Source organism: Micromesistius poutassou (assembly GCF_964030765.1).
Source record: "Micromesistius poutassou genome assembly, chromosome: 7".
In the NCBI taxonomy this organism is placed as follows: Eukaryota; Metazoa; Chordata; class Actinopteri; order Gadiformes; family Gadidae; genus Micromesistius; species Micromesistius poutassou.
In genome coordinates this window covers 16,282,901-16,343,944 of record NC_140277.1, presented here as the reverse complement: position 1 = coordinate 16,343,944, position 61,044 = coordinate 16,282,901, and the positions used below count along the sequence as shown (strand labels likewise).

The window sequence follows — 61,044 nt, the reverse complement described above, 5'->3', positions numbered from 1 at the left end:
GACTCGTGCCTCAATGATTGAAAAAGCGTGCTAAATTGCTCTCAAGAGTGACAAAAACGAGAGGAAGTGCCTTATTGGCTGCCCTTTACACGTGGAAAAACATATTGAGTGCCCTCTAGTGGCGCGTTTCCACTACTAAGCTCTGACTACTAAGCTCCCAAATCATAGCTTTCTCATCGACATTATCATGCCTGGGTGTGTGTGTGTGTGGAACAAATGTTAATAGTTCCCTCTGTGTTTTACTTAATGAAGGTGTTTGTGGAATAAACATTGTAAAGGTTTTATAGTTCCCTGTGTGGTTTTATCATAGAGTTGTGGTTATCATTTTAAATGTCAGTACCATATCATTAATTACTTTGATCTGGATCTCCTTATAATAACGTAATGCTAATCCTTATGAGGATGAGGACTATTTCATCATACATGATGCATCATATCTTTTTGCGTGCTGGTGGGGCCCCATGTTGTGCAGAATGTGCCCTTTTTATTTTTTCGCCCCTGCCCTTCAAATAGTCTGACTCCGCCACTGATAAGCAGGTTCTTAAAAAGCAGGGAATAACCAAACACTGAATGACCAGAGCAACAATATGTAGTTGTGTTTGTGTCTTGTCTCCAGTCTACTATGGATGAGGAGAGAGAGGAGGGGGGTCCTACCTCTAAGACCACTCTGTCTGGGGAACATGGCCGCCAGAGCAAAGCTGAGAGGTAAGAAGAGGATCTCTCACTGTCTGTGACTGTTGTCCATCTCAGAGCTCAGCAGTGAAACATCATGACATCATAGTCTGAGTAAAAGCTGTGTGTGTGTTTTGTGTTGAAGCCCAGAGCAGCAGGAGAGAGCAGACTCCCCTGGACCCAGCTGTGTCTCCATGAAGAGTGACCGCTCTATGGATATACCTGTTGGGTTTAAAGATGGACGCCCCTCCAGAGAGGAGAGGTAGGAGTTTCAAACAGACAATGAAACAGACCACTTGATATCTGACCCATATCTGAATTCATCAGAACTGTTTCTCCCCCGGCTTGTCATCAAAATATGGATCAGTTGTTCTTCAGCCTGAGTACTACTGGAGTTGACATCTTTCAGCAAGAGGACCCTGCTCCTCGTACCTCAAGCTCACTCACTTTCCTCATTCTCATCCTCGTCGTCAATCCGCTTATCTGGGGTCAGGTTTGCGGGGGCAGCAGCTCCAGCAGGGGGCCCCAGACTTCCCTTTCCCGGGCCACATTGACCAGCTCTGACGGGGGGATCCCGAGGCGTTCCCAGGCCAGTGTTGAGATATCATTTCTCCACCTAGTCCTGGGTCCTTCCTGAGGTCTCCTCCCCACTGGTCGTGCCTGGAACCCCTCCCTAGGGAGGCGCCCAGTGGACATCCTTACCAGATGAACCACCTCAACTGACTCCTTTCTAGGCAGAGGAGCAGCGGCTCTAATCCAAGTTCCTCATGGATAAAAGCCTAAATAAAGTACCGTATAGACCCGAACATAAGACCACCTTGATTACAAGACGACCCCCACTTTTTAAAGACTTGTTTTTGGTCAAATCGTTTTTTTTATAAAAAAAGAATCATTTGATTTGAAAATCATGATAATTAAAACACAACCTTGTTCAGATCAGAACATCCAGGACGCTCTACTGTCCGTCCACTCCCAGAGAGGAGAGATGTGGAGGGGTGTGTGCAGACAGACACTGTGAGAAAAGAACCTCCGCTAAGACCACCCAACCCAACAGTTCATAGGACAGGAAGTAGGGCTGAACCATTTGGGGAAATAATCAAATTGTGATTATTTTGACCAATATTGTGTTTGCGATTTAATATGCGATTTTTTTTTACATTTATTAAGCAATAAATCATTCTGTAGTATGACCAACACAACATTGGAAGCAGTCAACATATAAACTGCTCTTTCCTTTAGGCCAGGCCGATGTGTTGAGATGAATTGATAATATAACATCTTTATTTAACTATTGAATGGTAAAAGAAAAAGAAATATAAATCTGACTGATCTCCAGTCAGTAACGGTAACAAATCACCCAACAAAAAAAAGTTTTGTGTTTTCACAGCCTTTGCGATTTGCATATCACGTTCTATTACATCGCGATTTCAATTTGAATTGATTAATCGTTCAGCCTTAACAGGAAGTGTGTGGAACTTAAGCCATCTGCAGTGACGGCAGGAAGCTACTGTGTGCTACTGGTGCGGTGTGAGGTTTAAAAATATATAATTATGCAACCATTGACAAGCTTAGTGACACGTTTACATCCAAAGTGAAAAAAAAGACCTTTTGAATGGAAGTTTCATTGTGACAAGTTGTGTCGTTCTCCCCAAACCTTGCTCACACACCGCAACAGAGGAGAGAGCAAACAAAAAGACTTTCTCTCAAAGTACGGTAACTGTTAGGGCCCAGCTCCTACGGGGAAAGGGAAGCAGCATGGAACCACAAGGAGTCGGTCAAACGAAAGGCATTCATCACCAGGAAGATGGAATGTAGATCGACTTTTAAAAGTCTAGACCCCGAACACAAGACAGCCACACCTTGTCAGAAGTAATTCTAGGGAAAAAAAACTCATCCTATATTCAGGTCAATACAGTAGTTCTAAAGAGTATTCCACGTGTATTGCCGATGAAATTCTATGTAAGAAAATAATAAAAGTTATTGATTGATATTATTTCATATATATGAATGAAGGAATGAGTCAGGAGAAATGTTTTTTAACAAATTATTTTATAGCCTGTGCATTTGTGTATTTGGTCCAAACATCTCCACAATAATTAGTAATCTCATCTCAACCAAGATAACTGTTATTTGTGTGTGTGTGTGTGTGTGTGTGTGTGTGTGTGTGTGTGTGTGTGTGTGTGTCGTGGAAATATTAATCATAACTATAATACACAATTATATACCTTACATTAACCTTGTTTATATAATTACTAGTCAATCTAAAAGGAACTGTTTACATTCTCCTTGGACCTTCGGAGTTCAGATTTGCATTCCCACTGGAGCCACTGAGTCTGATACTGAGGCCAGGCCAATCGACTGACTTCTTTGTTATGTCGATTTGTTTAACTGTATTGCAGCCCTGCCTTACAGACCTGCAGACATGTCCACTTTCCCCATAGTGTATTGCAAATTAACTGGCCTCTCCCGCCAATCCTAAATGCTCCAGAATGGTCACTCCCACTTACCTTTGTTACCTGTGTATTCCCTACCCACAATGCAAACGTTTCCCTATAAGAATCTTGTTCACCCATTGTCTCACTGAATGTATCTTTGGTAACTTTGTTGCCTGTACTTTCCCATGATCATGCTCTAATATTAAATCAAATATTTCGCTGGCCGACGTGTCCTAAAAAGAAGTTTCTCTTCATCAGTGTGTGTGTGTGTGTTTGTTCTCCACAGACACCAGAGGAGGTCAAAGGTTCCCAGTGATCTGTCTGAACAGCAGCAGTACACAGAGTTGAAGGTGTGTAAATGTACAACAATGAGTTCAGTGATGAATGACATGTGAACAATATCTCTCCTGGAGCTAACAGTCTCCAGGCTTCCCTCTTCAGGCCAGCAGGACATGTATCCAGGACAGGTGGTTCTGATGTCCTCAGTTAGTTCATAGTAAAGTTCTCATTGATGTTTGTTCTGTTCCAGCGGATCAAGGAGAACGCACACGCTTTTCTAGACAAGGAGGTGGAGAAGCTCTGGAGAGTTCTCTTCCCAGATTACCCACAATGCTCAGAGAGCCAGAGGGAGGAGGAGGAGGTGGATGGTGAGGAAGAGGAGCAGAGGAGGCACGCCATAGAGGGAGTGGTAGACATCACACTGCTCTGCATGAAGCAGTTGAAGCTGGAGGAGCTGGCCGACATACTGTGGAGCAGTAAGATACTCTTATTTTGAAAAAGAACAGTAAAACAAAAAAGAAAGGGCAATAAAAGAAGAGCAGTACTATTTTGATATACACTTTCTTCTGTTGTTTTTTAATTAGAAACTGTTGCTGTTGAGTGTCAACATGAGATCAAGTCTCATCTGAAAGGGAAGACCCAGTGTGTGTTTGAGGGAATCGCTAAAGCAGGAGAGTCAAGACCTCTGAATGAGATCTACACAGAGCTCTACATCACAGAGAGAGGCAGTGGAGAGGTCAACAAAGAACATGAGGTCAGACTGATTCAAACAGCTTCCAGGAAACCAGCCAGGGAGGAAACACCAATCAGATGTGAAGAGATCTTCAAACCCTTACCTGGAAAAGATCAACCAATCAGGACAATAATGACAACCGGAGTGGCCGGCATTGGTAAAACCATCTTAACACACAAGTTCACTCTGGACTGGGCTGAAGGCAAAACCAACCACGACATACACTTCACCTTTCCCCTTACTTTCAGAGAGCTGAATTTACTGAGAGATAAAAGGTTTAGCTTGGTGGAAATTCTTCATCACTTCTTTATTGGAACCAAAGAAGCAGGAATCTGCAGATACGACCAGTTCCAAGTTGTCTTCATCTTGGATGGTCTGGATGAGTGTCGACTTCCTCTGGACTTCCAGGACAACGAGATCTGTACTGATGTCACAGAGTCCACCTCGGTGGACGTGCTGCTGACAAACCTCATCAGGGGCAACCTGCTTCCCTCAGCTCGAATCTGGATAACCACACGCCCTGCAGCAGCCAATCAGATCCCTGCTGAGTGTGTTGACATGGTGACAGAGGTGAGAGGGTTCACCGACCCACAGAAGGAGGAGTACTTCAGGAAGAGATTCAGAGAGGAGAAGCTGGCCAGCAGAATCATTTCCCACGTCAAGACATCGCAAAGCCTCTACATAATGTGTCATATCCCAGTCTTCTGTTGGATCACTGCTACAGTTCTGGAGGACTTCTTCAAAACATCCCAGGGAGAGGAAGAGATTCCCAAGACCATGACTCAGATGTACAGCCACTTCCTGCGGGTTCAGTCCATACAGGGGGACAGGAAGTATCATGGTAGAGCTGAAACAGATCCACACTGGAGTTCAGAGAGCAGGGAGATCATTGTTTCTCTGGGAAAACTGGCTTTTAACCAGCTGGAGAAAGGAAACCTGATCTTCTACCAGGCAGACCTAGAAGAGTGTGGCATCGATATCAGAGCAGCCTCGGAGTACTCAGGAGTGTTCACCCAGATCTTTAAAGAGGAGTGTGGGCTGTACCAGGACAAGGTGTTCTGCTTTGTCCATCTGAGCATCCAGGAGTTTCTGGCTGCCCTTTATGTCTTTAAGACCTTCATCGACACTGGTGTCAATCTGATCTCAGAAGAACAACCAACTTCCAGGTGGTCTTCTCTAATTAGAAATAAATATGATCTCTTCTATGAGAAGACTGTGGACAAGGCCTTACAGAGTGAGAATGGACACCTGGACTTGTTCCTCCGCTTCCTCCTGGGCCTCTCTCTGGAGACCAATCAGAATCTCCTACGAGGCCTGCTGGGACAGAGAGGAAGTAGCTCACAGACCAATCTGAACACAGGGTCTTACATCAAGAATAGGATAGGTGAAGATCTCTCTCCAGAGCGAATTATCAATCTGTTCCACTGTCTGAATGAGCTGAACGACCGTTCTCTAGTGGAGGAGATCCAACAGTACCTGACATCAGGAAGTCTCTCTAGAAAATCTCTCTTCCCTGCTCAGTGGGCAGCTCTGGTCTTCATCTTACTGACATCAGAAGAGGAGCTGGAGGTGTTTGACCTGAAGAAATACTCTGCTTCAGAGGAGGGTCTTCTGAGGCTGCTGCCACTGGCCAAAGCCTCCAAAACATATCTGTAGGTTAATTTATAAGATGTATTACAAAACACAACACAGTATACATAATACTAGAATATAAAAGCTATATCAACATACAAAACATCTCTGTAGTTTAACTTATAACATGTATTACAAAATACATAGTACTAGAATATATAAGTTGTAATAATATACAAACCATCTCTGTAGGTTCATTAATAACATGTATTACAATACACAACACAATATACATAATACTAGTTAAGTTAAAATATATACAAAATAATAATAATATACAAAACATTTCTGTATGTGTTCTAAGACCTTGTATTACAACACATGCAACACAATAATACTAGAATAATATAAACATCTACAATACATGTCTGTTGGTCCAGGCATAACAAATATTCACTTATAACAAATATAAGTATACAAAGACATAGTTATATGATACACAGATATTTACTTTGTTTAAAGGTGACATATTATACCACCAGGTGTGAGTGTCATTAGCCATTTGAAAAAAAAAACAGCTAATCACACTCACACCTGGTGGTATAACCTTTAAATAAAAGCTGAACTGACATATATTCAACCAACTTCATGTTAATAGTCATACAATTTCTGAAGAGTTACATGTTCCTGTCTGTTTTTGTTTTGTTTAAAGGTTGAATGGCTGTAATCTGTCAGAGAGATGCTGTGAAGCTCTGGCCTCAGTTCTCTGCTCCAACTCCTCTAGTCTGAGAGAGCTGGACCTGAGTACCAATGATCTGCAGGATTCAGGAGTGAAGCTGCTCTCTGCTGGACTGGGGAGTCCACACTGTTCACTGGAAACTCTCAGGTCAGTTTCACTCAATTTGCATAATGAAGTTTTACCATCAGCAGACATTCATCTGATTCTTAAATAGTGTAGTAGTTGTCACAAGCCTAGACGTAATCATTGTATTCATGCCACTTAGCATACTTGGAAATTCACTTGAGAAAATAAATTCTGCTCGTTTTTCTGAATTAACATTATTATTAACTCAGAATTCAGATATATGTTTTTATTCAACGAAAATCTGCTGTTTTCTGAATTAATGAGTTAATTATCTCAGAATTCTGAGATAAGATTTCATGGCAAAAATAGTTTCTGCTCTGTTTTTGTGAATTACCGATATACCTCCAAATCCAAAGAGAAGCTCTCCTCTCTATGGAGTACGGTAGCTGCTGCTAATCAGCCTTAAAGAACCAGTGAACCCAAGACCACTGTTTATTTGTTTTAAACGTGGTCATTTGTCTCATAACAAAGCCTCCAGTGGTCAAAGCCTCCAAAACATCTATGTAGGTTCACTGATAACATGTATTACAATACACATCACAATGCACATAATACTAGAATATAAAAGTTATGTCAACATACAAAACATCTCTGTAATTTAACTTATACCATGTATTACAAAATACATAATAATAGAATATAAGTTGTAATAATATACAAACCATATAGGTTCATTAATAACATGTATTACAATACAGAACACAATATACAAAATACTACAAGTTAAAGGTTATAATAATATACAAAACATCTCTATGTGTTCTAAGACCTTGTATTACAACACATGCAACACAATAATACTAGAATAATATAAACATCTACAATACATGTCTGTTGGTCCAGGCATAACAAATATTCACTTATAACAAATATAAGTATACAAAGACATAGTTATATGATACACAGATATTTACTTTGTTTAAAGGTGACATATTATACCACCAGGTGTGAGTGTGATTAGCCATTTGAAAAAAAAAAAACGGCTAATCACACTCACACCTGGTGGTATAACCTTTAAATAAAAGCTGAACTGACATATATTCAACCGACTTCATGTTAATAGTGATACAATTTCTGAAGAGTTACATGTTCCTGTCTGTTTTTGTTTTGTTTAAAGGTTGAATGGCTGTAATCTGTCAGAGAGATGCTGTGAAGCTCTGGCCTCAGTTCTCTGCTCCAACTCCTCTAGTCTGAGAGAGCTGGACCTGAGTACCAATGATCTGCAGGATTCAGGAGTGAAGCTGCTCTCTGCTGGACTGGGGAGTCCACACTGTTCACTGGAAACTCTCAGGTCAGTTTCACTCAATTTGCATAATGAAGTTTTACCATCAGCAGACATTCATCTGATTCTTAAATAGTGTAGTAGTTGTCACAAGCCTAGACGTAATCATTGTATTCATGCCACTTAACATACTTGGAAATTCACTTGAGAAATAAAATTCTGCTCTTGTTTTTCTGAATTAACATTATTATTTCAGAATTCAGATATATGTTTTTATTCAACGAAAATCTGCTGTTTTCTGAATTAATGAGTTAATTATCTTAGAATTCTGAGATAAGATTTCATGGCAAAAATAGTTTCTGCTCTGTTTTTGTGAATTACCGATATACCTCCAAATCCAAAGAGAAGCTCTCCTCTATGGAGTACGGTAGCTGCTGCTAATCATCCTTAAAGAACCAGTGAACCCAAGACCACTGTTTATTTGTTTTAAACGTGGTCATTTGTCTCATAACAAAGCCTCCAGTGGTCAAAGCCTCCAAAACATCTATGTAGGTTCACTGATAACATGTATTACAATACACATCACAATGCACATAATACTAGAATATAAAAGTTATGTCAACATACAAAACATCTCTGTAATTTAACTTATACCATGTATTACAAAATACATAATAATAGAAAATAAGTTGTAATAATATACAAACCATATAGGTTCATTAATAACATGTATTACAATACAGAACACAATATACAAAATACTACAAGTTAAAGGTTATATAATATACAAAACATTTCTGCATGTGTTCTAAGACCTTGTATTACAACACATGCAACACAATACTAGAATAATATAAACATCTACAATACATGTCTGTTGGTCCAGGCATAACAAATATTCGCTTATAACAAATATAAGTATACAAAGACATAGTTATATGATACACAGATATTTACTTTGTTTAAAGGTGACATATTATACCACCAGGTGTGAGTGTGATTAGCCATTTGAAAAAAAAACGGCTAATCGCACTCACACCCGGTGGTATAATATGTCACCTTTAAATAAAAGCTGAACTGACATATATTCAACCAACTTCATGTTAATAGTGATATAATTTCTGAAGAGTTCTTGTCTGTTTTTGTTTTGTTTAAAGGTTGAATGGCTGTCATCTGTCAGAGAGATGCTGTGAAGCTCTGGCCTCAGTTCTCAGCTCCAACTCCTCTAGTCTGAGAGAACTGGACCTGAGTAACAATGATCTGCAGGATTCAGGAGTGAAGCTGCTCTCTGCTGGACTGGGGAGTCCACACTGTACACTGGAAACTCTCAGGTCAGTTTTACTCAATGTGCAAAGAATTATTAGTGTGTAAATTATTATATATTATTATATTATATGTTATTCAGTGTGCAAATGATTGTTCAAGGTGAGGTTGGATTGTTTTTTGGGACGTCCTGACCATAGACTGAATAGCTGACAAGTTTAGTGTGTTAGTTTTTGTGTGTGTGTGTGTGTGTGTGTGTGCGTGCGTGCGTGTGTGTGTGTAGGTTGTCTGGCTGCCTGGTCACACAGGAAGGCTGTGCTTCTCTGGCCTCAGCTCTGAGCTCCAACCCCTCCCATCTGAGAGAGCTGGACCTGAGCTACAATCACCCAGGAGACTCAGGAGCTGCGCTGCTCTCTGCTGGACTGGAGGATCCACGCTGGAGACTGGACACTCTCAGGTATGGAGAGGACAGCTCACCACTCAGGGACAATGTCTCCTACAAGGATCAGCCGCGGTAGCGGGCAGCAGGGCTCCGACGGACAATCCTGGGCAACAATCCTTTTCTCCTCCATGTCGCGGTTCCCAATTCCTTCTCAACCATGGCCAAGATAACCCGCACTATAAATCTCATTGTGGTGTTGTGGATTTTGGTCCAGGAAAGGCCGCCGAGACAGGATCGCTTTTAACTCACTTTATTTGGTTAAGGTTATTGGTCTATTGTCTATCGTCTATGAAACAAAAGGAGAGGGATCGTAAATAACACGCGCGGAGCGTCTCAGAGCTTAGCATGCAGGATACGCCGCTGAGAGATTCTGTCTCTGCAAAGGCGGAGTCTGAGTTTATGTATCCCAGGTGTTCTTCTTTGGGTTTTCTCACTTCCTGTGTGTGTCCGTTGCTGCCCCTAGTGTAAATGTTTTATAACTTTGTCAAATGTGTTCAGTGCTGCCCTCAGGCGATTAGGAGGGGAAATTACCTCTAAACTATGCTTGGTGCTACTGGATATGGCTATGTGAGAGTATTACAGTAAAAATGTATCGCTAGGGAATATTACAATTAAAAAATGTCACAGTGGAAATACCAGAGACCTCAGAGAACCCGACGCAGTCTAGTCTTTTCACCAAATGGGAGCTTTATGCAAGCTTGCGTTATTGTGTTGCGTGTTATGCGCCATAACACCAACAGCAGAATGGTTATCCAAATAACAAAGAACACTTGCGTTACAGTGTGTGTATTCACACACACACACACACATGTGGTGCTCGCACGGTCCTAGCTCATTGTCTCAATTGGTGGGCCAAATTCTCTGGGCGGGCCAAGCAGAGAAAGGGGAGCGCAATTTTTAGCTACTGGGGGACCATAGGCAGGCAAGGGGAACTCATATTAATGTTAGAAAACCTCATAAAGTGAAAATTTCATGCCATGGGACCTTTAACATGTGAATAATGTTTCCCTGTCTAAAGAAAACATGCTGCTCTCTCTTTGTCTCCCCAGTGTGGAGCACGGTGGAGAGTGGAGGCTTAAACCATCCCCACAGAGATGTAAGTTTCTGTTTAGTTTGATTCATCTCAACACACACTAACTATAGAGATGGAAAGTCCATCCACACAGCAGGAGGTGACGTCTGTTCAGTCAAATCATCCTGTTAATGAAGATGATGGTTGACATCATCTTCATCAACCTGTTGATGTATAATCATCTATATTCTACAATAATCTATATTTCGTTCACGTTTGATATTTGCGTCCTAGTGAATGTTCCGCAGCATTAAGAAATATTGGTAACACTTTATTTGAAGGTGTCTACATAAGAGTGACATGACACTGTCATAACTATGACATGACACTGTCATGAACTTGTCATAAATGTTATGAACATGTTATAAACGTTTATGACTTTGGTCATTAAGTCATTCGGTTGTTGTTATGACAAGTTGACATTGTTTGGGTTGTCTTGATTATGACAAGTTGACATTAATCAAAGTGACATTACCAGAATTTGTCTTGGTCATGACAAGTTAACATTAATCAAAGTGACATTACCAGAAGTTGTCTTGATTATGACAAGTTGACATTAATCAAAGTGACATTCCCAGAAGTTGTCTTGGTCAAGACAAGTTGACATTACATTTGTTTGGGATGTCTTTATAATGACACATTTACATTGACCAGGATATAATTACCAGAGGATGACTCTGTTATGACAACTAGACATAAACAGAAAATGCACCTCTTTTTGTATTCATGAAATGTGACATAATGATTATTATTAGAGATTATTAGATGTGCAAGGTTACAGAACAATTCTAGTACTTGGTCAGATAGATGTGCTATAGGATATTTCACAAAGCTGGCTGTCATGACACCATTATGACATGTGTAATGAATACATTCTTTGACCTCAAGTAAAGTGGTACCATTTTGATTTGTCATTAAGATATCATGAAGGATAGACTGGCTGTCATGACACCATTATGACAGTGTAACTAAAATTGGAAAGACTGGACCACAATGGAGGCTGGCTGTTCACATTTATTTAGATCTGCTTAAGCTGCGTTGCTGGGTTGCGCCATGCGGAAGAAGGACTGGACCACAATCGAGGCTGGCTGTTCAGATTTATTTAGAGCTGCATGAGCCAAAAGAAAAGTGAGCGATAGTGAGCATCTAGTACCCCATACACGGGTCAGCATTCCCCTCCTCAGTTAGGTAAGCGCAGACCGTTAATATATAGAAACATATATTTAACAAAATAATATGAAAATAAATAAAATAAGATACTTAATGCAATTTGCTGCAGTCCCACAAACGTAAATATGACCAGCATTGATATTACATATAGAACAGATAAAACATTCATACGCATGAGCATGAGCCAAAATAAACGAGTCACTGAGCATCTAGTACCCCATACACGGCATCCTCAGCATCCCCTCTTCATCTAGTACACCGTACATGGGTCAGCATTCCCCTCCTAACAAACAAACACACGGGGAAACTCTGTAGCAGTCGGAGCACACGTGTATACAATGAAACTCTTAAAATGTGCCTTTACAAAGTGTAGGTTGAAATGACAGCGCTGCTGCATGTTCACAGCCTTAATTCTAACACCTTAAGTTGCACGTTACACATTTTCATTGTCTACAAAACAAATGATATGCTCAAATATGACGTCAAAACCAACAACATCCCTCACCTCAGTTAGGTTAGCGTAGACTGAGCTTCGCGGCGCGCTGCATAGACATCGCAAAACACAGACGTTTCTTAAAGCAATTTTGTGTTTTGTTACTGCTACTGACTGGAGATCAGTAAGATTCGTACTTATTTTTCTTTTACAATTCAATAGTTAAATAAAGATGTTATAATATAAATTCATGGATCAATTCATCGGCCTGGCCTAAAGGAAAGAGAGCAGTTGATACGTTGACTGCTTCAATGATGTGTTGGTCATACTATAGAATAAGGAATAAGGAACTTTAAAAATAAAAATCCCACACTAAGGGCGCACTCACACTAGGCCATCTAAAGTCTAGATGTTTGGCTAGTGTGAGCATGCCATCCGTACTCAAGTACAGTTCAATTCCGTGGCCTCAGTACACTTGGTGGTGTGCTCAGGCCACGGTACAGATGCTAATGAGCCGACACATGCACGGATACGCAACCTATATGTACAAGAGGCAACCATACTCAGGCCCAGTTGAGATCGCCTAGTGTGAGCACAGGCCAGCACAGTACGGTACAGGGCAACTTTGCCCAGTGTGAGTGCACCCTAAATAGCAATTGCAATATTAGTCGAAATAATCGCAATTCGATTATTTCCCAAAATCGTTCAGCCCTAACATAGCATAAACATATACAGGCTTCATGATAATCAGTATTTGGTGAAGAAAAAACAAAAACATGTAATTTCACCCTGGTTTCATACACCCCTCCTGAAATTCACCAACATCATGATTAAAGGATGTAAGATGGACCTAATCCACCTAGTCAACTTCAAAGTTACCTTACATAAGAGGTTCAGGAAAGAAAGAGGTAGATCAAAATCTCTATATTTCCCTTAGTTTAATGTGAAGCCTTGTACGTCACACAACATTTGGCCCAAAATACTTAGCCCATAGACATTTTGAATTGGTCGAATTGACCAATTTATTACCATTTATTTATTATTTATTACCATATTACCAACGACTTGGTCTTTAACCTTGCACATCTAATTATAATAATAATTATGTCAACATTTCATGAATACAAAAAGAGGTGCATTTTCTGTTTATGTCAAGTTGTCATGACAGAGGCATCCTCTGGTAATTCCATCCTGGTTAATGTAAATTTGTCATTATAAAGACATCCCAAACAAATGTAATGTCAACTTGTCGTGACCAAGATAACTTCTGGTAATGTCACTTTGATTAATGTCAACTTGTCATGACCAAGACAACTTCTGGTAATGTCACTTTGATTAATGTCAACTTGTCATAATCAAGACAACCCAAACAATGTAAACTTGTCATAACAACAACCGAATGACACTTAATGACCAAAGTCATAAACAATTATGACATGTTCATAACGTTGATGAACGTTGAAGTTCATGACAGTGTCATGTCATAGTTATGACAGTGTCATGTCACTCTGATGTAGACATCTTCAAATAGAGTGTTACTGAAATATTAACCGTGAGCAGCCAGCTGTACGAGGGCTGAAACGTGTGCGAGTTTGACCCCCGTGTGACCCCCAGAGCTCTGATGTGTCAGGGCCGCCCAGAGAGGACCCCCCCCCCCTCCGCCCGTTTCCTCAGCGCGGTCTGGGTCTTTGTTCTGATTGAGTCACATCGGTCTATAAGCTACGAGCAGAACTTGAAGACAATACCCGCCATTTAAACGCTACCATACCGCATGTTATTAGTAGTGTTACTCTAACAGTGAGTGTGTTAAGACCTATCTCCTATGAGTTGCTTGGATGTGCGACCCGTATGTGTGTGTGTGTGTGTGTGTGTGTGTGTGTGTGCAGTGCTTTGTGGTCATCTGTTATTATTTTCTCTCATATGGACGCTAGCTTTCCTTTGAGAACCGGAAGCCTTTCTGCCAGTTACTCTATGAACCGACCACACATCGTCTTAGTCTCTCTTGGCTTATTTCATTCACCGAACATCGAGTGGAGGATATCTATGAAAGAACGTTCAACACTGAACGATGGTAACGGTGTCTTGTTCTCCCCTCAGATGCCTGTGAACTCACACTGGACCCAAACACAGCCCACACGCGACTCTCTCTGTCAGAGGACGACAGAAAGGCGACGAAGGTTGAAGAGCAGCAGCCGTATCCTGATCACCCAGAGAGATTTGACCCCTGGTGCCAGGTGTTGGGAAGAGAGGGTCTGACTGGTCGCTGTTACTGGGAGGTAGAGAGGGAAGGAAGTGTTAATGTAGGAGTGACATACAGAGGAATCACAAGGAGAGGATATGGTGATGACAGCAATATTGGAGGGAACAACAAGTCCTGGAGTCTTTATTGTTATGATGACCGTTACTCTGCCCAGCACAACAATAAAGCAACAGACATCCGTCCCCCCCCCCCTGGCTCTAACAGAGTAGGAGTGTATCTGGACCGGCCTGCTGGCACTCTGTCCTTCTACAGAGTGTCCCCAGGTGGAGGAGGGTCCTCAGACACACTGACACACATCCACACCTTCCAGACCTCCTTCACCAAGGAGGACCTCCTCCCTGGGTTTGGGTTTACGACTAATGGTACCTCATTCTCTCTGAGTCAGTTGTATTGAGACACACACACACACACACACACACACACACACACGCAGATTCTCCATATGTTCTGTTGTTTTTTTTAACGCAAAAACTTTTTTTAATGCAATAGGGAATTCATTATCCTCAATATCATATCTTTGGCTTCCTCTACAGCTATAAAAAATATTATGCATTGAGCTTTCTCTACAGTTAGAAAGATTAATTGTTCAGATGAGGAGAGTTTGATGATGAAATCTACTTTAAAAAGGTGTGTTTTCAGTGATGCTCAATAAATCACTCAGTTATCAGTAATTATTACATTTCTATCTTTAGTGATCGCTCTATTGGTAAATTCTGTAGTATATTTGTATCAAATACTTTATTATTCTTGTACAAACACAGTCATGTCACTTTATATTATGCTGATGTTGATTTGATTCATGATGATGATTTAAACAGTCCTTAACTTGACTGAAACAAGCAGGGTCATGGATCGGGATAGATAGGGTATTAAATGTACTGAGGTTATGAATCGGGATAGATAGTGTATTAAATGTACTGAGGTTATGAATCGGGATAGATAGTGTATTAAATGTACTGGGGTCATGGATCAGGATAGATAGTGTATTAAATGTCTTTTTAGTCATTTACTCTTTAACCTACAAAAACAAATAATCATGTTTAAATGAATAATGTTTGTATCTAGTTTTTTAAACAGAAATAAAATAAAGTTGGTGCTATAACCGAGTATGGCCAATAGATGGTAGTGTTTCTAATTTATTCTAATTTGATGAATTCTGAACACTTGAAATGGAAACTAATGATTGTTAACCTATTAGATATTGATCAAGACTGGAAGAAAATGAATGAAACAATTAAATTAATCAAATCTATAACATTAATAATGTAAAAAAATAAATAATTTATAAATACAGAAATAAGAGATGTGTATTCTGTCGTCTCCTGGTCCTTCTTTAGTGGTCAGTTTATAAATCCTCTGCATGGAGGGTCACTTTACAGGTGTCTCTGTGACTGAACACAGCGCTGTGTGAGTATGAATCCAAGATGGAGACATTTACCAACGCCTGGCTCCTTATAAATAATCTAATAACAATAAAACCAAGACCACACCCACTGGATACTGAATAAACATTATGAAACTCCTCCCCTTGGCTAAGATACACTTGGACACGCCTCCTATAGGCCCATATCTGTCCTTCCTGGAGACCATAAAGTATAAACATGGGTCATAGCAAGGAGACCAGAAGCTAACTACCAGAATGTAGACCCAATACGATATACGACGGACCCACACATCCAGTGTAGCAACCCGGGCTTGCCAATTAGCCAGATGTAGAGCACCTGAGGAACAGGTGGAGAAGCAGGGCTTAAATAGCCTGCTTCTCCACTCATTCAGGGCTCTCCCATGTGGAGAGACTGGTCCTTCCGGGTGATGGGACCGTCAATTCCTCCCAGATTTTGGTTATATTTGTACAAGACTTTTTGATTTTCCAATAAACGTGCCTTTTTTACTTTTTGCCTGGTTAAATCGGGTCCTGATTGGAGTAAGGCGGTTCACTCCCCATGGCGGGTTGCCACACCAGACACAGAACTGAAGTTTAGATGCAGAAAAACTTCTAACTTTGTTGGTAAGGGAGTTAACAATAGTTCTTTATCAACATCAGTATATGCCTGTTGAATCAATCCACAGGAATATAAATATAGATAAGTTATTCTTCAGGGAGAGGTGTTAGACCAGGCGGCCCTCTGTCCTCCATCCTGTTCTCTCGGCTCTAATGACGTCAGGCGCTGAACATGAAGTCTCCTTTTAACAGAAGACATGTTGATCTTCATCACCGGCCCCTCAGCCCCCCTTCCTGCATTAATGACGTCATTTAACGCTTTGGTTCATTTTCAGGTTCTAAAATAAATGCACTAAAACAGTTCATGATCTGTAACTACGGCCATCACATGACTTGAAGGAGTGATATATCACTTCAGTGGGTGAAGCCGGTGGAGGACGTTCTCAGTGTTTGGCCACATTGGCCTGAGTTATTAGAAAAGCTCCTACATGTGAAGTGGCATCTCAAAGATTTTCATGTAAATAAACGTCTGTTAAGTGAGTGTCTGATGAGTTGACATGAGAGTGATGAGCCTATGAACTGGGTGTCAGTAGCGACACAGTTGGGATCTATGGGAACAAATACCGCTTATCACCAAAGGTGTCACCAAAGAGAACTAAACGGAAATCTTTGAGAATTCCACTTTGAAGTCTGTGTTACTGAATCAACCAAAGCATAGAGATGTATGCGCTAAGGGGCTGAATATAAATGCTTACTCTGTAAAGTTAGATCGATGCCCAGATAGCCAACATACGTCTCACCGATGTCTTCCTGGGATCGTAACGGCGCGTTCTACTGATGACGTCTGACTAGCATCGGCCACTAGGGGGGTCTGAACTATACTTGACCGCAACCACAACCAGTGCTCTAGGAGAGGATCCCAGTCTCACCAGTGACTCACCACAGGAACCAGTGCTCTAGGAGAGGATCCCAGTCTCACCAGTGGCCACCGGACCAGTGGAACCATTGCTCGAAGAGAGACGCTCACTCTTCAAACTGTCACTTTCTCTTCGTATTCAGAAGGATCTGTCGTAACGTTACTGGTTTTCAGGTCATCTATCACTAGTGTACAAAATGTACGTAATAGCTTTGTTAATTTTGGGACATCTAATAAAGTAGCTAATAAGGAACGTCTACGTGTGTCATTGATATACGTCATCACAGGTGAAGAGCCCAGATGCTAGCTCATGGTTGAGCCAACTTCAGTTTGCTAGCTAGAGTAGCTAACAGTAGTTCTCTCTAATGTCTCTTGTGAATGTGATGTTTATATATTTGTGTTTCACTGTTCCTTGTTGAATTGTCTCTCCACTCCCACATCCTGGATGTCGTAGTTTCACTAATAAAAAACACACAAAAACACAATGCCGTCCTTTTTCGTAGCCACCTAGAGGATGTACATCCTTCAATGACACGCCCTCTTGTGATGTCACCGTCTCTAAACAGCTACAAAATGTCTAGTAGGAGTTAGGAGACTGTGACATCACAAGAGGGCGTGTTACTGGCACCTCTTGATGCCAACAAAACCGTTCCTAACGAGAGGAGATATGTGTTATGTAAATGAGTTTGGCTGCCAGTCAGGAGAAGGCCTCACCAGGAAATAGCTGCTGCTGGAACCGCCCTAACGACCGACCAGGGAGAAACCGACGCCAGCCTTAAGATACAGACCAGCACATAGGAATCAGAGTGGACTGCATGGACCTGCCACCCTTATGGACCCTTTATCACATTATTTAATACATTCAGTTATTGTAATAATAATTAATAATAATTTCATAATTTAACATCATCATTTATTTATTACATTTCTCTTTTTATGTCCAGTTTTTTCCTTTCTTACTCTTAAAATTGAGCAGAAACAGTGAAGAAGCTGAGATCTAAGCTGAGATGTAAACCTGTACTGTTTTAACCTTCTGTGTTTAAAATGCTTTTCCAATGAAAACACATTAAGGTGAAGGTCAGCTAATGTGAAGGTTAGCTGAAGGTTAGCTGACCTTCACATTAAGGTGAAGGTCAGCCACCGTCTCGCTGTGTTTGAGCTCAACAGAGTGATGTTATGAATGGAGGCGCGGCCACCACAGGTTTGGTATGAGGAAGAAAACGTGTGGTGAGGATTAGATCTTTGTGAGATTGTACTGATCACCTGGAGCACAGGAGAGGCCTTCTCTAGGTCACATGTTTCTATTCTCTACATTATCTACATTTATCTCTTCATGGAAATCATGGGAACACTTTACAATAAGGGTGCATTAATTAACCATTAATTAACATTAGTTAATGCAGTCATGAGCATTAACAGTTAATGAATACTAGTCATTTAATTATCGTGTTCATGTTTATTAACAGTGTCCATATGAACTAAATACACATGTGAGCAATGTGTATTTAGTTCCCCATGCTAATAGTGTATTATAATGGTTATTACTGCATTTACTAATGTTAATTAGTAGTTATTATACCATTAGTTAAATGTTAGTTAATGCTTATAACTGCATTCACTAATGTTAATGAATGTTTCATTAATGTATGGTAAAGTGCTATTGAAATCCTGGTATTTATTTTCTGTAACTGAGGAGGACATGTGAAGCGATGCATCAGTGACTGAGTGTCTCTACCTGCTGTTTGAACCATCAAGTGTCTCTTTGTATTTCTCTGAGCTTCTAGACATCACAGCTCTGTCCATCGTTCATATTTTAATAAAGTGGTTATTCTTCATCACTGAGTGAAGTTATGGAATAGCAGCCTATAAGAGGTTAGTCTGACAGGAGTTTAAACTGGGAGGGGAACTGGACCAACTGGTTGGTTAACAACATCATTCTTTCTTTGTTGTTGCATTGGACGGTTTGGTGCTGAGCTCTTCATCACAGCAGGGAGAAGACAAGGTACCGTAGTCAACACGCTCTGCATATCATAATTCATAGGTTGGGTTATATTTCTGAAAACATAATGTGATGTAATGTTACTGCTTTGTAAACTTTGGTCTACTTGACACTTATAACATTGTTAATTAATTGGTTTGTATGTCGACATTTACTTGCATGAAAACTGTATTCATCTTTATTCTAACTATTTATCAAACAAGGATTTGAATATTATTATGTTTAATATAATTAATACTATTACGACTTTTACGAAAAATTATTATAATACAATTTAAGTATTTTTGTTTCAATTGTATTGTTAATATGATATGTTACTATTATTATTATTATTATTATTGAGTTATTATTATATATTTTTATATTATTATTATTATTATTTATATTATAATGATCATTTAAATTCTATTATTAATCTCATTATTGTCATTATTGTCATTGTGCGTGAGGAAGAGGGCCAGATCTGGGGATGTGGGTGTGGTCTAAACGTCATGAGGAAGTCAGTTTAAGGTCGTCAGTCAAACTGGTTCAACAGGACAGAAAACCTCAGAAGATGATTTCCTCATAGTGAGCGTATCTGTCTTCTGGTTCCCCTGCAGACGCACTTGAAGCCCTGAGAGACATTCTGTGTGAGTGATAAAGTTATCAGTGGTTTGTAGTAAACACTGGGCAGCGTCTCCACGTCTTTCCCCTCGTAGAGACTGAGAGCAGCAATGAACTGCAATGAGCGGCAATAAGCAGGTTCTATAAATAACTAAACTCTGAATGACCAGAGAAACAATCTGTAGTTGTGTTTGTGTCCAGGTCTCCAGTCTATGGATGAGGAGAGAGAGGAGGGGGGTCCTACCTCCAAAACCACTCTGTGCTGGAAAGTTCGCAGCTGGATTGAATCTAAGAGGTAAGAAGAGGATCTCTCACTGTCTGTGACTGTTGTCCATCTCAGATGTCAGACTAATAAAGGTGTCACAATATATCACTGCTGAGTGGCTAAGAATTCTCAGTAATGGGAATAACATGTGAAGAGAAGTCTGATCAGGATGATTCAGGTTAAAAGCCTAAATCATGTGTACTGGACCGGTCCAAGCTAGATGGAGCAGGTTGTTAGACCCCTTGATTGTTGGAGGTGCCACCAGATGGTAAATGGTAAATGGACTGCGTTAATACAGCGCTTTGCCACTCAAAGCGCTTTACAATTATTGCCAACTTTCACCCGTTCATATATTCATTCATACATCAACGACATGTGTAGTGGATAAACTGCAATTTAACACTAAAACTTAAATAAGAGTGTTGGAGGAAACCGGAGCAAGAATGACGAAAGACTTTATTTTTACTCGCGAACAAGCAAGAACAAAGCCGAGTTGGTTTGCCAAAGAACTGGAGCGCTGGTCACGGGCCGCTCCTTATATATCCTTTTCTGTCCATCAAGAATGTTGTTATTTATGGATCCCCTGCACACACCTGTCTAACTAATTCACAATCTGTTATCTTTCTAGTTTCCCTCCTGGCCTGCCTCTTGCCTCCCAGGAATTTTGGAAATGAGGCAGCGACAGTTTTACGGCACCAATTGGGGTGTCCAGCTCGTCTTTGCCCCTAGGCTAACCTCAGTTTACCCTGCTCCTTGACCTCTATGTCAGTGGGTAATTAAGTTAATCACCAGACTTTCTGCCACCACTCCAGGCCACAGTTAGAGAGGAGTGGTGACCTGTCTTCTTAAGCCCTTCTCCACCATTATTATATCCCTATAGCATATAGGCCTGATAAAAAGTATATGTTACCATGAAATGTAGGGGTAAATTTCTTCCATACATGCAAGGCGACAACCAGCTCGTCAAGAGCAGTTAGGGTTTGGCGTCTTGCCCAGGGACACCTCGACACTCTAGGAGGAGCCAGGGTCTCTCTACTTCCTGAGCTACTGCACCAGAACGTTGGTACACTGTGACTAGGTCATATCTTCTGGGAGAGAACAAAGTGTTCTGGAAGGCTGTTTCTACCGTCACCAGAACCATCCTGGGTCAGGAGAGTCCCTCCTCCACTAGACTGTATATATCGGAGGACCCCTCAACACTTAACCATCTAGCAGCCCAGCAGCAGGTTGATGAGCCACTGGTCATGTTGGGATGTAAACTAAAGTCAGGGAGTGGAGAGCTGGGTTTGCAGCCCAGCCTCTACATGGAACACTTCCTTAGGCCAGCTGGCCGCCTGAGAACCTTCCTCTTCTAGAACGCTCGATGGAGGGGAGAGTAGAACCTATTTACAGATGAACACACAGTGAGAAGGAGGTTTCCAGCTCTTGAAAGTTTTATTTTCAGGATGAAACCCCTCGAGACGTACCATCTTGTTTTCGAGGGGGTCCTGACAAAAAACACAACATGAGATACAATATGCAACAAAGAGCAGACATGGTTACAATTAGACTAATTATGAAGGGACCAAAACAAACACACACACCCCTGGTATAACAACAGTGAATAGTTAGACAGTTAAGAGCAGGAGTTAGGAGCAGGCTGTTGTGAGGTGAGTGATACGAGAACTTTTAAATATAACTCCTATTATATTAAAATGTTATAAAGGAGTTGGTAGGTTGTTCCAGTCTCCAAGAGCCTTATCGTTAAAAGCTTTTATCCATAATTCGACTGAAATCTTTGGGACATGAAAAGGGAGATGATTATTATGTCTCAGATAATAATTTGAATTAGAATTTTGCGGGATGAAAATAGGACAGTTTAAATTAATACATTTGAAAATAAGGTTTTAGGTATCAGTGCATAAAGACGGTGCAGTTGATGTACATTATACGGAGGTGAGGTCGAAAGGGACCATTGAGAATCAGTCTACATAAATAATTTAATATGACATCTCATGAATCCATTACATCCAGTGTTTAGCTTTAAATATGATGACTGTATGCTCTATATCACTCATATTGTATACAAATAATGTAATAACTTACTCAGGGTTACACATTTTCGTTGTTGTTACAAGATCAAATGTTGTAATATTTTTTATGTTTTATGTATTAACTATTGTTTTATGTCATTGGGTATGTGTGTACATATGAGGCATGTGTGTCTTTGAGAGTTCATTTTGGTTGCAGATGTCAATCACACTCATGTCCTGAGATTATTTATGTCTGTTGAAAAATATTATAACATTTGGACCTCAGAAAAAAAAGATCCAGACGAGTCCAGCAGCAGACAGCAGACTCCCCTGGATCCAGCTGTGTCTCCTTGAAGAGTGACCACTCTATGACACAACCTGTTCGATTTAAAGATGGAAATCTTTCTATTGATCAAAGGTCAGGGTCTGTCAGATTTTAAAATATATCAGCCAAACATCCAAGAGTCCTGATTAACAGATGGTTGTTGTTTATCTAGAAGAGTCCAGCAGGAGAGAGCAGCCTCCCCTGGACCCAGCTGTGTCTCCTTGAAGAGTGACCACTCTATGGGTCGACCTCCTGACCTAAAAGATGGACACCCCTCCAGAAAGAAGAGGTAGGAGTTTCAAACAGATGTTGAAAACCGACTAGTTGTTTATTCATCACTCTTCTCATCAGACATAACAAGTCAGGAGAAACAAAATAGTTGTGGACCTTCAATCTCTGTTGATAAAATGTTGTCTGTCCAGGCGTCACATCCAATGATCTGAGCAGATCTCCAACTATCTGTGACTGTTGTCCATCTCAGCGCTCAGCAGTGATACATTATGACTCCATCATTAGTCTGAGTAAAGCTGTGTGTGTTGTGTTGAAGCCCAGAGCAGCAGGAGAGAGCAGACTCCCCTGGACCCAGCTGTGTCTCAATGAAGAGTGACTGCTCTGTAGAACAACCTGCTGGGTATAAAGAGGATAATCAGTCTACTGAGCAAAGGTAAGGATCTGTCAGATGAAAAAATACATCAGCCAAACATCCAAGAGTCCTGAATCACAGATGGTTGTTGTGTATCTAGAAGAGTCCAGCAGGAGAGAGCAGACTCCCCTGGACCCAGCTGTGTCTCCTTTAAGAGTGACTGGTCTATGGGTCAACCTCCTGAACTAAAAGACGGATGCCCTTCCAGAGAGGAGAGGTAGGAGTTTCAAACAGACGATGAAACAGACCAGTTGGTTCTTATCAGACTCTGCTGATCAGACGCAACAAGGCAGGAGAAAATAAATAGTTGTGGACATTCAATCTCTGTTGAAAAAATGTTGTCTCTCCAGGCTTCATATCCAATAATCTGAGCAGATATCTAACTGTCTGTGACTGTTGTTCATTTCAGAGTTCAGCAGTGATACATCATGACACCATCATTAGTCTGAGTAAAAGCTGTGTGTGTGTTGTGTTGAAGCCCAGAGCAGCAGGAGAGAGCAGATTCCCCTGGACCCAGCTGTGTCTCCTTGAAGAGTGACCACTCTATGACACAACCTATTCGATTTAAAGATGGCAATCTTTCTATTGATCAAAGGTCAGGGTCTGTCAGATTTTAAAATATATCAGCCAAACATCAAAGAGTCCTGATTAACAGATGGTTGTTGTTTATCTAGAAGAGTCCAGCAGGAGAGAGCAGCCTCCCCTGGACCCAGCTGTGTCTCCTTGAAGAGTGACCACTCTATGGGTCGACCTCCTGACCTAAAAGATGGACACCCCTCCAGAAAGAAGAGGTAGGAGTTTCAAACAGATGTTGAAAACCGACTAGTTGTTTATTCATCACTCTTCTCATCAGACATAACAAGTCAGGAGAAACAAAATAGTTGTGGACCTTCAATCTCTGTTGATAAAATGTTGTCTGTCCAGGCGTCACATCCAATGATCTGAGCAGATCTCCAACTATCTGTGACTGTTGTCCATCTCAGAGCTCAGCAGTGATACATTATGACTCCATCATTAGTCTGAGTAAAGCTGTGTGTGTTGTGTTGAAGCCCAGAGCAGCAGGAGAGAGCAGACTCCCCTGGACCCAGCTGTGTCTCAATGAAGAGTGACTGCTCTGTAGAACAACCTGCTGGGTATAAAGAGGATAATCAGTCTACTGAGCAAAGGTAAGGATCTGTCAGATGAAAAAATACATCAGCCAAACATCCAAGAGTCCTGAATCACAGATGGTTGTTGTGTATCTAGAAGAGTCCAGCAGGAGAGAGCAGACTCCCCTGGACCCAGCTGTGTCTCCTTTAAGAGTGACTGGTCTATGGGTCAACCTCCTGAACTAAAAGACGGATGCCCTTCCAGAGAGGAGAGGTAGGAGTTTCAAACAGACGATGAAACAGACCAGTTGGTTCTTATCAGACTCTGCTGATCAGACGCAACAAGGCAGGAGAAAATAAATAGTTGTGGACATTCAATCTCTGTTGAAAAAATGTTGTCTCTCCAGGCTTCATATCCAATAATCTGAGCAGATATCTAACTGTCTGTGACTGTTGTTCATTTCAGAGTTCAGCAGTGATACATCATGACACCATCATTAGTCTGAGTAAAAGCTGTGTGTGTGTGTTGTGTTGAAGCCCAGAGCAGCAGGAGAGAGCAGATTCCCCTGGACCCAGCTGTGTCTCCTTGAAGAGTGACCACTCTATGACACAACCTATTCGATTTAAAGATGGCAATCTTTCTATTGATCAAAGGTCAGGGTCTGTCAGATTTTAAAATATATCAGCCAAACATCAAAGAGTCCTGATTAACAGATGGTTGTTGTTTATCTAGAAGAGTCCAGCAGGAGAGAGCAGCCTCCCCTGGACCCAGCTGTGTCTCCTTGAAGAGTGACCACTCTATGGGTCGACCTCCTGACCTAAAAGATGGACACCCCTCCAGAAAGAAGAGGTAGGAGTTTCAAACAGATGTTGAAAACCGACTAGTTGTTTATTCATCACTCTTCTCATCAGACATAACAAGTCAGGAGAAACAAAATAGTTGTGGACCTTCAATCTCTCAGTACGTTTACATGCACAGCTTAATTCGATTAAAGCCATAGCTCGACTATGCTCCTCAATTGGACAACTGCAATTGTCCGCGTATACATGGCGGGGAGTAAATCGATTAATTGGCAGAAGCGTGTCATGCCCCGGTACGATAGGTGGCGCTGTGCCCATTTCAACTAGTGGTAATAGAGCCACCGGTTGACCTCTTTACGTCACCAGCAACAACAAACTCATTCGAGAAAGATGTTTTCATTAGACAGCTGTCAGTTCACTTCGGGTCCATATAATTTCTCTGACGCTCCATTTTTCCGACCTCTCGGTCGTATGCCGACTCCTCCGGCTGCTCTGCCGGCGGAGCAGTCCGCTTACGACCGAGAGGTCTGAACAATGGAGCGTCGGAGAAATTATATAGACCCGAAGTGAACTGACAGCTGTCTGCTGAAACATGGCTTTCTCCTCCATGTCGCGTTTCAATCTGGACTTCAGAGAGTCAAAGCCAAAGTTAATTTCCCCCAATTCTTTTTCCCCATGGGCAAGATAAACCCGACTAGGAGTCTTTACTTGTTGTGGAAGTACCAGAGAGTCGGAGAACCCGACAGTCTGTAAGATTCATAATATCAGAGAATACCCCGTCAGTTCGGCCGTGGCGCAATGAATTAATAAAGATTGTAGTTATTTTACAACCTCGTTGATGGACTTTTAATTCAGCCTTGGGTTAAATCGAAGCGTAGTGTGTACTGAATGCATGTTGATGATGATACACTCCTTATAGGGGGTAACTACATTGGCACGACACCGGCTTCCTCCATTTTCTGCGCCAGCTTTTTAAATAAATCTCTGACCCAAAGTTAGTTGACAGCTGTCTACTGAAAACATTTTTCTCCCGCCGGAGCAGCCCCTCCGCCGCCCGTCCGTTTATGGCATTCCCCGCCGCTGCGCAATGAATGAATAAAGATCATAAAATCATAAAACGTCGGGAGAAAAAAACATTTATTTTGACAGATGTGCCCGAAGTTACTACTTTACAACCTCGTTGATGACCCACATTTAGAAAAACATGTACTTTTAATTCAGCCTTGGGTGAAATCGAAGCGTAGTGTCCGTGTGCTTCCACCTTTAATGAATGCATGCCATGCGCGCTCCCGCGGCCGGGACACAATTCTTATAGGGGGTAACTACATTCACCGGCTTCCTCTATCTTCTGCGCCACCTTTTTAAATAAATTGCCGTTTCTCGTTCGTCTATCTATCGTCTCTTTCTACTTCCGGCTCACGGCCCCGGGAAAAGATCTTGAGCATGCGCAGAACGCAATTCAACGCATAATCCAATTAGACTCCGTACATGCACGCTTAGCTCGACTATGAATCGCATTATCTAGGGGTCTTAATTCGACTATGAGTAACCCAATTTGATTCGAGTATAGCTCGACTAAGGTGTATAAATGCATCTTAGTAATCCAATCATAGTTGGACTAAGCCAATAAGTCGACTTTCTTGAGTGTCATGTAAACGCGTCTGTTGATAAAATGTCACATCCAATGATCTGAGCAGATCTCCAACTATCTGTGGCTGTTGTCCATCTCAGAGCTTAGCAGTACTACATCATGACTCCATCATTAGTCTGAGTAAAGCTGTGTGTGTGTTGTGTTGAAGCCCAGAGCAGCAGGAGAGAGCAGACTCCCCTGGACCCAGCTGTGTCTCAATGAAGAGTGACTGCTCGGTAGAACAACCTGCTGGGTATAAAGAGGATAATCAGTCTACTGAGCAAAGGTAAGGATCTGTCAGATGAAAAAATACATCAGCCAAACATCCAAGAGTCCTGAATCATATATGGTTGTTGTGCATCTAGAAGAGTCCAGCAGGAGAGAGCAGACCCCCCTGGACCCAGCTGTGTCTCCTTTAAGAGTGACCGGTGTATGAATGAACCTCCTGACCTTAAAGATGGATGCCCCTCCAGGGAGGAGAGGTAGTAGTTTCAAACAGATGATGAAAACAGACCAGTTGGTTGTAATCAGACTCTACTGATCAGACATTACAAGTCAGGAGAAACTGAATAGTTGTGGACCTTCAATCTCTGTTGACTCAGTATCGTCCCTCCAGGCTTCACATACAATAATCAGAGCAGGGTTTAAAGAGATGCTAATTCTCTTTGTGTGTCACGGTTTTTTCGACGCAGACAACACCAGGGAAGGTCAAAGGTTCCCAGGGGTCCATCTGTACAGCAGCAACACAAACAATTGAAGGTGTGTAAATGTAAAAGACTGAGTTTAGTTATGAATGACATGTGAACAACATCTCTCCTGGAGATAACAGTCTCCAGGCTTCCCTCTTCAGACCAGCAGGACGTGAATCCAGGACAGACGGTTCTGATGTCCTCAGTTAGTTCACAGTAAAGTTCTCATTGATGTTTGTTATTTTCCAGCGGATCAAGGAGAATGCACACGCTTTTCTAGACAAGGAGGTGGAGAAGCTCTGGAGGGTTCTCTTCCCAGATTACCCACAATGCTCAGAGAGTCAGAGGGAGGAGGTGGATGGTGAGGAAGAGGAGCAGAGGAGGCGCGCCATAGAGGGGGTGGTAGACATCACACTGCTCTGCCTGAAGGAGTTGAATCAGGAGGAGCTGGCCGACATGTTGTGGAGGAGTAAGATACTCTTATTTTGAAACAGAACAGTAAGATACTCTTGTTTTGAAAACAACAGTAAAACAAACAGAGCGGTAGGAGACGGTTATTTTAAAAGAAGAGCAGTACTATTTTGATATACACTTTCTTCTGTTGTCTTTTAATTCAGAAACTGTTGCCGCTGAGTGCCAACATAAGATCAAGTCTCACCTGAAGGAGAAGACCCAGTGTGTGTTTGAGGGAATCGCTAAAGCAGGAGAATCAAGACCTCTGAATGAGATCTACACAGAGCTCTACATCACAGAGAGAGGCAGTGGAGAGGTCAACAAGGAACATGAGGTCAGACTGATTGAAACAGCTTCCAGGAAACCAGCCAAGGAGGAAACACCAATCAGATGTGAAGACATCTTTAAACCCTTACCTGGAAAAGATAAGCCAATCAGGACAATAATGACAACTGGAGTGGCCGGCATTGGTAAAACCATCTTAACACACAAGTTCACTCTGGACTGGGCTGAAGGCAAAACCAACCACGACATACACTTCACATTTCCCTTCACTTTCAGAGAGCTGAATTTACTGAAAGGGAAAAAGTTTAGCTTGGTGGACCTTCTTCATCACTTCTTTATTGAAACCAAAGAAGCAGGAATCTGCAGATACGACCGGTTCCAAGTTGTCTTCATCTTGGATGGTCTGGATGAGTGTCGACTTCCTCTAGACTTCCAGAATGACCTGATCTGGACTGATGTCACAGAGTCCACCTCGGTGGACGTGCTGCTGACAAACCTCATCAGGGGCGACCTGCTTCCCTCCGCTCGCATCTGGATAACAACACGCCCTGCGGCAGCCAATCAGATCCCTGCTGAGTGTGTTGACATGGTGACAGAGGTGAGAGGGTTCACCGACCCACAGAAGGAGGAGTACTTCAGGAAGAGATTCAGAGAAGAGAAGCTGGCCAGCAAAATCATCTCCCACATCAAGACATCACGAAGCCTCCACATCATGTGTCACATCCCAGTCTTCTGTTGGATCACTGCTACAGTTCTGGAGGACTTCTTCAAAACAACCCAGGGAGAAGAAGAGATGCCCAGGACCATGACTCAGATGTACAGCCACTTCCTGAGGGTTCAGTCCTTACAGGGGGACAGGAAGTATCATGCGAGAGCTGAAACAGATCATCACTGGAGTTCAGAGAGCAGGGAGATCATTGTTTCTCTGGGAAAACTGGCTTTTAACCAGCTGGAGAAAGGCAATCTGATCTTCTACGAGGCAGACCTGGCAGAATGTGACATTGATATCAGAGCAGCCTCTGTGTACTCTGGAGTGTTCACCCAGATCTTTAAAGAGGAGTGTGGGCTGTACCAGAACAAGGTGTTCTGCTTTGTCCATCTGAGCATCCAGGAGTTTCTGGCTGCCCTTTATGTCTTCCTGACCTTCAACAATACTGGTGTCAATCTGCTCTCAGAAGAACAACCAACCTCCAGGGAAGATAAACTCCTCCTCCTCTACCAGAGTGCTGTGGACAAGGCCATACAGAGTGAGAACGGACACCTGGACTTGTTCCTCCGCTTCCTCCTGGGCCTCTCTCTGGAGACCAATCAGAATCTCCTACGAGGCCTGCTGGGACAGACAGGAAGTAGCTCACAGACCAATCAGAAATCAGTGTCTTACATCAAAGAGAAGATAAGTGGAGATCTCTCTCCAGAGCGAAGCATCAATCTGTTCCACTGTCTGAATGAGCTGAACGACCGTTCTCTGGTGGATGAGATCCAACAGTCCCTGACCTCAGGAAGTCTCTCTAGAGTACCGCTCTCCCCTGCTCAGTTGTCAGCTCTGATCTTCATCTTACTGTCATCAGAAGAGGAGCTGGAAGTGTTTGACCTGAAGAAATACTCTGCTTCAGAGGAGGGTCTTCTGAGGCTGCTGCCAGTGGTCAAAGCCTCCAAAACATATCTGTAGGTTCACTAATAACATGTATCACAAAACACACAACAAAATAAACATAATAAGACTGTAAACATGATAATAACATACAAAAAATCCATCATACTAAAATAAAAAATATAAAAGTACATAATATAATATACATGTTTTAATGATATATACCAACCATCTTGCAAAACATTTTGTTCACACATCACATATATTAACAATAATATTAACATAATGAAGTAAAATAATAAAATAAAGTGTTCAATTTTTTTTTTTGAATATCAGAATATTCTAGACATGAACCAACTTCATGTTAAAGTGACTTCAGAGAAGAGAATATACATACATTACTGAAGAGTAACATGTTCCTGTCTGTTTATTTTGTGTGAAGGCTGAGTGGCTGTCATCTGTCAGAGAGATGCTGTGAAGCTCTGGTCTCAGTTCTCAGCTCCAACTCCTCCAGTCTGAGAGAGCTGGACCTGAGTACCAATGATCTGCAGGATTCAGGAGTGGAGCGGCTCTCTGATGGACTGAGGAGTCCACACTGTACACTGGAAACTCTCGGGTCAGTTTTATTCAATGTGCAGAGGTTTATTCCTCTAGGCCGGCCTATTCAACTAGCGGCCCGTGGGCCGAATACGGCCCTTCTGTTTTTATATATATATATATATTTATATACAGGGGTGCACATAACTTTTTCAGTGAGTTACTCATTTGAGTATCAGGAGATGGTGTTCGGTACGCACAGCGTAGTGTCGTTTTGATAATGATAAAGGCGATTCCACCGCGGGTGGAGTTGTTGACGGGGGGGTGGGGGGGAGAGAGTGTTTGGTTGCAGTCGGGCAGAATTGTTGACAGGAGCGAAACGCAGATGTAGTAAAAGATACACGTGTAGTTTTGTTTTGATGACCTGACGGTACGCAAAAGCGCTGTAGTGGCACAGGTGACGTTACGCATCGCTGATTATGGGCGCACATGCGTACCAGTTATGTGCACCCCTGTTTATATATATATACTGTATATATATATATATTTTTTTTTTGGTTTGCATTCGTTTTATTTATCATATTACAGTGTAATATGATTCATAAAACGAATGAATTAAATCTGTCATACGCATGCCTATAAGGCTATGTCTGCACCTGCTATTGGCTCAGTCAAGCTCACGTTGCATTTTATGCTGGCGGGCCATGGAGAAAGTCCCTTTAGCTAGGCTAACAATACACTTCAAGATGTCTCTCTCCAAGCCAAAAAAACGTATGATTGATTGTGAAAATCGCCAATTCAAAAGCGAATGGACCGACAAATATTTATTAACAAATATTTTTATAATGATACGATTAAAAGTGAAGAAGAAAGGAATGAGTCTGACAAGTTCATTCCATGTAGTAGTACTATATCTATTAAGTTAACACTACTTTAAGTAAGATTTATTTGTAGCGATTCATTGACATATTTTTATTCTATGTGTGGCCCCTGAATCCCCAGTGGTTTTCCTTTTTGGCCCACTTGTTAACCTTAAGGTTTTTTAGGATAACAGACTCTTTTTAAAAGTTTTTTTTTGGACACATTTTATGCAATAATAACATTTATCAGACACATTTCAGTTTCAACGTTAGTAAAACTTACAGTTGTTTCATCATTCATAAAATATTAAAGATGTTTGATTTATAAAACATCATAAAACTTTGATTTTTGAAGGCTGAATGGCTGTAATCTGTCAGAGAGATGCTGTGAAGTGCTGGCCTCAGTTCTCAGCTCCAACTCCTCTAGTCTGAGAGAGTTGGACCTGAGTACCAATGATCTGCAGGATTCAGGAGTGAAGCTGCTCTCTGCTGGACTGCAGAGTCCACACTGTACAGTGGAAACTCTCAGGTCAGTTTTTCTCAATGTGCAAAGGTTTATTCCTTAAGGTTTACCCTCAGCAGACATGTACCGGTAGCTGATCCTTAAAAAGGGAGTCGTTATCTTAAGCCTAAATATAATGACTGTATTCATGCCACTTAACATATTTTGATCTTTAGTGATAACCAGAACATTACATATGCTAACTATCTACTAATGAGTGTAGCTACAAACTGCTAAAATTTAGAGTCCTAAAAGTAGAATAACACTCTTTTTAAAAGTTTTTCTTTGGACACATTTTATGCAAAAATAACATTTATCAGACACATTTCAAGTTTGACGTTCGTAAAACTTAGTTGTTTAATCATTTACAAAATAATAAAGATGTTTGATTTATATTTAATACAACTTTTTTTAATTGTGAAGGCTGACTGGCTGTCTTCTGTCAGAGGGATGCTGTGAAGTGCTGGCCTCAGTTCTCAGCTCCAACTCCTATAGTCTGAGAGAGCTGGACCTGAGTACCAATGATCTGCAGGATTCAGGAGTGAAGCTGCTCTCTGCTGGACTGGGGAGTCCACACTGTACACTGGAAACTCTCAGGTCAGTTTTACTCAATGTGCAAAGGTTTATTCCTTAAGGTTTACCCTCAGCATACATTTACCGGTAGCTGATCCTTAAAAAAGGATTAGTTGTCTCAAGCCTAAATATAATGACTGTATTCATGCCACTTAACATATTTTGATCTTTAGTGATAACCAGAACATTACATATGCTATCTATCTACTAATGAGTGTAGCTACAAACTGCTTAAATTCAGAGTTATAAAAGTAGAATAGACTCTTTGGGTTTTTTGGGACACATTTTATGCAAAAATAAAATTTATCAGACACATTTCAATTTCAACGTTAGTAAAACTTACAGTTGTTTCATCATTTATGAAATATTAAAGATATTGATTTATATATCATAAGACCTTTTTCTTTTTGAAGGCTGAATGGCTGCAATCTGTCAGAGAGATGCTGTGAAGCTCTGGCCTCAGTTCTCAGCTCCAACTCCTCTAGTCTGAGAGAGCTGGACCTGAGTAACAATGATCTGCAGGATTCAGGAGTGAAGCTGCTCTCTGCTGGACTGGGGAGTCCACACTGTACACTGGAAACTCTCAGGTCAGTTTTACTTAATGTGCAAAGGTTTATTCCTTAAGGTTTACCCTCAGCAGACATTTACCGGTAGCTGATCCTTAAAAAAGGATTAGTTGTCTCAAGCCTAAATATAATGACTGTACTCATGCCACTTAACATATTTTGAACTTTAGTGATAACCAGAACATGACATATGCTATCTATCTACCAATGAGTGTAGCTACAAACTGCTTAAATTCAGAGGTATAAAAGTAGAATAACAGACTCTTTTTTAAATATTTTTTTGGGAAACATTTGATGCAAAAATAACATTTATCGGACACATTTAAATTTTGACGTTAATAAAACTTAGTTGTTTCATAATTTATAAAATACTAAAGATGTTTGATTTATATATCATAAGAGTTTTTCATTTTTGAAGGCTGAATGGCTGTAATCTGCCAGAGAGATGCTGTGAAGCTCTGGCCTCAGTTCTCAGCTCCAACTCCTCTAGTCTGAGAGAGCTGGACCTGAGTACCAATGATCTGCAGGATTCAGGAGTGAAGCTGCTCTCTGCTGGACTGGGGAGTCCACACTGTACACTGGAAACTCTCAGGTCAGTTTTACTCAATGTGCAAAGGTTTATTCCTTAAGGTTTACCCTCAGCAGACAGTAGCAGACGGTAGCTGATCCTTAAAAGGGATTAGTTGTCTCAAGCCTAAATATAATGACTGTATTAATGCCACTTAACATATTTTGATCTTTAGTGATAACCAGAACATTGCATATGCTATCTATCTACTAATGAGTGTAGTTACAAACTGCTAAAATTCAGAGTTATAAAAATAGAATAACAGACTCTTTTTAAAAGTTTTTCTTGGGACACATTTTATACAAAAATAACATTTATCAGACACATTTCAGTTTTAACGTTAGTAAAACGTACAGTTGTTTAATCATTTATAAAATATGGAAGATGTTTGATTTATATATAATAAGACTTTTTCATTTTTGAAGGCTGAATGGCTGTAATCTGCCAGAGAGATGCTGTGAAGCTCTGGCCTCAGTTCTCAGCTCCAACTCCTCTAGTGTGAGAGAGCTGGACCTGAGTAACAATGATCTGCAGGATTCAGGAGTGAAGCTGCTCTCTGCTGGACTGGGGAGTCTACACTGTACACTGGAAACTCTCAGGTTTATCACTTTTAACACATACATACAAATTAAATTCAAACATTCACATTAATTGGAATAACTAAAAAAAGTGAATCTTTGTTGACATGATAGAAAGGTACACATTTTGTTTTTCAGTGTGTTTATTATGGTATAAAGTGTATTTATTATTAAAATGTGCATTTTATAATTTATTTTTGATAATTTGTTAGGAAAAAGTGCTGACCATAGACTGTATAGCGGTTGACTCATGTCAATGCATTTCGGTTGGCTTTTTGTTTGTAGGTTGTCTGGCTGCCTGGTCACACAGGAAGGCTGTTTTTCTCTGGCCTCAGCTCTGACCTCCAAACCCTCCCACCTGAGAGAGCTGGACCTGAGCTACAATCACCCAGGAGACCTAGGATATACGCTGCTCTCTGCTGTGCTGGAGAATCCACGCTGGAGACTGGAGACTCTCAGGTATGGAGAGGACAGCTCACCACTCAGCGACAAAGTCTCCTACAAGGATTCAACCAGCTGTAACTCATGTTGTGTAGAAAGTGATGAGACAGCAGATGAGGATTCAGGCCACTGTCATAGAATTATATTTATTGATAGTTAGTGTTATATTTGGTGTATATTTGCTGTCTGGTGAATGAATGTGTTGGTATAAAACCATACTTTTAAGTGTGTTTGTTTTTTGATTGGCTGATGTCGGAGTCAGCTGAGCTTACGTTGGTTGGATTGGTTAGCGTAGAGCTGGGTGTTAGCATGGAGCCGGGCCTTAGCGTGGAGCTAGGCGTTAGCGTGAGCTAGGCGTTAGTGTGGAGCTAGGCGATAGCATGTAGTTAGGCATTAGCGTGAAGCTAGGCGTTAGCGTGGAGCTAGGCGTCGTTAGCGGTTGTGGGTTTCTTACCAAAAAGCAAACGATTGTATTGCCGCTGAGTGTGTGACCGACGCAGTCAGCTGACGAGGTTAGCTGTCTGTCAGCCATCAGCAAGTGCTGGTTGATTATGCGCTTAATCAAGAGTGAATAATAATACTCGTCATACTCGTCAATACTCGGGGAATGCCGTATACGGACGGGCGGCGGAGGGGCTGCTCCGGCGGGAGAAAGATGTTTTCAGTAGACAGCTGTCAACTCACTTCGGATAGGTGATTTATTTAAAAAGCTGGCGCAGAAGATAGAGGAAGCCGGTGTCGTGCCAATGTAGTTACCCCCTATAAGGAGTGTATCATCATCAACATGCATTCAGTACACACTACGCTTCAAATTCACCCAAGGCTGAATTAAAAGTACATGTTTTTCTAAATGTTTCTCATCAACAAGGTTGTAAAATAACTACGATCTTTATTCATTTATTGCGCAGCGGCCGAACTGACGGGGGTATTCTCTGATATTATGAATCTTACAGACTGCGTCGGGTTCTCAGACTCTCTGGTACTTCCAACAACAAGTAAAGACTCCTACTTGGTACTCTGGTACGTGGTACAACAAGTAAAGACTCCTAGTGGGGTTTATCTCGCCCATGGGGAAAAAGGAATTGGGGGAAATTAACTTTGGCTTTGACTCTCTGAAGTCCAGATTGAAACGAAAATGGAGGAGAAAGCGATGTTTCAGCAGACAGTTGTCAGTTCACTTTGGGTCCATATAATTTCTTCGACGCTCCAGTGTACCTCTCGGTCGTATGCGGACTCCTCCACCGGCAGAGCAGCAGGAGGAGTCCGCATACGGCCGAGAGGACGGAAAAATGGAGCGTCAGAGAAATAATATGTACCCGAAGTGAACTGACAGCTGTCTACTTAAAACATCTTTCTCGAATGCCGCCTGAGTTTGTTGTTGCTGGTGACGTAAAGATGTCAACCGGTGGCTACCTATTACCACTAGTTGAAATGGGTACAGCGCCACCTATCGTACCGGGGCATGACACGCTTCGGCCAATGGATCGATTTACTCACCGCCATGTATACCCGGACAATTGCAGTTGTCCAATTGCGGAGCATAGTCGAACTATGGCTTTAATCAGATTAATCTGTGCATGTAAACGTAAAGCTCAAAATGTGCATAATGTTTCCCTGTCTAAAGACAACATGCTGCTCTCTCTTGTCTCCCCAGTTCGGAGCACGGTGGAGAGTTGAGGATGAAACCAGCTCTAAAGAAGTGTAAGTGTCTGTTTAGTTTGATTCATCACAACACACACTAACTATAGAGATGGAAAGTCCATCCACACAGCAGGTGTGAGGTGACGTTGGTTCAGTCAAATCATCCTGGGAATGAAGATGATGGTGGACATCACCTTCAAACTGTTGATGTATAATAATCTATATTTCGTTCTTGTTTGATATTTGCGCCCTAGTGAAGGTAGGCTATAACAATAATGGAAACAATTACATTATCCTTTACCGTAACAACCGTAACAATTACCGTATTCACCTGAATATAAGACTATATATACTATATATAAGATGACTCCCCCTTTTCCAGACTTTTCTTTTGGAAAAAAAGCTTTTTGTGGACATAATCTTGTTTTCCCATATGAACCCCATATTTTTTTGCAGCGTGACAATTATTTGATGATTCCGCCGCGTTCACGACCGTTATTTTTAAATTGGCGTCATAACTGTTTCTAAGATGTTGGTTAACTTGACCGACTTTCGAACCACTTTGTTCGAGATGATCTCTTGACCTCTCCATCATTAACGGTGGCACTGTTGTGAGGGGCGGCGGACAGTTTATTTAATTCAAAACAATGTCACAAATTATCGTTCTGACACTTTCTACTGTTTTCCCCTGCTTTCCCTGTTTTTCCATTATTTTGTCTATATTGCGAATATAAGACGACCCCCCATTTTTCAGATGTATTTTTAGAACAAAAACCATGTCTTATATTCAGGTGAATACCATAGTTCTATGATTAATAAAATACGTTCAATAATCAATATGAGAGACATATTTGTTTGAGAATGTATCAAAGACGATGCTACAGTCCAGCTAGGGGACTTCTAGTGGGCTCCTCTAGACAAGGACGCAGGGTGGTGGTGTTGAAGCCGGGTTACGTTTTGTAGATAGTGATACCTGGCCAGTGGGGTATACTACGAAGCGCGCTGAACATACTCAGGCTTTCTTTGGAAAACCTGGATCGACAAATCCGAAACTCGCAATCAGAGTTAAATGGTACCACGAAGCTCACTTACGAGTCAATTTGTCAAGCCAGGTTTTACACTTTAGTTTCAATGCGCGTTCCCGTAAAAAGGGCGTTTATCGCCAACACAACCTTCACAATTTTAGCAACAGGCAATCAACAACATCCGGCATTGCACAACATTTTTCTTTCTCACATCAGGCAACAACAACCTGTATGGCACAACACACATTATTATTATTTTTTTAACAGTTCAGTCTCTGGAGGCTTGTGTTGCCTCTCTGACCTTCTTTGTGAAACATCAGAGTCCACAGACTGGGTAACAGACTGTGCTCCACAGGGAGGAATTGGGTCAGTAGCAGGGGCAGGTGAGGCAGTTTGCTCAGACAGTCCATCAGGGGGCAGTAACAGTCCATAAATGCACACAGGTGCAACACAGTCCATAGGGCTGCTCACACTGTCCTTGTGCGACCCCTTCTCCTCTGCATCAGTGCGAACACGCACGTGATCTTGGTGCCTGCGAACCTGCCTGCCATCCATCAAGTCAACCACAAAAGAAACTGGACCAGACTGGCGGTGAATAACTCCTGGCAGCCACGCCGAGCCACTGGCAAAGTTCTTGACATACACACAGTCCCCCTGCTGTAAAAGCCGCTCTCTTGCATGTTGGTCCCGTCTCACTTTTTGGTTCTCCTGTGATCGGGAAACTTTTGTTCCCACATCCGGGCGAAGGAGGTCCAGGTGAGATTTGGGCTTCCTTCCCAGCAACATCTCTGCTGGAGGCAAACCAGTGGTTGTGTGTGGAGTAATCCGATACTGGAATAAGAAACGAGCAAGCTTAGTCTCCAGTGTGTGTCCTGTCATTTTCCGCAGTCCATCTTTCAGTGTCTCAACAGCACGTTCTGCTAAGCCGTTGGAAGCAGGGTGGTACGGTGCAGTTCGGATATGTCGGATTCCATTTTTCTCCACAGACTCCTTGAAAACTTCACTGGTGAAGGTGGGCCCGTTGTCACTGACAACTGTATCTGGTAGCCCGTGGGTGGCAAAGATGCTTCTGAGTGTGTCAGTGGTAACTGGGGCTGTGATATTTGACATGATGTGTGCTTCCATCCACTTTGAATGAGCGTCCATCAGCACTAGGAACATGTGACCCATAAACGGACCAGCAAAATCCAGGTGGAGCCTGGACCACGGACGGGCCGGCCACTCCCATGGGTGGAGAGGCGCAGGTGCGGGCATCTTCTGGTTACTTTGACACTGTGAACATGCTTTTACCTTTTCTTCCAAAACACTGTCCATCCCAGGCCACCACACAAACGACCTGGCGAGGCTCTTCATCCTTGACACCCCGGGGTGAGCTTCATGCAGCACTTCCATTATCTGAGCCCGTCCCGCAGGTGGAATAATCACTCTGGAGCCCCAGAGGATACAGCCATCCAGCACACTTAGCTCCAGCTGACGCTTGACATATGGCTTGAGCTCCTCCTGCTCAACTGTTACTGGCCAGCCCTGAGCCAGAGCTGCCTTTTCTGCTGATGTGAGAGTGCGAGACGTGCGAGAACAACAGTTCTTTCACCTGCTGGAAAGCTGTCTCTTGAGCTTGCTGCCAATTCCAGGAACAGTCTTTGTGTAGCAGCTGATAGAGGGGGGCGAGCACAGTGGAGAGTTCAGGCAAGAACTTTCCATAATAGTTCACTAAGCCCAAGAATGACCTGAGTTCTGCCACATTCTTTGGACTAGGAGCTTCCTTAATCGCCCTCACCTTCTCTGTCATGGGGGAAAGACCCTGAGCTGAAATCCTGTGACCCAGGTAGGTGACACTTGGAGCCTGGAAAACACATTTACTGCGCTTTAAATGCAGCCCGGCCTCCTTCATTCTCTTTAGCACCTGGTCGAGGTTTTGCAGATGCTCCCCTTCTGTTTTACCTGTCACCAAAATGTCGTCTAGGTAGACAGCAACATGGGGAATGTTCTGCAGGAGGTTGTCCATGGTGCGTTGAAAAATGGCTGGGCTGGACGCGACGCCGAAAACCAGGCGGTTGTACTTGAACAGTCCCTTGTGTGTGTTGATGGTCACATATTGTCACCTCATCCAGCAGCAGCTGTTGGTATGCGTGACTCATGTCCAGTTTTGTAAACGTTTGTCCTCTTGCCAGTGTGGCGAACAAATCCTCAACTCGTGGCAGGGGATAAGTGTCAAGTTGTGAGGCTTGGTTAATTGTCATTTTGTAATCACCACATACCCGCACCTCACCATCCTCCTTCAGCACAGGTACAATCAGGGCTGCCCAGTCAGAGAACGCCACAGGTTCAATAACACCTGACCGCTGCAGCCTATCCAACTCCGCTTCCACCTTAGTCTTCATAGCGTATGGCACTGGGCGTGGTTTACAAAAACGTGGCCTTGCGTTGGGGTCCACAGTCAACTTCACTGTTGTGCCGCGGAGGGTGCCAAGGTCATCCTTAAAAACATCTGCATACTTTGATAGGATGTCTCCAACCACTCTCATGTGCATGATTTCCCCCCAATTGAGGCGGATTTTCTTTAGGAGGTCCAGTCCAATCAGACTAGGCCCCTCCCCGTCTACCACTATCAGCTTCCCATTAGCCGACTGGCCTTCATACATCACGTCTACTTCTATAGCTCCAAGTAGAGGAATGCACTCACCGGTGTATTGTCTCAGTCTGATGTCAGTCTTTCTTAAAGCAGGCGCTTTTCCAGAGCCCCACAATCTGCAGTAGGTGGTATGACTTATCACCGAAACTGAGGCACCCGTGTCCATCTCCATTGTCATCTCTTTTCCATTTATTTGCAGCGTTGCACAGATCGGGGCTGCCCGGGGTTCACTGAGGTTAAATGAACACTGCTCCTCCGGTCCTTCGCTTTGCACATGATGCATTCTCATTTGGGGTTTTGACTCTTCCCAATCCTTTTTCCATGGCCTTTTAGCGCCTCTGCACTTCTTGGCTATGTGTCCATTTTTCTGGCAGTTATGGCAAGCAGCATCTTTAAAACCACAGTCATTAGCAAGATGCGCTCCCCCACACCGGTAACACTCAACTGACTTCATCGGCTTGCCTCTCCCTTCATTAAACAGACGGTGAACGGTGCTCTGTGGCACACTGGCGTTAGCTGCTTGAATGTCTTTAGAGTTGATAGCTGCCGTTTCCATTGCATGAGCAATCTCCAGCACTTTCTTGAAAGTTAGCGTGACTTCACCGGTGCTGACTTAATCGGTGCTGAATGCTGTCATTGTTGATACCACAGACTAACCTGTCCCGTAGCATGTTGTCATGCACCGGTCCAAACTCACAATATTCCGACAGCTGTCTCAGCTCCGCCACGAACGCCGCAACTGAAACTCCCCCTTTGCGTGAATGTATGTGGAACTTGAAGCGCTGAACAATCACTGACGGCTTGGGGTTGTGATGCTCTTGCACCAACGTCACCAACTCACTGTAAACTCGCCTGGCTTCCGTGGCGTTGCTAAGTTGCGTATCAACTTGTACGTCTTGGCACCGCACACACTGAGGAGAATCGATCTTTGCCTTTCCTCCTCCTTAATGCCATTCGCCAGGAAAAAGTGCTCCAGTCTCTCGACATATTCAATCCAGTCACCATCCAGCTCAACGAATTCACTGAGCGTGCCGACCGTAGCAGTAGCCATGCTGCAAGCTTAAGTTACATGGAACTTCTTCTTCGACACTAACTACATGTGACGCAGTCATCAATGTTTTAATGTCGCCAAAAGTGTGGTAACCCGAGGGCAATAATGCACGCACACTTGTACTTCAGTTTACTGTTTTTACTGAAACCATGCTCACGGCATAACATCCTAAGTATAGGCGGGACATTCCGATACCGAGCGAACTCAAGATAATGTTCTTTAAGATAATGTTGGCTATATAGTATAAACATAACTGCTTTTTACACTTTACGTGATTCATTGATTAAAGGGGTAGTTCAGGATTTTGGACATCGGGTCTCATTTCCAAGTGAGCCAGTGTGTTATTTATCATTGGAGACCGTTTTCAACACTTTCATTCAGTCCTTCTAGTTGCAGAAATCGCTGGTGCTAGGTCGAGGGGAACTGCTAGCCTGCCAATAAAAACAGTTTTACCCACTCCAAAGTACACCCGATGCAAACCAATTATAATGCCCAACTATCGATGTAATTGTCTGTGTTGATAGAATAATGTTAGAAATAAAACTCCTTGTATCGCAATGATCACATTACATTTTGGGGGACTACTTTCTCAGCAGCGGCGGAATTTCACTTTCCTCCGGTGTAGCAACCAATTCACTACAGCAGAAGGTAAACAGAGAAGCGCACTCCAGGTAATATCAGTCCGCCACTGCCGTAGCTTGCTTCCAACTACAGGGATTATAAACTAAATGCAATGCGATGCAAGGGTACGTTTATTTCTGTCAACACAGACATATTCTGTCAACACAGACATTTACATCGATAGGCGGGCATTATAATTGGTTTGGCTTGGGAGTGGGTAAAACTGTTTTTATTGGCAGGCTAGCAGTTCCCCTCAACTTGTGCTAGCCTAGCACCAGCGATTTCTGCAACTAGAAGGACTGAATGAAAAGTGTTGAAAATGGTCTCCAATGATAAATAACACACTGGCTCACTTGGAAATGAGACCCGATGTCCAAAATCCTGAACTACCCCTTTAAATTATATTTTGTTTCCCCTAATAGTGTTGCACGGTATAAAACAGTACAATACAGTATTTTATTAGTAGCACTACTCTAACAATGAGTGTGTTAAGACGTATTCAGTGTGTGTGTGTGTGTGTGTGTGCGCTTTGTGTTGCCCCCTTGACCTAGATGTAGCTAAGAGGGTATGTTGGCACAAATCCTGTGGTCTATTGTTTGACAAACAGAGACACGAAACAAAGCTTTATATTAGTCTTGCTCGCAGGATTTATTCAATTCAATTCAAAAAACTTTATTTGTCCCCAAGGGGCAATTGAAGACAGACACGTAAAGCAGCAACATTTACACAGGACAAGCTTAGTTGCAACATACGACAAGACAAGACAATTGTGTTAGTTACTGACTGATAAAAAAACAAAGGATTTATTCTGCACCAGGACATTTATTCAAATCCTGACTTTGACTTAGATGAATGCTTATGAATGCTAACTTATAACATTGAAATGACACATGACTATGGAAGCAAATCTGTACCATAATTCAAATTAAAGTGGATTAACAGAAATGCTTTTTCATTTTCAGAATATAGCTGCATTTTTTGACACATAAATAAAATTAATAATAAATCATCCAAACTGCATTTTCATTTTCTTCTTCAATATTGCTCATTTTGTATCTTAATTCAAATTAAAAAGAAAAGGACATATAAGATTTAATTTTCAAAAGATGCCCCAGCAAATAGTTACCAAAATTAAATTTGAAATGTCAAATTTGAAAATTAAAAAGCATTAGCAGAAAGGCATTTTCATTTCAATGTCATTTCTGCATTATTTATATATAAATAAAATAAATAATAGATCATCCAAACTGCATTTTCATTTTGTTCTTCAAGACTGCTCATTTTATGACACAACTAAAAAGAAAACAAAGAGGACATTGGTTTTTCGTTTTCATGCCCGCCCCCCGCAAAAAAGAGTCCATAATTCAATTTGAATTTGCAATCCCAAGCGGCGCAGGAGTTTAGAGTTTAGAGTTTATTTATTTAGCACACAAATTTCAATGGTGCAAGGAGGGAACGAAGCCGGTTGGCTTGTACATAGGTTCCACCCCTATAACAAATTACAACAAGACAAATTTCAATGGCTAACAAATAAACATAAAAAGGAGAGTGACGTCAGTGGCCGTTCTTCTCTTTCCGGGTTGGTTGGGCTCCCCTGCACACAACATGGCGCTCCCTGACACCATCGCACAATCCTTGTTAGATTCAGGGTTGCCAACTTTGGGTCTTTGGCTGGCGTGAGACTCTGTAAATTCTTATAATGCTTACATTATAACAGGGTCCGTGGATGGAATTGTTGAGGGGGGGGAGACCCTCGTTATAGACAACGTTTTCAGCGGATCAACTGGGATGTTGATTTAACGGGAGGTTTTTTTGGGAGGGGCGTGACATTTGTTGCATGTGCGTGAGAGTAGGCAACCCTGCGACGGAGACAGACTCTGATTTTGTTGCCTTTCCAGGGCAGCTGCGGCCTCCCTCAGCAGCTCTGGCACAGATTTTGCCATGCTTGGGATTTTCCCGCTGTACCAGCGCACTCTACTTCACACTCTCCTCTTGCCCCAGCCTCAAATATGCACACCGCCCCCTAATGTATTACGTATCATGGTCACTCTGAACTGAAGAAGAAGAGAGGCCACTGACGTCACACTCCTGCGCCGCTTGGGATTGCAAATTCAAATTGAATTATGGACTCTTTTTTGCGGGCATGAAAACGAAAAAGCAATGTCCTCTTTGTTTTCTTTTTAGTTGTGTCATAAAATGAGCAGTCTTGAAGAAGAAAATGCAGTTTGGATTATCTATTATTCATTTTATTTATGAGACAAATAATGCAGCAATGACCTTGAAATGAAAATGCCTTTCTGCTAATGAATTTTAATTTTCAAATTTGACATTTCAAATTGAATTTTGGTAACTATTTGCCGGGGCATCTTTTGAAAATTAAATCTTAAATGTCCTTTTCTTTTTCATTTTAATTAAGTTACAAATAGAGAGAAAATGAAAAAAAAAAAAAAAAAAATGCAGTTTGGATGATTTATTATTAATTTTATTTATGTGTCAAAAAATGCAGCTATATTCTGAAAATGAAAAAGCATTTCTGTTAATCCACTTTAATTTGAATTATGGTACAGATTTGCTTCCATACATGACGACTGATATACTTTTGACTTCAAAGTATATATATGTATATATGTAACTCCACGGTATAACATGAAATGAAACAATCCAACAATCCATCTTTGTCTCATTTGCTATTTCCAAATATATATATAACAATCAGAAACATAAAAAATGAGTAAATGCCTATAGCTACTTAAGAGTATTTCCGCTTTATATCAAATCATATTTAAAAGGTAGGAACTTGATTTAATACAAAATAAAAACCCTTGAAATAATAAATGAACCTTTTTCATTTTTACGGATGGTTTAACATATCACAAACACGTTTTGGATAAACTAACCAGCGGCTAAACCGCGCTGAGGTGAAACTCAGGTTCACGTCATGAACCCAATGTCAGCGCAACGCCCGCACGAACCCACTAGCCCCACAACATTAGCATGTAGCTTCATGGGCACAATCACACAACATTCACCAAACAACCCTTTCTCTTCTTCTGACCGAATCTATAACATGACCCTACTAACATGGCTACTTTACAAAGTATAATGTGTTTCATTTGAGGAGTTTTAAACCCACTTATTGTTTGACAAAGAGACACGAAACAAAGTTTTAGATTAGTCTTGCTCGCAGGATTTATTCTGTGGTAATGTGTCCCTGTGGAGTTAATGATCCCCTGGGCGCCGTGCACCATCTAGTGGCTTGGTGAGTCATTCAACGCCAGTCAGTCAACGCCGACATTATACAATTTGATTATTAGATTATTATAGTCAAAAACAAAAAAATAAAGGGGTTTCTACGTTTATATATTTACTAATGCCCTAAATGTATTTATATTTTTAACTCTTTACACACAATAAGGAACTACTTTTCTAACCCATTACATTTGCATCCACTCCCTGCAGTCCTTGTGGTTATTATTTTCTCTCATATGCATGTGTGGCAGGTCACAGGCTGTTCTACAAGTAACAGGGCCCAGAACAAGCCCAAATCACTACACTCTATTCACACACGCACACAGGAGAGTGAGAGAGAAGAGGGAGCTTACCTGTGGGAGACTTGGCTCAAGCAATGAGAATCCTTGAAAAGCACCCCAATCACACATACCGAGTTCACACACACACACACACACACACACACACACACACACACACACACACACACACCCGCAAGGGGAATGACCACACTAGGTGAACTCGTAGTCACTGCACACTCAAGGGGACCCACCACCACAAGGGCACTGCTCCCACATTACAGTAACCAGGGGCCTCATGTACAAAGCTTGCTTACGCACAAAAAAGCTGCGTAAGCAACTTCTCACGCAAACGTTCGGATGTACAAAGACTGACTTGACGTGAGAAAGTGCGGTTCTCCACGCAAACTAAATGCCTGGCTTACGCACATTTCTGCTGCATTTTGTCAGTTGGCGGCACATAGAGGCAATGCAGCGCAACAACATTAGGCCTACTCGATCACGAGTCATGAAGTAATATTGCAATATGAGGCGAGTTCAAAGTGGATTTGAACGTCGGAATGCGTGATCTTAAATGCGCTTCAATCATGCGTTATTGTTGTCGAGACGCATAATGTGACACTGTTGTTAGGCTAAACTTAAACAGACCCATAAAACTAAATTGTCAATATTGGAATTAAAAGGAAGCCCCAGCAATATTATTTTCAGTGATGGCTTGATTATTAAACGTTACATATTTTCCGGACCACGCATGACATATGATCTCTCTTCACACATTTGTTGTGAAATTCTTGACTGCAATATTATTATGTGATGTTGAGTGGAATAAGCACAAGCCATTGTTACTTAAAATCAATCCATCAATGAACCAGTCTGCCAATTTCGAATTATGTACATATTATTGACACAACCTATCGTCAGCATCCAAATAAATGAGAATATAAAAGCATGCGCAAAATGTGGCAATAATCGATAGGTTGACAATGGCAGTGTTGGCCTTGTTGGAAGATGGTCGCATTCAAAATTAACGGGTGTTCCGCGACTATTATGATTTTTTTGTCAAAAAGGAGCCGATCCCGAATCACAGCTGCCACCCTTTGCTCAAATAGGGCGAGCTCCCAGACTCCGCCCCGCTGCGCTCTGACCCACGCTTCTCCGGTGGGACAACTTTCTTTTTACGTCCACCTTGATGTCCGACCACTTTTTTTTAATGCCAGCCACAGTTCGGCTTTCCGCCCCAACCTCATTGACCGACTTGGCAACGTTTTCCCACGCCAGTTTTTTGCTTTTGGTGCTGATTCCGGAGGAAAGAGAGCCAAACAAGATCTTATTTCTGGCCTCTACCTCCGAAATCAGCACCTCCACCTCGCATTCACTAAAGTTATTTTTTCTTCCTTTCTCCATGTTCTCCTTTCTCCTAACAAGCGCACTACTGCAGGCCTATTTATACGAATTAGCATATTAAATGAGGGAGGAGACTGGGTGGAGAGACGGGCTCGTGCATGTGCGCTCAATTTCACGTTAATTGGGATGTACAAAGAGAATCTGCGTGAAATCGTGCTTACGCAAGGATTGATACATCCGGATTTATTTGTGCGCAGCAGCTTTCCAGATTTTGGCGTCCGCAAAGTTTTAGTCAGAAATCCACGCAAGTCTTTGTACATGAGGCCCCAGGCGGCTAGTAGACCCAGGGCCGGTAGCTCTAAGCGAGATTGAGTCTTGCACTCCCCGTTCCCATAGCTAGTGTTCCCTGTTAATTGGTTAATTGACATTACTACACTAAACATCACTGAAGACTAGGGTTGGGTATCGTTTTAAATATTTCGATTCCGGTTCTATTTCGATTCCTGTAAACCGATGCTGGTTCCTAAACGGTTCCGAAATCGATACTTTTTCTTTTTTTTATAGAAATGCCATGCCAACACTGATTCTTTGACAATTCTTTGAAAAGGTAACTATTTGCGTTACTGTAAAAAAAATAAAAAGTTGCTATATGTCAATGAATTTGAAGTAGTGCTTATATCTCCACCTTGAAAATGCCAACTTTTCATCGGATTGCTCCGGACTCGCCGTCTCTGCTGCTTCTTCGAATCTGTTTGGTGTGTGTGTGTGGTGCGCGACTGCGTGTGGCCTGGCTTGTGGGTAAAAACCCTGGCTCTGATTGGCTACCATGAAACATGACTCTGCCTTAGCCAATCATAATCGCTTATCTCTTTGTTAAACCCGGTCTCCTCACTAGCAGTTTGTGTGTGCAGCCAGGGGTGTGTTCGGATTACAGTTTATTCAATCAACTCATAGTAACGCACCGCATTTAACTGTCAAATCAAACTGAAACGCCGTTATTTTAAACGGCGTTATTCCAAACACTAAGTGTTTCATCAAATTGGAGGTATTTCCCCCCTTACACAAAATAGTTGTATTGCACTTGCATGTGCTGCTCATTTTTTGTTTTAGTAAAGTAAAGCCATACTTTAGAGCATTTTACTTTAGACATGATGGCTGCAGCTGGGCAGCAGGAGAGGAAAGTGCTCTGCATTTTTTCCGACCACAAGAGGGAGAGAGGATTGTTGCGGCACCGAAACGAGGCACCGAAAGAAATGTAGTCATTCGGTCCGGGTAGAACCGACCATGTTGCCCCCGGTACCACTCGGTACTCGGTCCTCGGTACCCAACCCTACTGAAGACACATATTAACTGATTTACCTTTACTTTGCTTATCAGTTTTTTCACCCACTTATAGCTCTACTATACTACATTGCAATTAAACAATGTGTGATGCATGGACAACAAAGAACAGAATAGTATCAGAACATTTTCTTTTTAATTATTTTAAATAACGTATTACACACTCAAATTCTGGTTCAAAGTATGGATGAACTCCATAAAGTGTAAAGGTGCTCATGTGAGGAATCTTAAAAGCAAAGCTAAATATGGCTAAAATATGGTCTACCTCCATACATAAATTAAAGATGCTCAAGAATATTTAACATGAAATTAACTGTATTAACTGTGGAAATAAGGATACTGACAATAAGCAAAAAGGGTCACCTCTAATGAATTGTATACAAAAAAACTATGAGGGATGCTCAAGAATATTTAACAAATTATAAGAGTTTAGACCTCTTCATTTTGAGAAACAATGTACGTCGAGGTTGATCAATGCAGCAGCTGAGCACTTACGTAACGTAACGTAACGTCTTACCCCCACCCCACCCCCACACATTGGAAAATGATTTACAAAAATCATAAATTAAATGTAATAATCTGGGGTTTGTTTCCCAAAAGCATAGTTGCTAACTTCCTTAGCAACCTACCTCTTAGGGACTCAACAGTTAATAGGAAAGTGTTCCCCAAAACCATTTCACCTACATAGTAAGCTCATAGTATGGAGTAAGTTATTAAACTTGATAGAACTAGCAAGGTAAGGCTTCCTGACTGTTTCTCAACAACATAGGCTGGCTGAGTCCTTATTACAGTAAAAAGGCAAATTATTTACAATGGCTCTGGGGCTGTTGTAGGTCCATTTTATGCCACATGCTTCCTGGATATTGTAACAGTCAGGTCTATAACATGTAGACAAACAAAAGGGAGGCGCCACCTAGTGGTGCCTCCCTTTTGTTTGTTATATAAGCAATAGATCACGACAGGCTGTGGAATGTTCTCATTATACCACAGTTAAGGGGCGTTGCGCGCCGGGACGGCGACCCCCTTAACTCTGGTATAATGAGGACATTTCACTGACTGAAGTGATCTATTGCTTTTATAAAACGGTTACGTAAGTATGGCGAAATCAAAGTCATAGACACTCAATTTTGAAAAAGCGAGAAAGTCGGAAAAGCATTTTTTTTAAACTAATACAAAAAAGTAGTCCCTCCTGGCTGCCTGCAAAGTGCGCGGCGGTTGCTATGCAACACACGGTAGCATCCTTCAGAGAGAAGGCTTTAGACGGTAGCTGGTAGATTCGCCGGCAATTTAGCCTACTATCGAGCAGTTCACTCACCGTGTGCCTATTGCTTTACAACATTTTCACCCTCTCCATCAATCAACATATTTTTAGGCTTCAGTGAACTATGCTATTGCTTTTATATATAAATAAAGAACAGTTAAAGTTAGGCGCGGAGTGATACAGAACTCTGTAAACTGAATGGGCGTCATAGCTGTGTGTATACGCTCATTATACAACAGTTAGGAACCAATCAGATCGCTTGATTTAAGCCACCCGTTTTATAAGCAAGTGTTAGATTTCAGCTTATCTCTAAACTCCAGAAATCAAGGAAGCTTGACAGGTTGGATCAGAGGGTGGAATAGATTGTTTATTCCAGGATGTAATACAGCACAGGTACAGACTTAAGTGGAATAGTCTTAGTGTAGGTGGTGAGGAGCAGTTGTCGCGCAAACCTCTAACTAAGAATCCCCCAAATACCACAACAGCAGTCAATGGATCAATTATTAGAAGAAATACTTTATTAGTACAATTTCATATAAAACACAAGATGAGTATCACCTAGATGGGAGGGAGAAAGAATAGCTCTAGGCCAGGGGGTAGACTGGTACTCTGCTATTACCGTAAACCATATCATAACGAGCCAACTTCAGCACACTGCACTGCACACATTGCACACCCTGCCCTCACTGGACACACTGCAAGCCTGTAAGACACTGCACACAGCATACGCTGAACACTACACACAGTCCCCTGAACACACGTGAGGGGCACCAACCTCAAGAACACGTTAAACAGGGTTATGAGCCAACCCATACATGCAATAATCACCACCATGCCTGGTTATTAGAAAAAGGGCTCGCTGAACCAATAGGCCTGGTATCAAACAGTGCTTGCCATAGCTACTACCCCCTGTCCGATGGGGGTCACATACATGGAGGATAGACTCAAAGATAAAATATGACACTATATGAACCAAACAATAGTAAGGTATATAAAATCGTCCGTTCCAACTCGCCCCAAACTAGTCCCTCGAACGGCGAGTTGGAAAAACAAACCCAATAAACAGTGCTGTACGACGTGGTGTAGGGATCTGTCTACTCGTCCCTCGTCCGGTCACGGAGGCCTGAGCGGGCTAGAAGATTGCACCGGAAAGGAGGGTGACTTCTAGACAGAACAGACAGGCAAAACAATGCGTCATGGGGATGTGACGTTATCAGAACCAGACTCACGCACAGATTACGGCTAAGGTACGTTCCTTTCTCACGGGACTGCTAGGCGTTGTCGGGAACCGAAGACACGTCGGAGTGGTCCTTCCTGGCGTTGCGAGGTCTGGTCGCGTAGTAGTCTCTGGTGGTAGCAGGTCAGCGATGAGCATTCCATTTGTCAGCGTCCAGGGATCGGTCCTCCTGTTCTCGGGCTGAGGAGCGTGCCAAACTCAATGTTTTTGCCCCTTTTATTTCCTGGTCCCTCTTCTGTGTACAAGAGAGAACAAAACGTACACCCCAACCCACAGTAATATCGGCTCTAGCCAGAGTCTATTGTTCGGGATCTGGGGGGGGATCAACAGTCTTTGCAGTTAATGTACTGTCCTCCCCCCCCCTAGTCGCCTTCCGTGACACAGTCTCCTGACGTGCTCCTTGTGAGGAGCAGTCTCCTGACGTGCTTGTTGGGACATAACAAATGGAGGAATGTTGGAAATAACACCTGGTATCAGTAGGAAAGGCACTGGCCTGTTCATAGACTTAAGAAATGTGAAGACAGAGAGACACTAAAAAACACCAATATTCTACACAAGTTAACGTTGAACCAGAAAAAGTGTGCGTGCTCCTCCGCTCTACTACAAGTAACTTCCGTCTATCAGTGAAGTCTCCGTATATATCTTTTAGTTTGTAATGCGTTGGTGTAGGCAGGGATCTCGGAACTATGTACTTGAAAGCATGTATGCTTAAATAGAAATAGTGCTGTTGAGACCTGGCCTGATATGGTCTCAGTATATAATAAAAGTATCGTGAGGTTAATCCTACCTGTTGCCTACCTGTGACTTCATGCTAACCGGAGCTATTGCTAAACGACCATAACCTTGATCTGCACCATCCCACGTTACAATATTCATGGTCACATTCCGAGTTAGTGCAGTACCGCCTCCAAATGTTAGGGTGTGGAATATCACTGGACATTTAATGGCTGACAAATATTATAATAAATAAATACGGTGGAACGGGTAACCAAGGCCGACGTCGGGTCACTGGACTGGTAAACAAGACAAGAGTTGCGTACCGGTGACGTCACTTGTCGAACAAAACGTCCTGGTTTATAAAGGTGCTTGACCATCGCGGTTGGCTCGCAGTTAACTGCCCAGAGCCACTCGCAGCACAGCAAGTTAAATACTCACTTGGGAGGCGTGAGCCAGACAGCTTCATCCTGCTACACATGCTAGCTTTCCTTTGAGAACCGGAGGCCTTTCTGCCAGTTACTCTATGAATCGACCGCACGTCGTCTTGGTCTCTCTCGGCTTATCTCATTCACCAAACATTGAGTGGTGAATATCTATAAAAGAACGTCCATCCCTGAATGATGGTAACGTTGTCTTGTTCTCCCTCAGATGCCTGTGAACTCACACTGGATCCAAACACAGTCTGCAGACGACTCGCTCTGTCTGAGGACAATAGAAAGGTGACGAAGGTTAAAGAGCTGCAGTCGTATCCGGATCTCCCAGAGAGATTTGACCTCTGGCTCCAGGTGTTGGGAAGAGAGGTTCTGACTGGTCGCTGTTACTGGGAGGTAGAGAGGGAAAGAGGTGTTTATATAGGAGTGACATACAGAGGAATCACAAGGAAAGGAAATGGTGATGACAGCGGGCTTGGGGGGAACAACAAGTCCTGGAGTCTTTGTTGTTATGATGATGTTTACTCTGCCTGGTACAACAATATAGAAACAGACATCAGTCTCCCCCCTGCTGGCTCTAACAGAGTAGGAGTGTATCTGGACCGGCCTGCTGGCACTCTGTCCTTCTACAGAGTGTCCCTAGGTGGAGGAGGGTCCTCAGACACACTGACACACATCCACACCTTCCAGACCTCCTTCACCCAGGAGGACCTCCTTCCTGGGTTTGGGTTTTTGACTGCTGGTACCTCAGTCTCTCTGAGTCATTTGTAGTGACACACACACACACACACACACACACACACACACACACACACACACACACACACACACACACACTCTCCATATGTTCTGGGGGTTTTATGCAACAGGGAATTCATTGGGAGTCAAGCAGCGAAGCTGCGAGACAACCATTGTTATTCTACGTTTTCCTATTATTGGGAGTCAAGCAGCGAAGCTGCGAGACAACCATTGTTATTCTACGTTTTCCTATTATTATTATTATTATTATTATTATTATTTACCTGCCATTGGAGTCTATGGCAGCCCATAGAACCAAATGGTAAAAAGTTGTGAAATTTGGCACACTGATTCAGGACAGTCCCATAAGCCCTCACAGCAAATTTGAGGTTGCTAGCCCATGAGCTCTAGCGCCACCAACAGTTCAAATATTATTTTCATTCAATGGGAGTCTATGGCAGCCCATAGAACCCAATGGCAAAAGGTTGTGAAATTTGGCACAGTGATTCAGGACAGTCCCATAAGCCCTCACAGCAAATTTGAGGTCGCTAGCCCATGAGCTCTAGCGCCACCAACAGGTCAAAGTTGGACATGCATTCATGTTTATAACTTTTGACACATTCAACCAATATTCACAAACAAGGCATCATTGGAATCCTTGGGCCAAGCCGAGTTCAACGCACCCTATGACGTCATATTGCGTCATGATAAATTGTCCGCCATCTTGGTTTATGTCAAAAACCTTCAAAATGTTTCACACATCACACATTTTGTCCAATCATCTCCAAACTTGGCACATATGTTGCTCAGACGATGCCTCACAAAACTTATACACAGAATCTTCAAATTCAAAACCGTTTGGCCGCAACAGCCAATCAAATTTGACCACAAAGCCGCCAAACAGCAAGTAAGCCTGTATCTCAGCAGCCCTTTGACATATCATAACCAAACTTGGTAGTTTATGTTTTAATTTTGTTTAATTAGTTTATCAGCTTGACTCCCTCAACACTGCTCGCAGTTTTAATTATTATTATTATCCTGCCATTGGAGTCTATGGCAGCCCATAGAACCCCATGGTAAAAAGTTGTGAAATTTGGCACACTGATTCAGGACAGTCCCATAAGCCCTCACAGCAAATTTGAGGTTGCTAGCCCATAAGCTCTAGCGCCACCAACAGGTCAAACATTATTTTCATTCAATGGGAGTCTATGGCAGCCCATAGAACCCAATGGCAAAAGGTTGTGAAATTTGGCACACTGATTCAGGACAGTCCCATAAGCCCTCACAGCAAATTTGAGGTCGCTAGCCCATGAGCTCTAGCGCCACCAACAGGTCAAAGTTGGACATGCATTCATGTTTATAACTTTTGACCCATTCATCCAATATTCACAACCAAGGTATCATTGGAATCCTTGGGCCAAGCCGAGTTCAACGCACCCTATGACGTCATTTTGCGTCATGATAGATTTTCCGCCATCTTGGTTTATGTCAAAAACCTTCAAAATGTTTCACACATCACACATTTTGTCCAATCATCTCCAAACTTGGCACATATGTTGCTCAGGCCATGCCTCACAAAACTTATCAAACAGATTGTTCAAATTCAAAACCGTTTGGCCGCAACAGCCAATCAAATTTGACCACGAAGCCGCCAAACAAGAAGTAAGCCTGTTTCTCAGCAGCCCTTTGACATATCATAACCAAACTTGGTACATAGACCCATGACATCATCACGGGGACGCTCGTTAGGTTTGGTGACCTTTAACCTCTAGGGGGCGCTATAATTAATGACAATGTGTTTTAACTCCTCTCTCTTCACATGAGTATATTTCAAACACATTTCCAATGTGTGGTGATACTATGAGACCTCCCCATATAGCTAGTAAATGATTTCTCACAGAAATATCCGCGACAGCCAATCAAATTCGACCGCAAAACCGCCAAACAGGAAATAAGCCAATTTCTCAGCAACCCTTTGACATATCATAACCAAACTTGGTACATAGACCCATGACATCATCATGGAGATACTCAATGAATTTGGTGACCTTTGACCTATAAGGGGGTGAGTGTTATCATATCTCAGTCGATCCTTTATTTTTTGACGTGCAACTTGTCGAAAGTGCTGAAGGCCGCGTGTTTGGCCTGTTAGATCTATCTTTTATGTTTTAATTTTGTTTAATTAGTTTATCAGCTTGACTCCCTCAACACTGCTCGCAGTTTTAATTATTGGGGGTCAAGCAGCGAAGCTGCGAGACAACCATTGTTATTCTACGTTTTCCTATTATTATTATTATTATTATCCTTCAATGGGAGTCTATGGCAGCCCATAGAACCCCATGGTAAAAAGTTGTGAAATTTGGCACACTGATTCAGGACAGTCCCACAAGCCCTCACAGCAAATTTGAGGTTGCTAGCCCATACGCTCTAGCGCCACCAACAGGTCAAACATTATTTTCATTCAATGGGAGTCTATGGCAGCCCATAGAACCCAATGGCAAAAGGTAGTGAAATTTGGCACACTGATTCAGGACAGTCCCCTAAGCCCTCACAGCAAATTTGAGGTCGCTAACCCATGAGCTCTAGCGCCACCAACAGGTCAAAGTTGGACATGCATTCATGTTTATAACTTTTGACCCATTCATCCAATATTCACAAACAAGGCATCATTGGAATCCTTGGGCCAAGCCGAGTTCAACGCACCCTATGACGTCATTTTGCGTCATGATAGATTTTCCGCCATCTTGGTTTATGTCAAAAACCTTCAAAATGTTTCACACATCACACATTTTGTCCAATCATCTCCAAACTTGGCACATATGTTGCTCAGGCCATGCCTCACAAAACTTATCAAACAGATTCTTCAAATTCAAAACCGTTTGGCCGCAACAGCCAATCAAATTTGACCACGAAGCCGCCAAACAAGAAGTAAGCCTGTTTCTCAGCAGCCCTTTGACATATCATAACCAAACTTGGTACATAGACCCATGACATCATCACGGGGACGCTCATTAGGTTTGGTGACCTTTAACCTCTAGGGGGCGCTGTAATTAATGACAATGTGTTTTAACTCCTCTCTCTTCACATGAGTATATTTCAAACACATTTCCAATGTCTGGTTAAACTATGATACCTCCCCATATAGCTAGTAAATGATATCTCACGGAAATATCCGCGACAGCCAATCAAATTTGACCACGAAGCCGCAAACAGCAAATACGCCTGTTTCTCAGCAGCCCTTTGAAATATCATAACCAAACTTGGTACATAGATCCATGACATCATCATGGGTACACTCAATGAATTTGGTGATATTTGACCTCTAGGGGGCGCTGTTATTAATGAATATGTGTTTTAACTCTTCTCTCTTCACATGAGTATATTTCAAACAAATGTTCAATGTCTGGTGATACTGTCAGACCTTCCCATATAGCTCATGAAGCATTTTTCATGGAAACATCAGAATTTGGCCACCGTGTTGAAAGTTGTCAAAATCAATAGTACATATCCACGGGCCACAAATTCTGTCGAATCTTCATGAAACTTACCATACATGATCTTCAGACCAAGCTGAACACTTGTGTCAAACAGCTTTTTCAAATTCACAACCGTTTGGCCGCGACAGCCAATCAAGTTTGACCACAAAGCCGCCAAACAGGAAGTAAGCCTGTATCTCAGCAGCCCTTTGACATATAACCAAACTTGGTAGTTTATGTTTTAATTTTGTTTAATTAGTTTATCAGCTTGACTCCCTCAACACTGCTCGCAGTTTTAATTATTATTATTATTATTCCGCCATGGGAGTCTATGGCAGCCCATAGAACCCCATGGTAAAAAGTTGTGAAATTTGGCACACTGATTCAGGACAGTCCCATAAGCCCTCACAGCAAATTTGAGGTTGCTAGCCCATAAGCTCTAGCGCCACCAACAGTTCAAATATTATTTTCATTCAATGGGAGTCTATGGCAGCCCATAGAACCCAAAGGCAAAAGGTTGTGAAATTTGGCACACTGATTCAGGACAGTCCCATAAGCCCTCACAGCAAATTTGAGGTCGCTAGCCCATGAGCTCTAGCGCCACCAACAGGTCAAAGTTGGACATGCATTCATGTTTATAACTTTTGACCCATTCATCCAATATTCACAAACAATGCATCATTGGAATCCTTGGGCCAAGCCGAGTTCAACGCACCCTATGACGTCATATTGCGTCATGATAAATTGTCCGCCATCTTGGTTTATGTCAAAAACCTTCAAAATGTTTCACACATCACACATTTTGTCCAATCATCTCCAAACTTGGCACTTATGTTGATCAGACCATGCCTCACAAAACTTATCAAACAGATTCTTCAAATTCAAAACCGTTTGGCCGCAACAGCCAATCAAATTTGACCACGAAGCCGCCAAACAGGAAGTAAGCCTGTTTCTCAGCAGCCCTTTGACATATCATAACCAAACTTGGTACATAGACCCATGACATCATCACGGGGACGCTCATTAGGTTTGGTGACTTTTGACCTCTAGGGGGCGCTATAATTAATGACAATGTGTTTTAACTCCTCTCTCTTCACATGAGTATATTTCAAACACATTTCCAATGTCTGGTGATACTATGAGACCTCCCCATATAGCTAGTAAATGATATCTCACGGAAATATCCGCGACAGCCAATCAAATTCGACCGCAAAACCGCCAAACAGGAAATTAGCCAATTTCTCAGCGACCCTTTGACATATCATAACCAAACTTGGTACATAGACCCATGACATCATCATGGAGATACTCAATGAATTTGGTGACCTTTGACCTATAAGGGGGTGAGTGTTATCATATCTCAGTCGATCCTTTATTTTTTGACGTGCAACTTGTCGAAAGTGCTGAAGGCCGCGTGTTTGGCCTGTTAGATCTATCTTTTATGTTTTAATTTTGTTTAATTAGTTTATCAGCTTGACTCCCTCAACACTGCTCGCAGTTTTAATTATTATTATTATTATTCCGCCATGGGAGTCTATGGCAGCCCATAGAACCCCATGGTAAAAAGTTGTGAAATTTGGCACACTGATTCAGGACAGTCCCATAAGCCCTCACAGCAAATTTGAGGTTGCTAGCCCATAAGCTCTAGCGCCACCAACAGGTCAAACATTATTTTCATTCAATGGGAGTCTATGGCAGCCCATAGAACCCAATGGCAAAAGGTTGTGAAATTTGGCACACTGATTCAGGACAGTCCCATAAGCCCTCACAGCAAATTTGAGGTCGCTAGCCCATGAGCTCTAGCGCCACCAACAGGTCAAAGTTGGACATGCATTCATGTTTATAACTTTTGACCCATTCATCCAATATTCACAACCAAGGTATCATTGGAATCCTTGGGCCAAGCCGAGTTCAACGCACCCTATGACGTCATATTGCGTCATGATCAATTGTCCGCCATCTTGGTTTATGTCAAAAACCTTCAAAATGTTTCACACATCACATATTTTGTCCAATCATCTCGAAACTTGGCACATATGTTGATCAGACTATGCCTCACAAAAGTTATCGAACAGATTGTTCAAATTCAAAACCGTTTGGCCGCAACAGCCAATCAAATTTGACCACGAAGCCGCCAAACAGGAAGTAAGCCTGTTTCTCAGCAGCCCTTTGACATATCATAACCAAACTTGGTACATAGACCCATGACATCATCATGGGGACACTCATTAGGTTTGGTGACCTTTGACCTCTAGGGGGCGCTATAATTAATGACAATGTGTTTTAACTCCTCTCTCTTCACATGAGTATATTTCCAACACATTTCCAATGTCTGGTTAAACTATGAGACCTCCCCATATAGCTAGTAAATGATATCTCACGGAAATAACCGTGACAGCCAATCATATTCGACTGCAAAACCGCCAAACAGGAAATAAGCCAATTTCTCAGCAACCCTTTGACATATCATAACCAAACTTGGTACATAGACCCATGACATCATCATGGAGACACTCAATGAATTTGGTGACCTTTGACCTCAGGGGCACGTCAAACAGGAAGTGAGCTCATATCTCTGCAAGGCTTTCATGTATCCAAACCAAACTTGGCTCATAGACTTATGACCCTATCCTGATGATGCCCAATGAATTTGGTGACCTTTGACCTCTAGGGGGGCGAATGTGATCGTATCTCAGTCAATCCTTTATTTTTTGACGTGCAACTTGTCGAAAGTGCTGAAGGCCGTGTGTTTGGCCTGTTAGATCTATCTTTTATGTTTTAATTTTGTTTAATTAGTTTATCAGCTTGACTCCCTCAACACTGCTCGCAGTTTTAATTATTATTATTATTATTTACCTGCCATTGGAGTCTATGGCAGCCCATAGAACCAAATGGTAAAAAGTTGTGAAATTTGGCACACTGATTCAGGACAGTCCCATAAGCCCTCACAGCAAATTTGAGGTTGCTAGCCCATGAGCTCTAGCGCCACCAACAGGTCAAAGTTGGACATGCATTCAAGTTCATAACTTTTGACCCATTCATCCAATATTCACAAACAAGGCATCATTGGAATCCTTGGGCCAAGCCGAGTTCAACGCACCCTATGACGTCATTTTGCGTCAGGATAGATTTTCCGCCATCTTGGTTTATGTCAAAAACCTTCAAAATGTTTCACACATCACAAATTTTGTCCAATCATCTCGAAACTTGGCACAGATCATGTTCAGACCATGCTTCACAAAAGTTATCCAACAGATTTTTGAATTTCAAAACCGTTTGGCCGTGACAGCCAATCAAATTCGACCGCAAAGCAGCCAAACAGGAAGTAAGCCAATTTCTCAGCAGCCCTTTGACATATCATAACCAAACTTGGTTTATAGACCCATGACATCATCACGGAGACGCTCATTAGGTTTGGTGACCTTTGACCTCTAGGGGGCGCTATAATTAATGAATATGTGTTTTAACTCCTCTCTCTTCACATGAGTATATTTCAAACAAATTTCCAATGTCTGGTGATACTATCTGACCTCCCCATAGAGCTGGTAAATGAATTGTCACGAAAATATCCACGACAGCCAATCAAATTCGACCACGAAGCCGCCAAACAGGAAATAAGCCAATTTCTCAGCAGTCCTTTGACATATCATAACCAATCTTGGTACATAGATCCATGACATCATCATGGGTACACTCAATGAATTTGGTGACATTTGACCTCTAGGGGGCGCTGTTAATAATGAATATGTGTTTTAACTCTTCTCTCTTCACATGAGTATATTTCAAACAAATGTTCAATGTCTGGTGATACTGTCAGACCTTCCCATATAGCTCATGAAGTATTTTTCATGGAAACATCAGAATTTGGCCACCGTGTTGAAAGTTGTCAAAATCAATAGTACATATCCACGGGCCACAAATTCTGTCGAATCTTCATGAAACTTACCATACATGATCTTCAGACCAAGCTGAACACTTGTGTCAAACAGCTTTTTCAAATTCACAACCGTTTGGCCGCGACAGCCAATCAAGTTTGACCACGAAGCCGCCAAACAGGAAGTAAGCCTGTTTCTCAGCAGCCCTTTGACATATCATAACCAAACTTGGTAGGTTATGTTTTAATTTTGTTTAATTCGTTTATCAGCTTGTTATTATTATTATTATCCTGCCATTGGAGTCTATGGCAGCCCATAGAACCCCATGGTAAAAAGTTGTGAAATTTGGCACACTGATTCAGGACAGTCCCATAAGCCCTCACAGCAAATTTGAGGTTGCTAGCCCATAAGCTCTAGCGCCACCAACAGGTCAAACATTATTTTCATTCAATGGGAGTCTATGGCAGCCCATAGAACCCAATGGCAAAAGGTTGTGAAATTTGGCACACTGATTCAGGACAGTCCCATAAGCCCTCACAGCAAATTTGAGGTCGCTAGCCCATGAGCTCTAGCGCCACCAACAGGTCAAAGTTGGACATGCATTCATGTTTATAACTTTTGACCCATTCATCCAATATTCACAACCAAGGTATCATTGGAATCCTTGGGCCAAGCCGAGTTCAACGCACCCTATGACGTCATTTTGCGTCATGATAGATTTTCCGCCATCTTGGTTTATGTCAAAAACCTTCAAAATGTTTCACACATCACACATTTTGTCCAATCATCTCCAAACTTGGCACATATGTTGCTCAGGCCATGCCTCACAAAACTTATCAAACAGATTCTTCAAATTCAAAACCGTTTGGCCGCAACAGCCAATCAAATTTGACCACGAAGCCGCCAAACAAGAAGTAAGCCTGTTTCTCAGCAGCCCTTTGACATATCATAACCAAACTTGGTACATAGACCCATGACATCATCACGGGGACGCTCGTTAGGTTTGGTGACCTTTAACCTCTAGGGGGCGCTATAATTAATGACAATGTGTTTTAACTCCTCTCTCTTCACATGAGTATATTTCAAACACATTTCCAATGTGTGGTGATACTATGAGACCTCCCCATATAGCTAGTAAATGATTTCTCACAGAAATATCCGCGACAGCCAATCAAATTCGACCGCAAAACCGCCAAACAGGAAATAAGCCAATTTCTCAGCAACCCTTTGACATATCATAACCAAACTTGGTACATAGACCCATGACATCATCATGGAGATACTCAATGAATTTGGTGACCTTTGACCTATAAGGGGGTGAGTGTTATCATATCTCAGTCGATCCTTTATTTTTTGACGTGCAACTTGTCGAAAGTGCTGAAGGCCGCGTGTTTGGCCTGTTAGATCTATCTTTTATGTTTTAATTTTGTTTAATTAGTTTATCAGCTTGACTCCCTCAACACTGCTCGCAGTTTTAATTATTATTATTATTATTCCGCCATGGGAGTCTATGGCAGCCCATAGAACCCCATGGTAAAAAGTTGTGAAATTTGGCACACTGATTCAGGACAGTCCCATAAGCCCTCACAGCAAATTTGAGGTTGCTAGCCCATAAGCTCTAGCGCCACCAACAGGTCAAACATTATTTTCATTCAATGGGAGTCTATGGCAGCCCATAGAACCCAATGGCAAAAGGTTGTGAAATTTGGCACACTGATTCAGGACAGTCCCATAAGCCCTCACAGCAAATTTGAGGTCGCTAGCCTATGAGCTCTAGCGCCACCAACAGGTCAAAGTTGGACATGCATTCAAGTTCATAACTTTTGACCCATTCATCCAATA

The 61,044-nt window shown here is 42.1% G+C and overlaps 2 protein-coding genes across 2 annotated transcripts; both read left to right on the top strand.

Annotated features, from left to right (window-relative positions):
• Positions 1 to 520: 520 nt before the first annotated feature.
• LOC311350242 (uncharacterized protein) lies at positions 521 to 51,884 on the top strand (the record flags this gene model as incomplete). Its single annotated transcript, XM_084470239.1, has 15 exons — positions 521 to 705; positions 24,749 to 24,865; positions 24,945 to 25,061; positions 26,812 to 26,928; positions 27,335 to 27,401; positions 27,596 to 27,800; positions 27,949 to 29,734; positions 31,413 to 31,586; positions 31,983 to 32,156; positions 32,546 to 32,719; positions 33,117 to 33,290; positions 33,692 to 33,865; positions 34,130 to 34,303; positions 35,940 to 35,986; positions 51,331 to 51,884. The coding sequence occupies exons 1-15, from the start codon at positions 623 to 625 to the stop codon at positions 51,882 to 51,884; spliced, it is 4,137 nt and encodes a 1,378-aa protein (XP_084326365.1). The 5' UTR covers positions 521 to 622.
• On the top strand, positions 4,237 to 5,775 carry LOC311350529 (NLR family CARD domain-containing protein 3-like; the record flags this gene model as incomplete). The annotated part of the gene is made up of 1 exon (XM_084470563.1): positions 4,237 to 5,775. The coding sequence occupies exon 1, from the start codon at positions 4,252 to 4,254 to the stop codon at positions 5,773 to 5,775; it is 1,524 nt and encodes a 507-aa protein (XP_084326689.1). The 5' UTR covers positions 4,237 to 4,251.
• Positions 51,885 to 61,044: the final 9,160 nt, after the last annotated feature.